We start from the raw sequence: 56,788 nt of genomic DNA, 5'->3' as shown, positions 1-56,788 counted from the left end.
TAAAATACAACTGTGTGGAAAAACAGGAAAAATACTGTTGATTGATCAAATAAATGTTGAAAAAACTGTTGAAATGATCATATAAGAAACCACACAAAAAACACTTTGCAGGTGAGACAACATTAAGATAATCTGGTTAATATACTCCAAATGAGCTTCATCTAATCAAATAGTTTAGTGATTTCTATATCCAGTGAATACATTAGATATCTTATAATAAGAGTAAAATAAGTGATTTATAATTACTACAGCACAATCTTGTGTGAAGGCATCCTTATGTTATTTGAACGATCAGACTGCTCGATTAAAGAAATTCTTAACGGCTCAGTTACACTGAATGCCTTCTTTTTCTTCAATTTAAACAGTGTCATATAAATAAAGAAACCATGACACATGGTCAAATTACAAGTTTAGGTGTGGACACACACACACACACACACACACACACACACACACACACCTGTAAACACCATCCTTTAGTGTCAAATGGCACAAACACAACACACAAACAGCTTATTTAGCGACTAAATGTGTGCGGTTAGAATAGTTATTGTGGATAGACAAAAATGCAAAGTCATAAAATATGCATGAATGGCAGGACGTTTAGGAAAGGACTTGGCAATCTAGTGAGCACAAAAGAAAATTAATATTTTAAAATTGATCAACACTCTGATTTTTATGTGTTCTCTGGAATGTCGGATATACAGAATACAAAGCTTTAAAAAAATGCCAAAATCATCTTAACATCAGTTTTGGTGAATGCATAGCATGTCTTAAAGTTGTTTTCCAGCGTATTGTTTGCATCATATGTTTATATTTACAGTGTCATTGCATGAGCAAGAGAAGGGAACAACATTGAAGTGTTTCAAAAGTTTTCAAATCATCAAATAGTTACAATTTGCTATTATTTATTTATTACAATTGAGTAAAATCCAATAGAATTTGTTTGTTATTATCATGCTCATGCTTATGCTGTACATACAGCTAGTAAGACTTTGTAAAGGCCACATGCAGGTTTCAGAACATTAGTCTTATGGACAAGAATAATTGTTGTGTTTATGGTCAATATCAGATATGCATATTAATTATATTAGCATCATTATGAAAATACCTGCAAATACAGACCTGTTTAAATTTGTCTACTTTAAAAGGAAGACTGAAAAAATACAATTTGACATCACTGTGAATTACAAAAAAGGATTACAAGAACCAGCACAATCGAAGGCAGAATACACAAGGTGATACGGTCGTACAGTGTATAGTGACCTACTGAATAACATGAGGGCTGCCCCCTCTACAAAACATCAGTCAACTAATTGTAGGATTTGTAGACTGCCAGAAACTGAACACAGTCTTGCAAAACCACATTTTAAAAAGATCTTTACATATTAACAAATGATGGCATTAGAATCTATGCCAACAGATTTTTACAGTCAAAGAACATGACTGGTACGGGGCAGCCCTCAGTCATTCATTAACACATACATGTTGTAAAATAACTGATAAATGATAAGTTTAAAGAAATCAGTAACTGAATGTACGTAAGTGTTTCAATGTCTGTTCTCTGGTGACCTAGAGCCCTCAATGTGCATAAAGTCGGTAAACTGCCCAGATATTATCCTCTGACAGGTGTAAATTAGTGAACTACCTTAAACCTGTTGCTGATGACGCAAACTTTCAACCTTTAGTTTTTTTGTTGTTGTGTAAAATTACATCGTATTCTGATAAAGTATCTTAAACATATCTTTTTATGACATGGTGTGATCTGTTATCACACTTACTTCTTTCATCTCTATATAATTACTGTACAGACCACAGTATAATCAGTCTAATTCTGGCTCACCATAATCTCTCATGTCTTTAAATATATTGGTATATCGATTATTCTGCAGCACTTTTGCAGGACTACTGCACAAATAATAAACATTTAAAACTTAACATAAGGTGATTAAAAAGAACAATAAAGACTCAAGAACCATTTGTGCAAACTGAAAACAGTCCAGAATTTGGTCAAAACTAAATCTTGCAGCAATACTGTGGGACAATGGAAGACGGTACAGTATACGTGACAGTTGATAATCCGTCAAACGACATGCAACAGCATTTAGAAAAAGGTTTTACTTATGTGACAAGCTTGCATAAATAAATTCCACTTAATTCAGAGTAGTCACACTTCAGGACATATTTCCATTCTGTAAACTCTTTGGCATCCAGTTAGTACTCTACTGACCACTGTCCATCCATGTAAACAAACCTTACCAAGTAACACTCATAAAAAACCACGTTCATCCAGTCCTTTGGCTGTCACTGGGTTCCATTTTGCAGTGGGTTTATTGCTATTATGGCCTGTAAAGAAAACAAAAAAGAATAATCTTGTTTAAATGATTGTTTTGCCAAACAAAGAAAACAACTGAATACTGTCATTTGTCTGTCTGTCTGTCCTTTGATTTTTTTCTCAACCGTTCATCGTTCTACTTCACACTTGGCGGGTGCATTGCTGAGGACCCGAGGAAGTGCAGTGTTGAGTGCGAGCTCTTGAGATCTACGGGACATATTTATTAGTAGTGCGGTATGTACACACTGTGTAGTGTATTGAGAGGGGACCCCTATTAACTGTTACACCGCCAAACGGCATGCTTGGCTATGCTGGGTACAGCTCGCTCTCCGTCGCTCACTACAGTACATTCAAAAACAGATGAAGAAAGAGAATTTCGAGATGTTACATTGTAGCAAACTCAAACATTCCAAGCATCAGATTTAACTTTCGTAATAGACGCTTTTGTTCCCGGAAATAGCCTGGTCCCAAATAGCTAGCTGTTAGTAAAATGACATGTATACTCTAGCATTGGTATATGTCATTATATTGTGATTTTGATATATATGGTAAAATAGTAAATTGTCTTGAAGATGAATTGAGAAACTGTTGAATTCAAAATAACCAGACAGGAATGAAATCAAGGTACTTCAATAATCTAATGTTCCCATACAATAGTCCTGTTGATTGATATTAGAGAGTCTTACTTGTTTCAGGTCTGGCTTTTGGCACATCTTGTGAGTGTGTGTCAGTGGCGAGTGTGTGGGTGGTATCTCTGCGCTCAGTCACAACCACTGTCCGTGGCACCGTGGCAGAGAGGACAAGAGGCCTCTGGTTGTGGTACTTGAGACGGTATGTTTCCGTCATACAGTTATCCACAGTGAAGTATGTTGTCAGAGAAACCTCTTGAGCTGGCGCGGCCTGTTCCACTCTGCATCCAGTCGGTCTCTCCTCACTTTCACATGATGATGGGGTACTCCTCTCTAGGTCAGAGCCTGACTTGGAGCTTGCATCTGAGAAAGTTCTGAGGCCTGAAATGTCAGGCTTCCTGTGAGGACTAACATAGGATGTGGAGGAAAGACGAGGACTCGATGGCAAGGGTTCTTGAAGCATCCTCGGACAAAACACTGCGTGGCTTGTTTCACCCTGGTGAGGAGAGATCCGCTGGGTCGGTCGAAGGTGAGGCGACCCTGTCGTTCCGAGCTGATGCTGATTGTTCAGTTGGAGAGGTTCCGCAGTCACATTGCTGGGAGGGTGGTATGGCAGGGTCATGCGTGAACACTGGGATTCAGAGGCGACAGCCTCGCTGTTGCTAAAGCGGTATGTATTTTCTCTGTCCTCGGACTCAGAGAGAGCGAGATCGTCGGAGCTGTTCCATTCTGAGCTGCTGGTTTTTGTAATGTGCCTCAGGGCTGTACTTTCTCCAGTGTGCCCCCTACAGTTTATCAGATCCTGCTCTTCACTCTGCCTGTTATCTGAACCGGTGGAGTCCCTCTCTGAGGATACTGCTTTTCTGGAGGAATTAGAAGTGTACTTTGATTTCCGTCTACAAAAGAGAATGATGGAAATTAAAATTTGATATATTGGAAATCCAATTTATGAGTCCATATATGTACATACTACAACACGTTATATATAGTTTATAATAAAGGGCACCTCGAACTTGGACTGCACTTTAGATGTGAATGTGAAACTTGGTCATGGTTCTTTCCCTGAGGTTTGGGTTGATGTTTACCTATAAAATATAAAACAAAAGGGATCAAAACATAGTAACAGAAAAAGAAAAAAGAAACTACAAAGCTGTATAGCCGTCCTCCTTTGGAAAGGTTTATCTATTGTGGCGAGTAACTAGTTACATACTGTAATTGCAAAAGTTCAAAAGGTAATGCATTTTTATCTTCTGACACTACTCTTTAGAGTTAAATTCACCACGAAAAAAATTAGAACATAGAAATCTTCAAAACTATGTCAGAAGATAAAAATCTCAAGGATATAACAAATAAGACATTCGGCATAAAACAACATAGGAAGACGATAAGAGCCTTGGGGGGAAAAAAAACAGGATTTGAGTGTGATTAATGACTTGTTTTCTCAGAATATAGAGATTGAATTCAGCATCCTGTGAATTGAATCAGAATGATGCTAAATCACAGATTTTAGAATTTATTTATTTTCCTCAGAGATTTCTTTCACTTACTCCTGATCTTCTTTGATTAGGAGTAAGTGACATACATGCACACACTTACAATGAAGCAAAATGAATCAAAAGTGGAGACCAAGCAGAGACAAAATCATCTACACATCTGACTATGAAACCGATGTCCTCTCAGGACACAAGGTGGCAGTATGTATCACACTACACTTCCTTACAGCTGGATGAACCAGCCAGCACGAGCAGCGATAGGCAGCGTGGTGCCGAATACCTTCCCTTTAAAAATAGATGTGTCTTTTTCTTTTTTCTTTGCTGTTGCCCTGGAGAGGCCCATGCAAGGATAAAAGCTTTAGCTGTCTGTTGGAAACACTGGCTCTAGATGCACATGGCCTCGATAAAGTATCAAGTGCAGCACACTCAAAGTACTGCATGAAACAGAAAGATATTTATGACAATGCCAGCAGCCCTGTCCAGCTGTGCTATCTGAATGAGTTTTGTGGGATTATCATCAGATTAATGCCTGTGCAGGGCTGACTGAGTGAAGAGATTTAAGAAGCCAGTCCAAGCTCAGAAATCAATCTTCAATTACTCTCACATTATCAACTCACACTTCATCTGTTATACTAACAGAAATATAGAGAAAAAAATAAAGTAATAACCTTTCTTACTCTTTTAAATTAACTTATGTTAACTTATGTGTGCACTAAGGCAAAAACAACACATTTGCACAGACAGAAAACTGGTATATCTTATATTTACAAATCGGATCTGATCTGATTAAAAAGACTAAATTCTGATTCTTCCTTGTAAATCTTTTTCTGGTAGTATTGCAGATTACATGTGAGATATAACCAACCCTCACATCTTCTTTAATGCTTAATCATGTTTTAATTTTCACATCATGCTATTTTGTTTGGTGGTCTCATTCTATACTTTTTTGTATATTATTTTGTCAAGGGTTAATTATTCATTTCCCATTTTGCCATAAATAAACTTATTACAGTACAAAGACTCAAAACGGAAGCCCTTACAATCTTGGAACTTACCGTTGTGTGAAGGTGAGGATGTTATACTTGATTTGGCATCGCCACCTTTTTGGTGCAGCTGACTGAAAATAAAAGACTACAATTATTATTCATGTTTTTATGAATAGTTATATAGTATTTTGAAAAACACAGTCAGCAGAGCAACAATCAAACAAACCATTTTTCATGGTCTTTTGAGGCACCAAATAAAGCAAAGCACTTTGGTAAAAAACAATACTGGCAGAATGACAGAAACAGGGCTGGACTGGCCATCTGGCATACCGGGCATTTTCCCAGTGGGCCGACACACTTTTGGGCCGAATCGCTGATATAATTTATAGGCCTTTTTTTTCTGGGCTGCGCCGGCCCATAAAGAACTGACAGCGGCCCATTGGTTAATTGTCTTTATTGGCAGTGGCCTGACCCAATCAAATCCAGGATTGGATTCCCCACTCCCGGCCCTGAGACACAAGCTGTAATAGTTATGCTTATGCTGGAAGTTTAGCATCCACGTTAAAATGGACAAACGACCACCAAAGCACGAGGGAGGTACAGAGAAATTATGGGAGAAAAAGATTAAGAATCTACAGGCGGATGCCTCAAAATGTGCCAACATTTCTGACATGTTTTGGGGCTATAGTAGCTGCTTCAACATCAGCATTAACCTGAAGTAGAGGAAGGAGGAGAGGTGGCTGGCTATACAGAGAAGCAGAAACAACATCATGACAGGGAAGAAGCTGAGGAGGAGGAGAGTGACCATGACAGGGCCATGGGAGCGAGTGAGGAAAAGATGGAAGAGAGAGTAGTTAACAACGTGGTAAGGAGTAGGCACATTAACAGGGACTCTCAGGAAGGGATGGAGGCTGTGTGTGCGTGTGTGTGTGTGTGTGTGTGTGTGTGTGGGCTTGTTTAACTATATTTGTGGGGTCCAAAAACCAGGAGTCCAGTATACTTGTGGGGTCCTGACAGCTCCGTGGGGCCAAAATGCTGGAACCCACAAGTTTAAAGGGCTGTTTGAGGGTTAAGACTTGGTTGTAGGATTAGGGATAGAGTTAGGTTACGGTTAGGGTGAGGGTAAGGGTTAAGATTAGGCATTTAGTTGTGATGGTTAAGGTTAGGGTAAGGGGCTAGAGAATGCATTAGGTCAATGACGGGTCCCCACAAAGATAGTGCCACAAACCTGTGTGTGTGTGTGTGTGTGTGTGTGTGTGTGTGTGTGTGTGTGTGTGTGTGTGTGTGTGTGTGTGTGTGTGTGTGTGTGTGTGTGTGCGCCTCACTTCATAACGGCAACCAGCAGTTTGGCTGTAACATTAAAGTTCGTGGCTGTCAGGTAACCTAACTGTTCAAGCTTACGTTGACAATGCTAGCGGTTGGCCTGCTGGGTAGCTGAAAAGTCTGTGTGATCTATAAAATCAGTGTCGATACAAGCATCAGTGTTCCTTGAATTGCTTAATTAGCTTCTCTTGTATTGGTGCTCTTTTCCAGGGCATATACTACTCTCAGCTTTATTGTAGCTTTTGGGAAGGATTATGGTTATGGTTATTGTATTTAGCAGACACTTTTGTCCAAAGCGACAAAATATGAATCTTACAATAGTTAAAATGTAACAGTAAACTGTTTTTAAAAGTTGCTAAGCCAATATTAAGCAAAATAGTAATAATAACAATAATAGCAATACAATATCAAATATCAATAATAATAAAAAAAATTAAACAAATATACCATATATTTTAATATAAACCATAAATATACACATCATAACTCTAAGAATTATTTAATTATTTAAGTGTAAGATCAACAGATAAGTCTTGAGACCCCTCTTGAAGGATCAAAAACTATCACATGAACGCAGAACACTAGGCAACTCATATCAGAGAATGCGCGCATATTTTAAGAGGACTGTCTGCAGGGTGGGTGTGGGCCGCCTGGGCCAAAAATGCCAGGGCCGATTTTTTGTCCCAGTCCAACCCTGGACAGAAACTATATATTCACTGTCTGCTGGGGTCCAACTGGATTGGATAAAAATACTTTATTGATACTGATTCAGTTTTTATTTGGTGACAGTAAGCCTTTAAACACTTCCATTAAATTTGAACTTTAATTTAGATATGTAATTATGTAATTCCTCTTACAGTCACCTTAAGTGCATTTTCTCCAGATAAGTGCAGACGAGGGAAACGCATTACCAAGTATAAACAGCTGCAACTAAGTAATCACTTATAAATCCAAACTTAATGAAACCTCTGACATTTATCATCAATTTATTATTACTACATCCTTCATTTAAAGGAAAATTATACCATGGATACTTTTATAGCCTGCATTAGGGCTGAAGCTATCGATTATTTTCATTGTCGATTAATCTTTTTTCTTTCTTTCGATTATTCGATTAGTTGTTGTCAGAAAAAAGTAAAAAATGCAGATCAATGTTTTCCAAAGCCCAACATGATGTCCTCAAATGTCTTGTTTTGTCCACAACTCAAAGATATTCTGTTTAGAGTCATAGAGGAGTCAAGAAACTAGAAAACATTCACATTAAAGAAGCTTGAATCAGATCATTTTTCTTAAAAAAAATTACTCCATATTAATCGATTATCCAAATAGTTGGCAATTAATTTAGTAGTTGACAACTAATCGATCAATCATTGTGGCTCTATAGTAACATTCAGTACATTTCCGGAACACATTTGTAATAAGATATTGCAATTTACATGCCGTGTTTAATAAAATTCTCTTCCTACAGATGTTTATTGTCTACTAAACTAAAACAACAGTTCTAGCTGTGCCAGGTGTGATGTTCCCTGGGGAAGGATTTAACAATCTGTGTAGATCATAGAAACTTCAAGTTTGCTTCAATAGTGCAGTTTTAGCTTTCTTCGTGATGCATTGATATTATATATAGCACAAGTTATTTGAAAAGTAATGTCTTGGGAACAAATGGTGTGTTCCTTCCAGTTTTAGCCTAGTTTCCAAGGAAATCAAAAGTATTTTCCGAGTGATGATGCATGTACACCGTAGCGTCATCAACCATCAAAAATCTCAGAATAACAAACTGGTGGAGGAATGTAGTGAAGGAAGTGTACAGAGAAATGGTTGAGAAGCATGGGGTCTGTCTATGGTCATTGTTTATTAGATAAAAACTGTTTCATTATTTTCATGTGATGGAGCCAATAACTAATTACTGAATAAGAATGAAAAAACGAGAGAATGAGGCAATTTGTGGGACACAATTAAACTCTTAACTATTGCTAATATAAATCTTACAAACTAATACGATTTTCTTCCATGAATTAAAGGGTGTTTATATCATGGATATCGGCTGTTAAAGGATAGGTTTAGTTTTTCTTAAAGTCAGGTGCCCATTTGTACACTGAAATAGGTTGAGCTTCCACCAGCCATTAAAAGATCCCTTTCTAATGTTCTTTCTAGGAGAACAAACTCCACAGTCTTTGTTCTGTACAAAAATGTATTGCATATGGATAATGAAGTTTATCTGAAGCTAATATAAGGCTTCAGTCGTCCAAATTAGTCAAATGAAGTTGTTATCCAAAATTCCCTTTATTTGTTACTACCCCTCCACTGAAGTTATACAGGGAATTTTGTACTAAAACACTTGATTGTTAACAGTTAATAATTAAAACTGTTGATTTGTCCAGCTCAGCCTGCTGAAGCCTTATATTATCTTCAGATAAACTAGAATGCATTCTAACACAAAACATTTTGTTTCTCATCACTTCCATTGAAAGTGCATTAAAAATGCATATTTTAATGGCCAAATTGAATAATTACAGCAAGCAAACCAGGTTCAATGTTATTTGTTTCCCCCCAAAAAAGTGGTTATGTTTTCGGCTCGGTTTGTTTGTTTGTTTGTTTGTCAGCAGGATTATGGAAAAGTTACTGGCCCGATTTTCATGAAACTTAGTGGAAGGGTGTAGCATGGGCCAAAGAAGAACCCATTAAATTTGGAGCTGATCAGAATCAGGGGGCGGAATAATTTTTCACTTTTGTCAACTTTGCGAGATAGGGTGTTTGTGCTGCATTTTTTTTCCCAGTTAGAGCTACAACGATCAGTCAACTAATCGATTAGTTGATCGGCAAAACATAATTGGCAACCATTTGTATAATCGATTAATTGTTTAAGTAATTGTTCAAGCAAAAATGGCAGAAAATGCTGTTTTTAGCCTTTCAAATATGGAGATTTCTTGCTTTTCTCAGTTTAAAATCATATGAAATTTTGGGTTTTGGACTGACAAAACATGACATTTGAAGACATCACCTTGGACTTTTTGAGATAATAAGATGCACATTTTACACTTTTTGTTTAAACGCTCAGAGCAATAAAAAACAAAACATCTTTGTAGCGTCCATGTTGCTTCCACATTATGACTTAAAGCTCATGAACACACCAAAGTCGGAAGAACGACTTCCCAACTTGGGAAATGCGACCATCCGAGGATCACGTGAATTGGCCTTTGCGGAGTTCTGCGCTCTTGTGCCATTCTAGTTGTCTATTGTTTAAAAGGCAAACTTCAAAAATCGTGAATCAATTATACTTACTACCCTTGTAGTTCATTAAGGTACTCCAGTACTCACTTATTTACAGCCGTAATAACTTGGTGATTTAGTTAGCTTGTAATGTTCCCACTTCTTGAATCTAAAACCTCAATTGACCCTTCGCTAAGCCCCGCCCTCCTCAGTTACTGTTGCTACGCCTGTCAAGCTTTCGTGCCTGGCACGTCTGTTACAGTATGTATGCACCGGTGTCAGACATTCCCAAGGAGATAATTAGTAATTTTTGGCAAACAGGTGAAATATCTGAGAGAGCAAGACAAAAGGGACTGCAGTATGCATTCGAGGGATATATCCACAACATAATATGCAACCAATGAGAGAATAATTTCATCAAAATTGAAGCTAAAGCCTATAGGTCATGCAATAATGTGAGCCGCCTCATAGCTGACCATTCAAATGGGAAACACACAAATTGAGGAACAGCTATGTTCATGCACATCAGGGTAAGTGACATTTGAAAATAATCTAATAATTATAATAATTATAAATCAAACCGCTTATCCATAAATCTTGTGGAATAAACACAAGACATTCTCCTGCTTATATTTTTAGCGATTAACAAATGCTGAAATATATTTTAAAGTATGTCAGTGAGCCTCCGTCTTGCCTTTAATCATCTTAAGGATGGGTTAATAACAGCTGTGTACACACTCGATCGCTCTCTGGGACATGTTTTCGTGTTTGGAGCTTGAAACAAGCTAGCGCGGACCGCTGATTAGCTTACAACGCTAGTATTCGGGGCAAAAAGACAGTAGCTCCCAAGACTGCGGCCGCCTGTATACGAGAACGCGACTGTCTTTATAATCTATCTTTTTAATAAACTGTCTTACTTACTTACTTACTTACTCTGTGCCCCGAATACTAGCGTTGTAAGCTAATCTGCGGTCCGCGCTAGCTTGAAAACATGTCCCAGAGAGCAACAGAGTGGGTACACATCTGTTATTTAACCCCTAGGTTCGTTTTGCACCGGAATTGTCTTTATTTTACATTCAAATATATGCATTATGAACAAAGAACCGTCATTATTTCGAAGCAATGCTGTGCTGAGTTAGTTAGCTAGCTAGCTAGCTAACATTAGCGTGTTCTTGCCATAGACAGTATATAAGAGTGGACCAACAGATCCCGTTGCTCTGGACGGAGACCAGTGAAGGCCATTAGAAGCACTTTTCCGGTGAGCGCCGAGCATTACCCCGCAGCCTCCAACTGAGAGAGACGACGTAAATGTGACGTGAGCAACCTGTCTGAAAGTTGGAAGTCTTCTGGTAGCTGTGCCAAGAGAAATCTCAATCATTCCCAATCTTGCAGAGATGGAGAGCGTAGGTATATGTAAGGAGATAACATAGGCACAGGCTAATTATTGCTAACTAAAATGCTAGTTAACATTAGTAGTTAAACTTAAACAGCTAATGTAAGTCGAAACTGTCTGCGAGCTTCTCCTGTACTATACGGTAAATCCTCTACTATGCGACAGTGCATCCCGTGGTTATGACACAATCGTTAGCCTATTTTTACAAAATCGTCTGCTACGGAGCCATAACGTGAGGTACAAGGTAATGAAGCCTTTTATACATTGTCGTGTTTCTTTAGAAATAAACAATGGACAAATAAAGTCTTTAAACGCTTAAAGTTATTCGCTGTCAAAGTGTCATCAAAATGAATGGCAGTCAATGGAATGCTAATGGGGGGTGAGTGCTTATTAGCATCAAAATGGCGCCATAGGAGGTTCGGGTTGTGAGGAGACACTTACCCCCTTGGTTGTTGCCTTGGAGCAGACGTATGTGTTTTTGTTAATACTGTCGACATTTAGCTAGTTGTGAATGGGGCCTCCCACACTGCTTGATCCACGCCCAGCCTTTCTCCCCTTGGGTTTTAGGTTTCGGGAAGGGAAAAATTCCACCACCCCGTCCAAGCTTGTAGGATACCGGGTATCGGATTTGCACAACGCTTCGGCGTACGGTATTTCCCTCGCTCGAAAGCTTGACAGACCTCCCGCGCTAAGTTACGGTTGCTAAGCCACGATTGGCCTGTGGCGGTTTTTGGGCGTGGCTTAGCGAAGGGTCAATTTGTCCTTAATAAAAATCGCTCATTGAACAACACACAGTTGTTTCTTACCTTTGCAACTGTGTCTCCGGTGTTAAGCTCTGGTCTTTAACAACAAAGCCATCAACGCCAGGCGAGTCGGGATTGGTGGAGCCACTGCTGAGTCTATCGCTGCTCTCATAGCCAGACTCTGTCCTTTGGATGGTCCAGGTATCACTACGCAGCAGTGTCTTGGGGCCACCCTTAAGTCTGCTGCCCCTCTGTTGGCTGGCCCTGCTCTCTGACTCCACAGAGCTGTGGCTCTCAGTCTCATGCCGCTGCTCATCCTCATAAATTGTCATTAAACACTTCTGCTTCCGATCTTCTCTGGTTCGTACGTATTCCCGCTCTCGGCTTTGTTCAGTGTGCACTCTTTCCTGGGATGTAGGCTTACTGTGCCGCGGGCTGTCGTGTTGCTGTTGACGGCGCTGCTCCAGTTCGTTCAGCACAGTGTCCACATTTAACACCTCCCGAATGGGTCTCCAAGTGGACTTAGATTTATTGCGGCTGCCTTCACTTCCACCTTTTTCCCACTGCTCCTGGCAGCTATCCTGATCATAGCCACTTGGGGAAGTGTTGTTCCTCCGGCTGTGCCCACCACCCTGCATACCGAAGGATTGTCCACGTGGCTCCTGAGATCCTCTGCTTGAATGGTTTGATGACTTCTCAGTGCGTGGAAAGCTTTTTAATTTTTGGTCCACAGGAGGCCTCGGTGCATTCTTTGGAGGAGATGACGATCTTGCATGTGCCATCTCTAGAGAAAGTGGACACAGATTATTGATCAACATGCTCTGACGTACAGCACTTATCTACACTGGCTTGCCCCTGTATTATATTAGATTCAACTTCATTGTCATTGTGCAGAGTACAAGTACAAAGACAACGAAATGCAGTTTGCGTCTAACCAGAAGTGCAAAAAAAGCAGAAAAGTGCAATGTGATATACAAAGTATAGACAGGTGGTGCACAGGCAGGACAAGAAATATATTGCAGTGTTATAAGAGCAGAATAAATATGGCTATGTAATATGAACAATGTATGAACAACATGTACAGATATGTGCAATGTAGTAGTAGTGACATTATAATAGTAGTAAGAATAATATAGATATATGCAGCGTAATAGCAGAATATATATGTATGTATTTGTCTTTGCCTCTCTATTATCAGTGTTTCCTATAATGCAGACACAATGCTCTACCTTTGTGTTGTGATGGGTCCGTTTTCCGATGACATCGATCCTTTTTTGATGTTTCACTTGGCCTCTGCAAATTCTCCATGACAGGTTCCTGGAATGTTTTAGGACTGCCAAGGTGATGTTTCACTAAAAAAAATAATATTGAAATGATGGATGAGTGGTTGCTCATGGATGTTTTTTAACTTGTGATTTATTTTTATGTCTCTTACTGTATTTCTGAATGCTGATGTCAGTGAAGCAAATAGTAAACAACTGTTATTTGGCCCTAAATTCCTTTTGCCTTCATAAATCACCATGGGGTATGAACGACCAATTAGGGTATGACACGACAGCTTGCTATACTTTCACACATTTACCAGAGGTGAGAGCATATCTAATATCAGACAAATTCACACTGTGTTGTGCCCTGAAGGTATTAGCTTAAGCTAACAGGGTCAACTACCCAGCCAGGAAATTTTTGATCATGTTTTGGTCATTCATTACAAATTTTAATGCTGCTATAATTTTTTGCAATGTGGCTTTCTCACCTTGCATATTTGCTGCAAACAGGGCAAGAGCCAAAACAAAAAATATCTTACCAAAGAACAGATGCTAGTGCATCATTAGCAATGTTAAAATACACTACTGCTGCCACATTTGCCAACATGTGGTGTTCTTTCTTTGCCTCTGTAGCATGCAGGTCACTGTGAGAAACAAGAGATGCTGTGAATTGCGAACATCTGCCTCCAAATCAGCACATTCACCCAACAACTGCACTGTTTCACATTTACCTCTAAACCCCTCCTTTCTGCATGATAGCAACTGTTTCCTCCTTTATCTTTGTGTTTCTATTTAATCAGTCCTGCACTTGAAGAAGATGCTTCATATTTTTGTGAAGACCTAGAGTAAAACACAATATAACATACAGTAACAGTCTAATAAATAACCTCTCTGAAACATGGATATCACAACAGCAGTGAGTTGCAGCAGTGAGTAAGCTGCTTTAGTATTATGGACATCCAGATTTGTTAATGTAGCCTAATGCTGACATTTAAGTAGTTCTTCTGAAAATGGATACTAGATTTAAATTGACTACACCTTCCACAACTGCCAAGTAATTTACCAGTACACACTTCATCATGTAGATTGAAGTTATACAGAGACTCTCAGGCTTAGTAATGCAAGTACACACTGCAGGGCAGTTGTCTTTGTTAATTGTTGTAAGAGTGGATAAGACAAACTACCACCATATTGTACTGCAAGGCAAGAAACAATACTTACTAACCTCAATATAAATTAATTTAACAAAAGAGATAACAGTAAATAATGCATACAATATGTATAATAATAAAAAACTGAGCCATATCTCACTCTATAACAAAAAAAATCAATCACTTACTCTTGTTTTCATAAAAACAATAATCAGGTCCCATGCCAGTGTCAAAGTGTCTGGGCACCACACTAAAGCACAACAATCCATCTAAACGGGCAAGGCGCCATTGCCAAAAAAACAAGCAGATAAATTAATGGAGGCAAACATCGGAAATGTCTAGGGGAGGAGTGAGGACCGTAGAGCAGGAGTGTGCTTGGCCACAAAAGCAGGGATTAGGGAGGGAGGCGTGGGTGGTAATCTGCGTGCAACAGAGGCATCATCCTTATGTCAAGTTCAAGCCAGCACACAGGGCAGGACAATCTTTCTGCCTGCGGTTTAACAGCACTCTCTCAACCCCAATGCCAATCATAACTGTAATTTGCGGAGGGATATTAATATTCTCATGGGTGCTGACATTTGATGTTTAATTTTACTTAGTGATACCTTCATACAAATTGTTCAGATGCTCTAATAGATTGGGATTTATGGAAATGAAATTATTAGACAAATTGTAATTAATCACCATTTTGATCCCTATCATGATATCTTATTAATCATCAATACTAAATACATTATAAAAATGCTGTCTGGCAGCAACTAACCTCTGTTATTACATCTGTAAAGTTCAGTTAGATAACCTATTTAACCTATATGTATACAGCAATAAAATAACTAAAAGAACATTTTTATATGAATGTAAGGCATATGTGCACATTCATGAGCGTGTGAGTCGTGTACGGTTGCATACATACATCATTTTATAGGGTACATACCTTGACAAAGTTGACTTGTGTGTTTATAATACTATGATAATGAAGTGAAAGTAAAATTATACATTAAATGTGCATAAATGTTCATATCAGCATTTTAATTATTTATGTGATCATCTTGAGGTAATGTGACCAAGCTATCATTACAATAATGTTATGGTAGTTATTGTATGATACCATGGTCTGGGTCACACTTGTTTCTGATTGTAGAGTACATGTGAAAAATGTTGTATTACCTGTAGCAATGGTATGCAACATTTTGATTGCTGTATATATAATTACTGATGTAAAGGCCTCACAGTTCTAAATGAATATGCACAGCTGAATAGCTACTGCTTTCAATTGTTTCTAAACTGCAGGTTTACTACTTGTTTAAGTAGTGAAGTAATACCAAGGACGTCAAAGACTTCTCACCTGACACAAAAATAAACACACTTTACAGAGATTAAAGGACAATTCCGGCGCAAAATGAACCTAGGGGTTAATAACATATGTGTACCGTGTCGACCGTTCTCTGGAATATGTTTTCATGCTAATCGAATGTGTATGTAGCTAGAAACAAGCTAGCACAAACCGGTGATTAGCTTGTAACGCTAGCTTTCAGGGCAGAGGGTAAATCGCTATTTTATACAAATAACAAGGCTCAAAATAGCACCACACTTCAAGCATAATGAGGGTCCCTACATGTAAACCAAAGCATTGAGAACTTTGTAAGTGTACAGACAGACAGTTTATTAAAAAGATAGATTGTAAAGACAGCAGCATTCATGTTTACATGCGGGCGCCATCTTGGAAAACAGTCATGACCAGTCGAACAACGAACGCCGTGCAACCAGTAACATAGCTCAAACACAGCGTTCGTGATTCGACTGACCGTTTGCGGTAGCTTGTTTAAAGCTAGAGACGCATTCGATTAACATGAAAACATGTCCCAGAGAACGTTTGACTCGGGAAACACTTATGTTATTAACCCTAGGTTAATTTTGCGCCGGAATTGTCCTTTAACATGTAGTCCAAAGCTTTCAACAAACAGTAGTGAGAGATTAATTTAATTTTTTTGGCAACTGACTTTGGCCTAAGCAGGGGCGTAGCACAAAATTCTGGGCCCTGTAGAAAAGCATTTTCTATGGGCCCCTCCCCGCATCCACAGCTATTCATTCTAGTATCTTTTTGGGCCCTCCTTGCATGAGGGCCCTGGGTACTCAGTCCCCTTTCCCCCCCCAGTCCGACGCCCCTGGGCCTAAGTAGGATAATCAGTGTTGGGCAAGTTACTTCCAAAATGTAATACATTATAGATTACTAGTTACTGTCATTTGAGAGTAATTAGTTATATTACAATATTACTGTCTCTGAATTGTAATGCGTTACACTACTTTTGCATTACTTTTGAGTTACTTTCACCAAAATAACAGCGGAAGTTTGATTTGGCAGCTAGCTTGTGAATTTCACCACCGGATCAATAAAGTCTCCTCTTTATCCACTTTAATACATCAGAGATTATTCAAAATGTTTTTCATAATTAATATGAATATGCAAAGTAACTCAAGCTGTAAAAATAGATAAGTAAAACGTACAATGAAAATACTCAATTAAAAGTACCTTACAATGTATTGAAGTATGGCATTGTTGTAAAATGTTTGTTTAAAGCACTTGAATAAGAAATTCATGTTGTTTAGTTTGAAACACTCTAAAGGAAATGGTCAATTCTAGTGTGATTAAAACTCACTATTTAAATGATTTACAGTACTTGATTTACAGCTGATATGTGAAAAGGTACACCACCTTATTTGTTTAACAGTAATTTAGTTTTACTGCGAACCGTCACAGGAAGTGCTTTTATTTTGAAGTAGCCTACACGGAAGTTGTCTGTTGTGTACTCTTGCTAGCTTACTGAGATGAAGGTGAGACGCTTGATGCAAAACATGTCCGTCAAGCTTAAGTTGCTCACTTTCTTGTTTGTAAAACTGCAAAATATTGAACAGTAAATGGTCACAGTAAAAGACAAGCGTTTTTGGTCATCATTCGAAGCCATTCCACTACAGGCATAATTACTCTCCACGGCTGATAAAATGCAATGATATTACGTGTAGCAAGCCTCAACATTAATTCCCAACATGTTTATATCTGTCAGCAGCTCGGACACACTGCTGTCCACCCTGACAAACCATCACCTGTTGGGACACAGATGTTGCCCGTACCATCTCTGGTTGGCTCTGACGACGGGAACAGTGACGGGACAGCTCACTTCAACGCAGCGTAATAACTCCTGAAAATAATATCCATGTCGCAAATGTATCTATCTCTGCAGTCATCTCAACCATCGAATACAGCAACAGGAAATAACACTCACAGCTTTTTATTTCTGTGAAGAAATGTTTCACGGTGTTGGTGAATTCTTAAAAAAACAAAACACCACTAAATGTTGCGTTAAAATGCGTTGTAACTTGCGTTACTGAAATTATAACGAGTATAATATTACCGAAATTTAATTAGTAATGCGTTATATTACTGCGTTACAGCAAAAAGGAATACATTACTGTAATTTGCGTTACTTTTGTAACGCGTTACTCCCAACACTGAGGATAATCCATGACGAGGTTTGTTTAGTAAGCAGTAATGCATGACAAGTTGTCCTGATATAAGAAAATAATGAACTGTTACTAAAAGAGAACAGCTGCGTTTACCTGTCACATTGCTTGATGGGGTTTGAAGGGTTGTGAAGCCTCTATATCTGAATAATGATACACCGGTAATACTGTATTTATTTTTCAAAAATGTCTATATACACACATTTTGAATGTCTGTCAGAAGTGCAAGGATTAGGTGTGCTAATAACTGGAGGATTATCCTACCTGCTGCGTCACCATTTATTTGAGGTTTGTACCGCGGACACATAGTGGTTTGTCTCGGTGCATCTTCATTAGACACTGGAGATCCCTCAGGATTGGTGTAAAATAAAAGAAGTGGCTGGAAATGTCCCCTGATACATTTAGAGGCAACATCTTTCCATTTTGATCCAATCTGAAGAAAAAGGAAAAGTGTTATATAAAAGAGCATGTAACACACTGTAACACTTTTGAACAGGGATAAAGCAGATTGATAGCATAGAGTTTCTAACCTCCTTTACAGTAGCATCATCGAAAAACATCCATTTTGAAGATTTGGTGTGATAGGCAAAGGCTGAGTAATGTTTACTCGAAAAACAGATCATCCCCACCAGATGAAGCTCACTCCGTTTGGCATTTTCATCCGTGACACGGTTGAAAAGCTGAAATAGAGCAAATTGAGATCAAAGTTTGATCTCCACATATTGCTCTTTGGCAGATGCTAAATCCTGTGAGAATATAATCTATGTGTGTGTTTTTGATACTCTGTTGTGTGTTGTGTGTGTGTGTGTGTTTCTTTTTGTTTTATAAAAGATTGCAGCACACTGACCTTCATCATTACTAGTTTATGGACACAAATCATAAAATAGCTGACAGCTGTGATCATTGTAATTTTGTACATGAGTAAATGTCATTTTTAGCACAAAACCGACAAAAATATTTCTATAATATATGTAATGTCTATAGAATAGTGACGCAGATAAATACATTTCTATTTGTCATCTGGTAAAGTTTGCTTCAGCTCTTACCCCACACAGGTTCAAACTTGGGCCAAGTGAGCGAATGACATCGTCCGTGAGATCAGACTGCTCAGCATCCCATACAAATCCAATAGTGACAATCTCTGGACAGTTCATGAGCACACGGCGGATCTTGATACTTTGACCACAGTTGCTCTGCAAAATAATAGTAATATCAACATACATACACACAAAACATTAAGTCCTAATTATACTTTGAAATGTAATAGTATACAAGAACTTTCTCCGAGCAGTTTCTCTAAAGGGTCTGTATATACATTTTGGGAAACAAAATGAGCATTTCAATGTGTGTTCGAGACAGAGGTAGGGTGCTGTTTTTAGCCTATGTGTAGCTTAGCAAAAAGACTGGAAGCAGGGGGAAACAGCTAGCCAATGTTACAACAATTCAATATCTGTAATATCAGTTTTTTTGACAAACTGTATGTCTGAATTTAAGATGTGTAGTAATAGAAAATGAGACATCTCAAGGAGCAGCTAGTTCAAGCATTTCTATTTCTGTTTCATTACAAACAGCTTGGCCCAGTTATGTCAAAATTGGCAGCTTTTGTAACTCTGAACAAAACCCTGCATATTCTTGGATGTTTTGGGGATAAGTTTGATAGCTAACTATAAGATACAGTAATATTAATATTAATAAAGTTTACACACACAAAAACAAAGATACAGGAATAAAATCAAAAGGCAGAAACCAGTAAGAACCAAAGTTACAAAGTGCTACACAAAATGAACAATAAATCAAAGATACAGGAATAAAATGAACAAGACAGAAACCAGGAAACCGGACACAAGATAAAAATCTAAAATGTTCAGCAAGTAAAAGTGAAATTGATCTTTGTTTTTAAATGTCAGCACTAAATAAATGAGCAAATTTCCCCAAATGTCAAAGTAGTAGGTTGTAGATTTCTCTCTGCCTCTCTCTTTCTCTCTGATGCACACTGAAGAGGAAGACACCTTCTCTCATCTGTATTTGCTGGTAGCAAATACAGATGAGAGAAAAACAGTGGTTATACCCCCTTACTGCTATTTATATCCTAACACTAGTCTGGCACCGTCTCCTTCAGGCCGCTTCAAGTGCAGAGTCACAGCATAAAGCACAGAGTGTACTCTGCAGGGCTGCAATAACCATCTTTGTGTCCATGTTACAGTAGCATGCTAACTGTTCAGCTGAATGGCTAAATTGTTCATTAATAGCTGCCTGTAACAAATTAGCATTTACTTTAATTATGGTCGAATTCAGACGGACAGGGAAATATATTGAGCCACTACTTCAAGATGCCTGATTTGTTAAGAAAAAAATCACATTAAAATGAGCAACGATGGTAAGTCACATACCGGGCAGCTTCGGAGGTCACCTGTGTTGTTTGCTGCCTGCAGCAGTTCTCCAAACATGTCTGACCTGAGTCGCTCATTCTTCCCCAACATGCGATCAACCTGTTGGCTGTGCATAAAAACAGAGGTGTATTGGGTGTGGGCATGAGCCGGTATACGATTCTGACAGTATGATTACCTTCAGCAAAAATATCACGGTTTCACGGTATTGCAATTATAGCTTTAAAATGTAATATTTTTTTTAAATGTCTAGGTAAAAAATAAAAAAAAAATTCCATTGAACACAATGTATTTTATTTTTAAACACACTGTACACTGGCAGGGAGAGGGATTACTAAACTGCAGTTTCTCTCCTTGACCACTCATAAAAAACAGCTCACACCTTAGGAACGGTATGACGGAAAATGTTAGTGGTTTTGAAACCCTGAGTTTTTCAAACTGCGGTATGCCTTGAAAACCGTAACCGGTCCATGCCTAATTGGGTGTACGACATGCAGTTACAGACTGAAACTGTGTGGTAATCAATAAGAAATGTTTTAAATTGGGACATACTGTACACTCCCTGACCACTTTATTAGGTACACCTATACAATCAAATGCAATCCAATACAACATATCTGCCACAAATTCTACCTCTAGGAAGATTATAATTAGGGGTCCAAGCCCGAGTCTGCAAGAACCGGCGGTAGCAAGAGCTACGCCGTTCGCACAGCAGGGCTGTGGAACCCTATTGTTTTTGTAAGGATTAATCATCATCATCATTATTCTTCTCCGCCTAAAACTCCGACTACAGCCTAAACCGTACATGGTGGGGGGTTGCCATTTTCAGGACTGGTCCGAAACTCCGCAAGGACCTCAGGCGCAACAATTCACCCACTTCCACCACTAGGTGACGCTATAGCAGAAAAAAAACGTGTTTGGCCCTATAACTCCCACACCGTACACCCGACATTCAAAAACCATACATCCACGCGTTCCCTGGATCCAACTGAATCTCATGATATAGGCCACGCCCATTTCCACCTAAACTTTTATGCGTGAAAAATCCCGATTTATCAAAAACCTACTTTTTCTAACTCCTCCTAGACCGTGCAACCGATCGGCACGAAATTTGGCAGGTAGCATCTCGAGATGGGCCGGACAAAAAGTTCATAAAAATAGTTTTGATAGGATAAAAATTGCACATATTAAACACAAACAAATTTGTGTAGCTAACTATGAAAACACCAACTTTGCCATATCTCGGCCCAAATAAATGACATCAACGCCAAACTTTAGATTCTTGTTTGCCATGACGCTCTGATGGTCCCCCACGTTTTACGAAAATTGGTCACTAGGGGGCGCTACAAGTACAAAAAGTTTATATCTCAAGAACGGCTCATCCCATTTTTACAAAATTTGTTGGGTACCATCTAGGGCCACTCCTGATGCCAACCCTAGAGTGGGGTACTCAGGAGTCAAAGTGGGCGTGGCCTATTTTGGCCTAAATTACACATGTGGACCACTAGGTGGCGCTATGTTTTTTTTTGCCTTTAACTCCCACATTCCACATCGCACATTAGAAAACCTTACATCCACGTCTTCCTTGAATCAAGCTGAATCACATGATATAGGCCACGCCCATTTCCGCTCAAAAGTTTTTTCGCAATATTGCGCAATACCAACTTTTTCGAACTCGTCCTAGGCCGAGCGACGGATCAGCACGAAACCTGGTAGGTAGTATCTCCAGATGGACGTGACCAAAAGTTACTCAAGGAATTTTGCTATGTTAAAGTATGCGCATTTGACGACCAAACAAATTTTCATAGCTAGCTACCACACACGTATCATATCATATCTCGGCCACGTTAAATGTTATCAGCAAAGAACTTGAAATCATTGTTCAATGTTATTGGTACTACGATGCTCTGTACCAGATTTGGCAAAGATCGGCCTTTAGGGGGCGCTATAAGCAACGTTTATTTGTTTTGGCCAATAACTCAATGCATTTAAATGGGAAATTTGCAATTGCAATATCTCTGCAGTAAATGCAATCAACACAACACTTTAGGGGGCGCTATAATCAACGTAGACGAGTTTAGGCCCTTTTACTCAATCTATGGCATATTTGCAATGGAAATGTACCACAGACCTTGCAGCTCACACTTCTCAATATTTACTGATGTTTGCCTCCTACCGTTAGGTTTTGGTTTTTGCTTTTGCGTGCTCCTCTGGTTTTTTACAATAAACAAACTTCTTAACCCACCTGACAAAGATTCTACAACCTTCACAGTGGACAAATGCAACTCTTTTCTCTCACTTTTTCAATCCAAAATCAACACCATTCATAGGCGCCAATACCGTGCAATTAAACATTGCAGTTGGTGCTAAGTGGAGTCATAGTGTGATTGGTTATGTTGGTGTCATTGATTCTTAATTTCCCACGAAGCACCCATGGAGGAAAACATAAATCAGCGCCTATGACACCATTTACAACAACTTGACCACCTCCCCTGCTCCTTCAACCACCACACCTGCCTCCCCCCTCCACCCTCTCGGTCACTCTCTCATTTCTCTCTGCTGTCTCCTGTGGTCAGGGGGATTAAGAAGTTTGTTTATTGTGTAGAGAATTGTTAAAGGTAGTCTGTATATGCATGGAGGTGAACTGTTGACCACTACATTTGCAACGGCGACGTACCACAGACGTCGCTCTCGATATTTAGCGACGTTTGCCTCCCCGCCGCCCGGCTTCGGGTTCCGCTTTCACGCGCTCCCCGGGGCGTCGGGGGCGAATGGCGTGGGTGGCTTGGGCCCCGTCATAACTGCTTGCAGTTCTAGTTATAATTATAATTATAAGTTTTTGTTGACGCTGTCACAGAGGTGTAAATTACCGATGTCATAATTAGTGGCAGTGTTGAACTGGACAGCATTATATTGAAATGTGTTTCTAGTATTCCTCCCCCTTTTTTGTAAACAAGGCAAAACATTAGAAACATTAGAAAATCTAACCCCAATATAATGCAGTCAATTAGACACCACTGCAAACTATAACCTCAATAATAACATAAATGTATACTATACTCTTCGCTTGCAGAAAGTAGTTTGAAGAAGAATTGTGCACTTGTTGCACAAAAGAGAAAAGAAGCTTCGTATTTAAACTTAAAATTATGAGGAAAAAAAAACAATAATTTGCCAAGGTCAGCCCTTGGGGAAATTAAAGGGTAGATCTGGTGATATTAATCAACACTGGGTGTTTAGGTGTGACTGCTCAAGGAGAGGAAGAAAATTGATTTAAGATGCTTAAACTTGCAATCAAATAATTTTCTAGTAACATTATTTAATACTTTGACACTTAAATCGGGATTAGCACTCTGGCCTGATTTTTGTATCCCATTTTTTGAGCCATGGCAGTAAATCAAGCACTCACCATAAAGCAGTTGTTGAGACATAATGTACAAATTCTGTGAATGGGTGTGGGTCTGAAGATGCACCACAGCAGCGACACACAAACTGCAAAAGAAAAACTGTACGTTATTTTACCGATTACATTTCATGTTTATTTTTTGGGGGGGTTGGGGGGGGGGTTACAGTTACAACAGCTGTGGAAGTCTTTCTTTATTTCATATTTTTATTATTAATATTCTACTTTAATTGTCCACATGTACTTCAAATCAATAAACATATTATTATTGTTGTTTTCTTAGCAGATAAAATGACAAACAGTATAAAAAAACTTAGCTACCTGCTCATAAAGCATCATTGCAAACTTCTGATGGGTGATGCAGGATTTAGATGAACAAGCATCAGTCGCAGTGTCTGAAACGATGTGTAAATGAATTCGCTCCAGGATGTTCTCCTAATATATAAGAAATAAGAGCAGACAGTCCAAATATTGAGTCAATGCAAACACACACATGCTACACAGCAGTACTATTGCACAGTGTCAGTGAAGTCAGACTGAACTACTTTTTTACCCATGAGTTGAATATACACAACATGAACAACTATACGAATAAGTGGATTTCAGATGATCTAGGCACTACACAAAGATCAAACAAACAAAACTTAGTCAAAGGGCGGATATAATCAACTAAATCTAATATACAATCCTAACAGGGATTAAATATGCTTAAAAGCAAGAGGCCAAAATGCATCATTTACATACGGTAGATATAACCGGTGATTACACAGGGCCTAGGCATTTTGTCAGTGGCCTCTGCTTCTTTTTACCTTCAGTGTCACAGAGAAGGAAGTACCATAACATTATTTAGTATGCAATTACTGTGGAAATGTCTTCCACTGGATGTTACTTTGATTAAAAGCCAAAGGCACAGTGTCAACGTACAAAGCACTCAGCAGCATCATCCATCAAGCCAAGTTGGAAGCGTTGCTCATCCTTAAAAGTTTCAGCGAGGGCGTTACGCAGGCTATCGGAGGGGAGCACACGTTCTCTGCTCTGCTGAAACTGGCTGAAGATGCTCTGAAAAAGAAAAACAATGATTAGTTACTGTCTGAAAATGAACAGCATTTGGAGAACTAAATGTATGACTTCATAATCTCAGAGAATATCCAAGTTTTTTTTCTTGTAAATTTACAACTTTTTTTCACAGAATATTACCCCCCTCCCCCGGCGCCGTCATTTTTTTATTTATTTTTTTAAACCTACAATGGCCCTAAAACGCCATCATAGAAATGATGACTAATGAAATAGAAATATTTAACAATACTACAAAAAATGCCGGATTTAGCTCAAAGTGCAGAAACACAGAAACCTTTAAAGCACAGAAGATGCAGGCCTCGCCGAGACAGAAGTGACCTGAGAGCTGTCTCAAACTTCTCCTGAAGATGTCCAGCTGCCAAAGCACCTTTAAAGTTTAACAACAGAAAAAAACATCAAAATACTGACATGCACAGAAACCCATTTCAAAGATTTCAGAAGCTCAAATTGAAGAGAAAGAATATTTTTTTGATATTACCATTGAATTAAATGCCTTGGTGTAATACAAAAGAGTTGCTCATACTGCCAAACCCACTGAAAGTTAACACTCAACTCATTAGCTTTTAGTCATTTTCAGCTCATTATTTTGGTTTGCTGGTCCACCAACCACGCATAAAGAAAACATGTCCAGCTCACACACGTCAATGAGACAGTGCCAGTAAAATAGTGAAAAAAAGAAAATTCAGCTAAGAACATATAGGCAGATATTTTATTCATTAGTTGACAGACCAAACTATTAAAAAAAAAATACATATGTGAATGTTGGCCGGTGGTAAAAAAGGATTCTACCCATATTGCTGTTTGTTCTGAAGTAAAGTGAGGATAATGTTTCCTAAAATGTTTGTCAAAAGAATGAGATTGCAGAAGCTTGCGGAGTTTGTTTTAGGGTCTACTTCTGCTCTCTAGTGGTCACACATCGCTGTATTCGGCTATACATTGTAGTGTTTTAAAACTAAGTTTGCAAGAGGAGAGTGCAGAAATGTTTGAAGGAGAATTTGTTGTTTTCTTTGTTTGAGCACTGTGACCGTTTTGTCATTATTTCAGTGGAGTGAAGTAATTTAATTGAAGTATTTCTTTTTCAGCAATTTGGAGCTGATAGAAAATGGCTCGTCACCTGAACAGCACTGTTTAGGAAGCAGCTATTTTGCCCGGGCTCATTCAGCAGGCCTTTGGTGAGCGCGAGAGACATCATGCTCCCAGGCTGGTAGGATTTCTTCAGGCCTCCTCCAGGTTTTTTAAACATCTTCACCCATGCCATGGAGTTAGAGCCTGCAACTGATTAAAAACAATCTAACATGTACTGTATCTTATGTGTGGTGTTTCACTAAGAGGGTGCTTGTCTGTGTCTTTGCAAACTCATTATATCATATATCACAATATGTTATGGGTTGTGGAGTTTACCCACTCAAAACATTCTAAACACATTAAATCCTTCAGTGCATTTCCCCATTAATGTCTATAACAGTAATGATTTAAAATGTGATTATCATTGCATGGCACTATGGAGGCATAATAAGCAACCCTGGATACAGATTTGGTTTATCTTTGACACAGTTTTTATTGCATCACTAATCCAAATGACTGATTTGGTTGGTTGCCAGATGAATCATGTCATCTACCTTCTCCAGAGTTGGGGGGACACTTGCTGGACATGCTGGGAGGTGGGAGCTGGTGCGCTGGTCTGGCCAGGGGCTCCATCCATTTCATCCCCACGCACCTCCGGAGCGGTTAGTTGAAAGCATCGTCAGGATCAGCCACAGGGCAGCCTCATACTGGACATTGAAGAGCAACTGGACAATATCTGAGGACAGGTGGGAAGGAAGAGGTAAACCAGAAACATGCTTACACGGTTGAGTCCACAGTGCAGCAAGCGAAGCAGAAGAGCACAATTGCCACTGTTGAAAGTGGTGCAGTAATTGTTTCCTGCAGCCTAACATAAACAAGTCCAGTGCACGGCCTGCTGAATATAGCAAATAAACATTAAGTTTATTCCAACAACACCATGGAATGTAAATACTATTGTATCTCTTTACTTATTTAAAAATATATTAGGAACTGAACTTTGAGTTGTGTACCACCTCTATGACCGGCAGCCTTCACAATCTGCATTGTGACCACCACACCGGCTGATGCAACAACATGGCAACATTTTAACTGTTATTCATACTTTTACACGTGCTTATAAGACAACCCGATTAACCTTTGGTCCATGACTGCATTCTAATTAAACTAATAAGAATTATAGATGTTCACATGCATTTAGGTCTGTTTTTACTGTACAGTATTTGTACTTGACCGTCCCATTGCTTCATCATTGATACACAGCATTTAAAAATAGAGAAGTATAATAATAATGCAAGGGACAAAATTACTTTATTTTATGCAATCATGTGCATTTTATCTTCTATCTATCATATAGCCTATATATATATTCAAATATAATCTAAAATGATGCTGTATTGCTTAAATTCTAATTTCCTAGGATAGTGTACAGTTTGGCTTTGCTCTGTAACACTTATGGATAAGATAATGTGCCATCACAATAAATAGCTGCATTAGGGAGCTAATAATCAACATAAAACCCATTGTCTTATTTGAAAACTTAATTATATGAAACTTTAAGCTAAAATATTGTGAAACCTGTTATAACTGTGAGCAACAAGGTCCCACACCTCTGGCTTGTTTACATTTGTAATGTTTACGGGGGAGTAAATCTGTATTTCCAATGACGATTAGACGAGTAAGACACACAATTGTGATTTTTCAACGGGATGTCAAACTTTTTTATTTTGTTATAGGCTTATTTGTAACCTATAATTATATAATAAAATATAATAATTTTTTTTTAAAAGACTGATTACAGTACAGGCCTAAGTCATTTTGGGGTCACAAAATGACCTTATAATTATTACAACGTTTTAACATCATGTAAATTCATCTTTAAAGCCGACATTTGGTGCCAGTGCCCACGTGTGTTCGTGCACCAGCCTCTCTGACAACATGTGATGACCGTATAGGCCTGTATGGTCTGACACACGCGCCCATCTTTGCAGTACGGTTCATAAAGATGACATAAATCCTTTACCTAACCGGGTTTCAATGACCATTCTGAGCTTTCCTGCTATAAAAACAAAAACAAACCCTAAAGCTTCGATGAGCGCGCTCTTACAGCAGCAGACATGCTGCCAGCGTTGCACCAGCCTTACGATGAACTGTATATATATGAGAACAGCGCCCGGTCAGCGACAGTAGCACAAATATGCCGCAACTTGCATTCAGGCATTGCCAAAACAAGTGCTCTGCCGACTCACCTTAAAGGGAAGCGGATACTTGATTGCCTCCAGTGAAGGCGCAGGGCGGTCCAGCTGTCAACGCGCAAATCCCAGCACTTCTCCCCGAATCCTCCAAACAACACCGGCTAGAAAACACTGCAGATATGTCCAGACGCATGTAGCGCACTATCTGTCATAGTGCAGCATTGCCAATCCCTCCGACACACACGCGGCAGCCAGAGCCACACAGACCCGGGAAATCGTCCCTGTTTTTCTGTACAAACGGGGCCAGTGATTGCCTGTGCCAGAATGTCCGACGCGGATTAGTGATGTTTTGAGACTTGAGAGGTCAAACTCCGCCCCTAGTGTGGCCTCCAGTGCACTGCTGCTGTATTGCATTCTCCAATCCCTGCATGGCAAACTGTGTGCTGGCGGAAGGTCAGACTTCCAACTTGTCGTGATGATGATGATGAGAGAAGACATCACATGACTGCACTGGTTTCATAACCATGCAGCACTATGGGGACTAAACCCTGACTGTGTGTGCTTTTTTTTAATGCTCTTATACTTAAATTTCAAACAACAGAACGGAATATGGCTTTACATTTTGATTTTAAGTGAAATACTGAAATGTGTAAATATGCCAAAATTGCCATAACAAGCAGAAGTTATCCTGCTTTCATCCTCTTTGTTATCATTGTTACACTGGTGCAAATAACGCATAATGACAAGCCTTATCTTTTATTATAACAATATAAATATTTTAATTCTACCCTTTCTGTCTCTGTGACTCTGCAGTAAACATGGAAATTAAAAATCTTGGAATGTATACAGTATACAACTGATGTGCATTCAAGCCACAGTCAGCAAAAATGACACGCAGTGACTGGAGTATCTGTTTTTTACACTTAAATTGAAGTGGGTCCGTCCAAAATGATGTTTGGGCACATAGATTTATTATACAGCACACCAAAAAACAAGTAAGTCCAAAAAATTAGTGATCTGATGACGCAGTGACACTAACACAGTGTTTACCATCCTCATGCCACATGCCAAGTGTTCATCACCTGCTGCTTTTCTTACTTCCTTTAAATACAGTTTGCATAGTGTGTGTGTGTGTGTGTGTGTGTGTGTGTGTGTGTGTGTGTGAGCGCGAGAGAGAGTCTATAGCATATGGGCCAGTCTGTGAAAAATAGCGTAAATCATTATTTTATGAGTTGTTACACTGAGAAGTTCTCACAGATGTTGAGTCCAAGAATGAAATCTGTTTGTGATTATTAAACAGGCACATCTTCTATTTCAGCGATACACTGTGACTGTAGGAAGTTCTAATAAGGCTTTAGATTAGATTTTAATACAGGTCCTGATATATTCAGCGCTATATACTGAAGCGATACAGGGAAAGTGTGGACCATGTGCAGTCTATGGGATGGTACAGTCTAACTGTATATAGATTTTCTCTGATCATATCTTGGCTCCAGCAATAGCACTGGAGCCTCCCTTGAGACAGATGCAGTGTTTCTGGTATTATTTATTTTAAGCTTCATATTTCACCCTCTGAATGTTTCACAGCTGAGCTCTGTTCAGATGAGCTGTCAAACTCTACTGTTCTTTAGTTTATTTTTGGAGTCAGTTTTTTTGTATCTGTTTTGTTCTTTTTTTCAGTTTCCAGAATATAGTAGTTCAGCCAAAAGTGACTTTAATAGACTCCCAGCAACTATAAATCAGTGGCTACATGGACAGATAGACTTTATTTACTACTTTTTTTTGTAATTTCAGTTCAGTTAGTTCTATTATTATCATATATTTAGACTTTTATCACAGAAAAACTGCCTCCAATTGACAGTACACCTTCTGTATAAAACAGGATTTACACGTTGAGGTCTGTGTTAGATATACTGGTCGCTATACACATACTCTACCATGAAAATTAACCTGCTATATGTATTGCTGTGATACAAGTTATGGTAAAACCTTGTCAACCTCCTGGACTTTCTCACAGGTCTCAAACTATTTAGTAGGTCATTCTTTTTGGGAGTGGGTGAGAAACATTTAAAAAATGCACAGCTACTGTATTAATTCATTTAAAATTATACAAATGGACATTTCTTATCATGACAGAAATGAAACAGCTGAAAAAGTCAAATCCCTTTTGCACATCTGACTCACAAACCATTCAGTATGAATGGAAATTTAAATTTTTATTTATTAAATTTTGGACTTTGGAGTGAGGTTTTGGAGAAATGATAGTCATGCAGTTAGTAAGTTTGCTCATGAGTTCCCACTGATCTTGAATTCAATTCTGCCAGAGTTTTCTCTCCTACATCTCCTCCATTAAGTTAGTTATTAAACATACAATATGCAGTATGTACGAGAACACAAATACACTTAAACTGTAAAAGTAAAATCATGCAGCAGAATGTTCAATTCTTCAGAATCACAGTGAGCTTAACACCAAAATGTCACTCACAGACATTCAGTGTATTTTGAACTCATACACAGTATGACATGACATGTCATTTAGCTGACGCTTTTATCCAAAGCGACTTACAATTGCTATATATAGCAGAGGTTGCACACCTCTGGAGCAACTACGGGTTAAGTGTCTTGCTCAGGGACACATTGGTTGATGTATCTCAGTGGGAATTGAACCCAGATCTCCCACTCCAAAGGTATGTGTCATATCCACTGCGCCATCACCAATGTGCTCGTACATTCACTGTATTTTGCACTCATACATTCAGTGTATTTTGCAGGTTGTGTTGCTGTAAAGTTACATGTTTTAGTGCATCTGTGACAAGAAACAATACAGAACAATCATTTACATTTTCTCTTTAGTGTTATTCCACTCACTGTCTATATCGATTTTGTATTGATCTGTGGGGGGTGTGATTATTGCTTGTACAGTTATGAAATGCAAAATTTTCGAGTCCATGATTATGCTGTGTTTTTCATTGATCAGCTCCATGTGATCTCAGGTCAAAGTCCAGGTTTCTCAGTCTTCCTCCCAGATTGATGTGACCTCTGATAGTCCCTCAAGATAAAATGTTTCCTAGTTGCAATGCAAAATAATTTCTTCTTCAGCAGTCAACAATAAATCAGTTCTAAAAGAGAGCTCTCTCTGTTTTATTTCTTCAAATCCATAAACGATTTTTAGATTAATTTAAATAATAGCTTGATCGATTTACATTTGTACTGCATATTCAACATTTGCTTGCTCTGTGATGTTTAGAGTTATTTAGATTGGATCTTTATATATGATGATAAATCAATAGCAATGCACATCATACCTTTATTTGTTCCAGTTGTGTTCCATTAATAAATAAGTTTTAAGCATTCTTTATTTACATTACATATTCATCAATTCATCTGAACATTTATAAAATTTACAGTTTTGCTTTCAGTATTAGTGGAAACTCTTACTTCTTGAGTTATGTATAGCACATTCATTTCGCTATTTACATGGTTTTCTTTGAATACAGTTTAGGTTTAAACCAAACAAACTAGTCGACATTTTCTGTCCATTAAATGGGGGGGAGAATCCAAAAATTGGTAAGGAATTGTGACTGCGCTACTAAACAACTGTTTTGCTGTCATCACAGACGGGCCAAAATACTACAGCCAACATTATGTTGCCAGATAATATACAGTAAGACCACCTACAGGTCATCAGACTCTGGAATTTTGTTGGGCTCCAGGGTAACAGTGGGTAGGATAAGATGGGTGCCCTCAGATATCCACCCCTGGGCCGTCCTGTTGAAAGTGGGTCGCTTTATCCCCGGCTCCTGCAGCTCTGGGTACATGGGCGGGTTCAGGTCCACCTCGGGGAGCTTGAATGTGATTCCTCTGGGAGCTTTGTCAAAGCCACCAAAAGGAGTGGCAACCCTGAAATTGACATCAAGTGTGAATGGTTCCTCGTTATAGTGTTCAGTACTAATTCACTAAAATGTGCTCGTAGTTTTCTCACCGGTTAAAGCTTTTGTACTCAGGAAGGTCTGGTTGTGGGTCTGGTGCTGACATTGTCAGTTTGAGAGTTTCTGCAAGGTCGGGGTCACTGAGGATTGCCTGATCCCACGGGGAGTGGTAGGACTTGGGCATAGCTGTGGCGTTCTCTGCAGTTGTGTCTGTCGAGGAGCAAACAAAAACAGAGAACACCAATGAGATCATATTGTGAAGGATTGTCCCAACATTGTAACAGAATGATCTGACAGTTTGGTTTGCAGTTTACGGGTTTTTGTGGGGGTGGGGAGAGGAGGAGGCTAACGTTTTAGAGTGGATAGGATTATGAATAGAGACTTTGCTTTTGCACTCACACAGGCAGACTGAGTTGTCTGTCATTGAGATCTGAGGCCCTAAAATAGCACATAGCAGAAGTGTGCACTCATCATATAATGTGTCGACATGGGATGACACCCTACTGGAGCATTTAAGAATAAGTACAGGACTCTGTTGGCTTATTAAAATATAATATAATCAAATTATATTTAAAAAAAAAAAAAAAAAGCTGTTCAGGTTGTATAATGAATCATAGTAACATACTGTACATGGTGTCAAACTACTCAACTTAGTTGCCATTAAACAAGACCAGCTGTTATGACTGCATGATACCAGTTGTCATTATTATGACAGCATTACATAATCAGTCAGTTATTTGACTGTGCAGCACAACAGCTTAACAGTTTGTCAGTGGAAAATATACAGTAGGAATAATTTTCAATAACCAAATCTTCACAGTGCTAATGTTAGCACATTTATTTGTACTCATGATTATGACTGATGACAGCCTCACTAGCTGAACAGCATAATTACCTGAAACAGTGATTTCTGGATTAGAAGTATTTCCATCAGCTGGTGCATCCACTTTAATTTCCACAGTGTGTGTATTCTTAGATAAAATATCATTCTGCAATACAGAATAGAGTACAGTACATGTATTGAGTTTTGGTTATCAAATGAGTAACAAAGCGTAAAGCTGGCACATGTATAGCTGCTCTTGTCTTCCATGCACTCAGATACAGACGCACACACACTCACAACTACATTGCGTGCACACACACACAGATAAAGGAAAAACAGGCACTGATAAAGAGGGGAACAGCTCCTCCTCCTCCAACAAAGTACCTGAACAGCCTCTCACAAGATTTGGCTGAACAATGTACAGTAAAAGGCACAAGGCACAAGTCTCTGTAATCATCCATGTGTTGTGTAACACTTTTTCGAGAGAGCATATTTCGTGATAAATTTACTTAATGAGTAATACGCAGACAATTTTACAAGTTTTCATGTAGACAGCACTAATGTTAGAACTAGTGACAAGAAGACAGAATGGAAGCGTTCATTAAATCCAGTCATTCAAACCTATGAAGTGACCAGTCTTGTATAAAGTACTTGAAAGCAATACTACTAGTATTTAACCAGAAAATGACTTTGGTAGAAGTTAAAGTCTCCTTTTAGAATATTACTTGAGTAAAAGTCTATCTGTTATTTACTGTACTTAAGTATCAAAAGTAATTTTCTGATATTAAATGTACTTAAGTATTAGAAGTAAAAGTAAAATGAACTTTGATTATGAACTTTATGGCCAAAGGTGTGTAACGTGATCTTCATCACCCCTGTCGTCGAGGTGGTCATTGTCTGTTACCATGGCGGCAGAGCCTGCACCAGGTGCTTCCATGACACTATCAGTCATTATGCTTCCTCCTCTTCTTCTTTAGTTTAGCAATGATTCGCCAAACCTGCTTTTTTCCGGTGTAACAAATTTCTTCTGATTTTATTTTGTAGTAACGAGTAACTAAGATGCTTAGGGGAAATGTGGTGGAGTAAAAGTATACATTTTATTTAGGAAATGTAGTGGAGTAAAAGTAAGTGACTGAATAACACGTACAATTTGACTTACATTCAGCTGTGCGTTTGCCTCATTTTGGATACTTTCAAATGTATATTTTTCAGATCTCCTCTGGCGCATTTTGAAAAGCCGGGAACCTCTGTTGGAAAGCAATGATAACTCCTCCAACATAATGTCTTTAGGAGTGCTGAGCTTCTTTCCGAGATCCATTACGTCCCCTGTTGAGAAAAAAACATATAAAGATGAAGATAAAGAAGAAGAAAACAATATGTATGACATGCAGCTTTAGTAGACAATCAATCAATCAGTGTATTAATTGTTGCATATTACATAATGGTAAGCTAACAATATTTTCAAAAACTGAAACATGTACTGTACTTATGCCCACATGTATCAATCAGTCAAGGTATTTTTTCTAAAAAAGGATAACCATGTTATTGGGTTGCCAACAACGGGCAAAAGTAGGAAACTGTCTCGGTGGTCCCAAAGTTTATAGTGTGTGGCAATCATGATCATTTGATTAATTGCACATTTGTTTGGCAACACACACTACAAAAGCCCAATATAGACCGTAAAGGTCAGCGCCTTAACATGGCCTTTTAACCTCATTTATAGGCCGTCTTATAAAAAAGTCGTCATTAATCCAGCCCTGGTTTTAGGGCTGGAAAGTGCTGGATTCACAATATAAATACACACTATAAAAATATACTCTGATGAATAAGTTTAAAGGGGGTCCATAAATGACATCAAAGGTGTCACAAAATTCTAATGTTCCATTTTGTAAGCCCTGTCATGGAAAATGAGTTATCATTGTACTTGAGAATTAGTTTTGGATAGACATGATGCTTCCTCATCCACCACTACAGACGGAATGTACCCCAGCTGTCATAAACCTTCACGTTATCCAACAGCTACACGCAGTTGGCCCTCACAACTTCCCTCCCCTCTCCAGAAATAGACTTTTGAAAAGGACGACAAAGGATTAGTCTCCATAGGTAGTAAATCAGCCCATTAGCTTATTTATGGCAAGTGCCGGAGTGTAACCCTGACATTTTGAACCCAGGTCGCAATGGATATATTCTCTTGCAGCAGTGCTTTTCTGCTCTAACATCATACCATTGGTCCCATGGACCTCTCGGCAAATAGCTGCTGCACGCTTCTTCCTCTCTCCAGTAGGCATTGTACAGAATTGTGACATTGTGGCTTTGGCAAGGTTGGAAACACACGCTTCTGGAAACACATACAGGAGACATGATGTAGCCTAGTTGTTCTGTCAAAGTCATAAATAAGTAGTTTTAACCTGAATACTATGACCCAATAGAACATCAATACAGTGCTAGCCCATACATTGACAGGTTACAGCTAAACACAGAGTTGGCTGTCTGGTGTGAAAGTATAACGTCATCAAGTTGTCAGGGGACAAAAACTTCAATCAGTGATGTATTATCATCAATATTAAACAGACAATATTGAGAAGGTGAGAAGGACGGAATAAAACTTGGTATACACAGAGAAATTGCCCTATTCTTTTCTGTAACATAATATACTAGCACAATGTACATAGTTGTTTGAGTCTATAAAGTATGTCTTGCTGTCAGCATCTATTGGAATTTGAAGATGATTTGGAAGGCACCCTGTTGAATAAATCTCTCTGTAGAGGTTACATTTAATAGATTATAATGTGTTGCATAACCCTAAAGCCCCATTGTACTTGCATCGGTACCACACGTAATTCTCAAATCTGGCCTTGTCACCGGACCAACATTTGAGTATGTGAGCAAATATTAGTGGTATCTCCCTTTAATGCTGTCACAAGATAAATCACCTGTGTAAAGGTCAAGGGTGACTATTGTGTCCTAAGCGTGTGCGTGTTACGTAGCTGGACATAACACATCAAACATAATATCCAAAATAACTTTCCTATTTTTGCAGTGGCCGGTGCAATCGCATATTTTTTACTTTGCTCTGTTGTCAAATGCAGGAGACGATGCAACATGGTACAACAGTTCAATAACTCAATTGTGCGCATTTGCTGACTTTGCAGCTATTATATTTGTGACACATTTTTAAATATTTCCATGCAAACTAAAGAGAAAGCAAAGCAATATAATTCTAAAGATAGAAAATGTATCTGATTAACTCATTATCTGTCAAATGTTGCGTTTCCATAAAGTCATAAGAAAGTGACTCCTATAATTCATAGGAAATCCAAGCCAAATTTATGTTATCACAATACAGTGACTTTCTCGAATGTTCTAACGTAACTTCAATATAATTTAAATAAACCACAAATTCACAAAGTACACCCTGATGACGCTTTGTCCGTACCTGTGATGGTATCCCTATTGTGCGACCTGTATCCTTGAAGGGGAGACGCGGAGGCTCAGGGGTCAACCTACAGTAGGTAGTTTGATCTTCCCTGATCTTCACACTCCTGGACACTAAAGCCAAACTGTGAGTGTGTCTCTGTGTCTGTTGTGAATGGAATGCAGCTTACATCAATAGGCTAAATTTAACCTGCCAAACACTCAAAACCAATCTCAAACACCATGGGGCAAGGATAGCCACAAGAGAGAGTGAGAGAGAGAGAGGAGAGGATGGACACACACACACACATGCCCACTGATGTTCTTTGAGGCGAGGACTCCCCTCCAGAGACATATTTATTTCCTTGTGTTGAATCTTCAAAGTCAGCATGTCTCCGTGGGCGGATGTAATCTCCGAGGCACTGTTACCTTCAAGTTAGGGAGTTCATTATTGTTTAAAATTGTCATTTTGTCATCCCTAGATAGTGGTCAGCCAAAAGGATTTTTATAAAGCAGCATCAAAGTCATTACCCAGTAAGCTAAAGCTGTTGTCATACTTCAAACATACTGAAGATTTACTGTAAAATATACTGTTGGTACATGATTGAAGAGAGTCCTGACACAATCTTTGTTATGGAAGTTGCTGTCAATTCTTTTGAACCAGTATTGACTGCATGTGTTCATTTATAACATTAATATACATCATTTGAATAAAAGGAGAAATGTAAAACATTCAGAGAATGATTAAACCATGCATACTTTTTGAATTACAGCATGATGTCGTTGAATTAAAAAAAACACTTTAAAGACTGAAAGCATTTTTATGTCTTTTAATTTTTCAGTGTGTGTTTAAAAGGTGCAAAAACATAACGTTTTATTCAAGAAAATCATCAAACACAGGGTAAAAGCCCACCACAAATTATTCAAGAAACCTTACTCCATCAGTCATATTGAAACTCTGATGCTCAATGGTAGAATCTGTGGTTCTGTTTACACGTTAACACCACACAGTGTATGATCAAAGGTGGGGTACGTCATGAATGTATGCATGCAACATTTATTCCTCTTAAATCAATTTTGAAATATCACGTGAAGGTTATCAGTTCAAATAAGGTCAACATTAAGATGCAACACTTTCCTAAAAATGCACTGTAGCTTCCTTAGAACAGACAGAAGATAGTCTGTATGCAACTAAGCAGTAACTAGAAAGTGCTGCAGATTACTAGAAATGTTTACTCTTTTAATATACGTATCACCGCCACTGCAATAGTTGTGAGAGAAAAGACAGATTAAAACAATATGAGTAACATCTGTAATGGTAACTTATCGCTGTATGAAATATGCAGATGTGCAGAAGTGATCACAAAGTCACAGTGAGTTTAAAGCTAAAGTAAAGATACATGACTGAATATTCATACATACAATTCTTAAATTGCCACTAAATATTTATAACCAACAATGTCAAAATGAGCAAAACCACTCTACATTTATAAAAAAGCAATGTACCAAACATTTCTTTCATCTACTGCATGTTCACTTTAGCTCTCATAACACGTTGCTAAAACCTTTCTTAACTGTAGTGGTCCACTTCTGTTCTAAATCAGCCTGTAAAAAAACTAATAAAACATAATGATTTTGAATCTTAGACACAATTGCAAAATCTCCCATCAATGCTTAGCAAGGTAATATCTTATCATCAACACAATAGTGAGTCGTTGTGCTTTTCAAACCAAGTGACCACTCGTACCATGAAGTTAGTGACTTCTCTCACTCCCATCCACAATTTAAAACAAACATACTAAATTGTCAAAAGTATGCCTCTCATGAGTCTCAGACCTATTGGAAAAGTTTGAACCAACTCATGTCAACAACAACTTCATTGTTCATTACAGTAGAGCGAACATTTTCCATCTCTTTGGGCCAAATTAACATTTTTGTCTTCCATGTTCAATATGCTTTACACCATATGTCATGTATGTTAATATAAAAGTAGATTTATCTTTATCTGATGTATGTCTGACCTCATCTTAGTGGTATTAACTTCTCTGGACTGCACTATGCAAGGGAGAGTACTTTGTTGGACTGGAGCCATGTCCCATGTATCCAATACTGGCCCTGCTGTCAGGCCCCAGAGGCTGGGCAGGTCTGAAGGGAGGCCCATAGAAGGCTGGTTTCTCAGGTGAAAATGTCCTGCTCATGAACGGTGCCTGAAAAGCTGGGGCCGCATGATAACGACCCATACTGACAGCTGCAGGATCAAGAGACACCCTGCGCTTCCATTCATCTGGAGGCTCTGGCAGAGATCTGCGGTGAGCTATGGCTTTGACATTAGAGGCAACAGATGAAGGGAGGCTCTGAAACACAAAGGCATCATCCACTGAACCAATGGGGCTTCTGGATGCTGCATCCCATGGTGACAGTGGCTTGTAGACCTTTTCTTGAAAGGATGTTTGCCTCTGTGCGGGTAAAAATGACAACTGGATTCCAAGTGTGCTCGCAGGTGACACAACTCTGGGAGAAGGCATCGAATTCAGTCGCTTGGGCAGACTCAGGGAGCGGCTTCTACCAAATCCCTGAAAGAAAAGCACATATTACTTCACTGGTGTGACAGCAGTGTTACAGACTTTGCTGCCACCCTCTGGCTACATGAAAGCCTGGACACTATTAATGCTTATTTAAATTTTATTCACGTTTTATTTTAAATTAAATGACTAAAAGTTAGTGTTCTAACGTAACGTCTAACGTTAGGGATGCAAACAAATGAATGATAATGTTGCTAAAAATGGTTGTGAATAGTATAGTTGTGACCAGGATTGGTAATTTTTGCATCTTAAGAACCTTTTCTATTTCTTTCAATTCTGAATAATTGGAATGTTGAAACTGTTGATTTTGGCTACATCAACCTGACACTAACTTGTGAAAAGCCTGGATCCAACAGTGCAAACACTTTCACAAGTCATTGTCTAGTTACTAGACTAACTAGGATTGAGTTCTCCTTTAAATTCCATAAAATAGTTTGAGTGATATAAATGTATGAGTAACATCCGTGTAAAGGTCTTAAAACAACATTTGAGAGACTAACAAATGTTGAAAATAAATGAAGATGAGAATTTGAGAACTTACCTGGTGTTGGTTTAATACACTTAAGATAAGTACAGTGGCAAAGTTACTACATCAAAGATTTTAAAGATGATCAAACTTAGCTTGGAACTATATCTGTGCCCACTTGTTTTTGTTTCATCTGCTTTAAGGGGAAATCCACTCTAAAATACAATTCACATGTCAGTTTCATTATGCTTCTGACCACAACCTATTCTTCCTCAAATCTTGAACACTACTGTTTGAATGATCAATATTCAGGGTAACTTGACAACTAAACAAAAGCTTTCTTTTGTGCAGTTCGGATGCGTTAGTTTGACCTCCTTGTTGCTCATCTACCTACAGTAGCAGCCTTTAACAGCTAAGGTATGTTCATATTTATTAACTATATCGCCACAGAAAATAGCTGCAGTCCTGTTGGTGTTGATTGTTTGTTTTGGTTTAAATCAGCTAAACAACTAACTGCCCATGTGACGTGTCTCAAAGCATAAGCCCATCTCAACAGAACTCAAGGACAGTTAACCACTGAATTGCTGTAATCTAACGTAATATTTCTTTTGGGCCTTCTAGTATGAACATGAGTAGCATAACATTAGCAAATTTAGTTAGTGTTAGTTGTCAGAGATAAAATGGGTGTGTTTGACAGATCCTTCTCCACTAAGAAATCAGTTTTAATTGTTGTAAATGACAACAACATGGCTGTTGTGCTGTATGACATCTTGGTGTGTGGGGGGAGTGTTTTCTATGTGTATATACTCAAACTTAAGCAGAATCAGGCCTTTAAATCTACTTTTAAAAAAACCAATACTTCTATGAATATTTAACAACATACTTTTCTGTGATTGTAGATACTTGCTGGCAAAAAGATCATTAGAATAGCAAAATGTAAATCCTGCTTTAGGGTGGAGTTCTCTTCAATAGACTGTCAGCAACGTCCTACAAAAGTGTGCCGAAAATGTTTTTGGGGGCCGAGATCATAGTTCCAAACTTTTCACATTCAGAGTTAAAAGTAAAATTATGGAAATGCTGTTAAAAAAAAGAGTACATGTCAATGACGTGTTAAGCGTCAGCAATTTCCAATTTTATATTAATATAAGCAATAAATTGAAAAATTAGCCAATAAAGTAGTGGATCTTAGAAAACTGATATTGCTGAAGGTGCAGTCAATATGAATACATTCTGTGCAAAAGTGTGAGGCAGTGATAGAGATAAAGGAGAAAATATGGGGGACTTAGAAAAAGTAGTGACACAGTAGTTCAGGAAAAGAGAATAGAAGCTCATGACACACACACAGGAAGTACACAAGTAGAGGGAAAGAGAAATTTAATAGCATGATTGTGCTGAGAACAAGAAGTGCAATAAACAGTGATATGTTTGAAAGACAGAGACATAAACCCAAACAAGACATTTGTTTCTTTTTTCATTTTGAGTTGCTGGCATTGTAAATAAATAGTCAAATCTCTGTGATAACTCATGTTTTACATCAAGGATAAGGATACAGAATGCCTGATGACTTTACTGACCATAACGGACAACTGCAGAAAATATATCCACATAAAAAAACATATAAAGTCATCAGGGTTAATAATCACAACTAAAATTAGTGTGTTAAGCAGTCGTGCTGCCATTAAAGTTTGGAATGAGACTGAAGGAATTGCAAATGTATGCATCCAAATAAAGTGTATAGACAGTTTCTCCCCAGACTGGCTAAATGATTGAAGATATTCAATAATTATAATTGTAAAATTGAGTTACTGTTATCTCAGATGGCAGAAATATGAAAATAACCTAAATTTAATAAATAAAGGTATTATTTTTGTTGTATGTAGTTTTTGGTGTCAGTGATGACTACTACTAGATAAAAATGCATTGTCAGGCATGTAATATTATTTCTTACATATGAAAAACAACTAAAGAAAGAAAAACAAAAAAAAATTCAAACTAGAGACCTCAGTTGAACAAGGCTCTCTGCACACATTATTGCACATGTAATAGCACTTCCTGACAACCACTCAACATTATTTAGTCTCACATTTCCTTTTTCAAACACACATGCACCTCCTATGTTTGAGGAAGATGATAGTTTGAGGAAGAGTATATAATGTGCTAAATTATTTATTTTTGTTTTTATTTTTGTTTATGTTCTATTGATTTACAATTTTAGGCTAACTTTGCTGTACATTCAATATGTTTTCCTTTCATTGCCAGCTAAATATAGTCTAATAGCTGCATACTGTAAAATATTTTGGATGTGACCTACATGTTCTTTACCACCTGTCTCATAAGACATTTTAGATGCTACCAAGTTGCAGATGTAATTGTGTTCTATCGTCTCAGTGGTGAGTACACCAAAGCATGACCATATACAGTACAAGAGCTAATGAAGCGTAGCAACAGGCTTCCACTGTTTGCCTGTCACCATTGGCTTCTTAGCAGAAAACTTTGGGCGAGGTGCCATTTGACGTGCGCCTCTAGCAATAAGAGATGCAGGAGAAAAAGCTGAAGCTATGCTGTCACCAATAGATGAATGCTGCGAGGATGTGCTTGCAGGTCGGGCGCTTGGTGCTTGCTTGTTGGTTATTTGATGGGCTGCAGGTGTGACAGCGTGCTTTGCATCCAAGTGCTTATCAGTTGCAAGAGGCTTAGCTGATCTTGTGTTTTGGCGCACAGAAAATTTTTGGGAACTTACCGATACAGGAGACTTAGCGGGGACTTCTGCCTTGCTTTGAACAACAAGCTCAGAGGCATTATTAGGAGAATAAGAAGGGTCAGATCTATGTTTAAGGTTTTTGATAACCTCAAACTTCGATGCTGGAGGTGGTTTGGGGCTGGGGCTTTCGGCCTCAGGGACTGCATTATACTTGAATAGTGACGCGTCCAACTGATAAGGCTGATGTTTCATAATATCTAAGGGGTTGAGGTGCTTTGGGGCTGCTTTAGGTTTCGCTTTGGTCTTAGGCTTGATTTTGGGGCTTGTGGAAGGGGTTTGCTTGGCTGCTGATGGAGGGTAGAAAGGAGCAAGAAGGGGATTATATGATAAAGGAGGTGGGGCACGAACAATGGAAGAATACCTATAGGAGTTAGGGAGTGACAGGGTTGGGGAGGGGGATCTTGTTTTGTTAGCTTGCACCGTTTCAGCATCAACAACAAACTTCTCCATACGGGACTGTCTTTTGGCAAATAATTCTGCACCTTTTCCCGCCATGGTTGGACCATCACCAGCCCGATTAATACCTCTGCCTGAGACTCGACCCTCTAGAGAAGCCTGTGATGCTTTTGTCGCGTAGGTGTATGACTTCTCTGCTTGTGGTGGGTAAGAGGCAACGGAGTTTGGAGCACTGTCTAACTTATTCCTTGAGGGTGAAGGTGGGTGATGTGGGCTGTAAGTAGGACTGCGGGCCTGCATACTCACAGGGGATTGTGACGGCTGTTGACTCCAGCTATTTGTGGTTGGCTGAAGATGAAGCTGAGAAGATGAGTTGACAGGAACCCAGGCTTTGGCAGGTGTTTGAAGTGTTGCCTGAGTTTGATTTGGTGCCCAATGGTTGCCCATCTGTTGAGACTGCGCCCAATCTTGCTGCTGTAAGTAATGCTGACTATGAGTCCCGACAGAACTGTGAGAAGGTTGTGAAACCGGACTTCTTGGTGGAATATAGGGCTCGCCAGAGGGGCTCCTTCCCATCCAAGGTGGGCAGGATGGGTTAATTGTAGGTTTAGGTGCAACTGGAGGAGGATTCTTGAGTTTTGTTGTTCTGGGTTGCATAAAGTTACAAGCTTCAGCACCTAGACTAAAACAGTCTTCCTCTGTCTCAATATAAGACCTCCTTTCCCCTTTGTTTTGAAGGTGAAGATCTGATCCTTGTGCCAGCTTTGATTGCTGTTTATTAGCGGCTTTCCTTTTAGACTCTGGTAGGATGCCCGTCTTTATCGCTGGCACAGATATTCGCTCATCTCTTGAGGCTATAATGTCTCCAGTTGGGGACCAAACTTGCGGGTAAGTGTTAATAGGCACAGGTACTCTAAATCTTGGTTCATGCTTCTTTGTCACTGGAACAACGCCACCAGGCAAGGCAGGAGTAGTTGTGCTGACGTGCAATCCAAGGAAAGGCTTCGCAGTTCTGTTTGGCACCAAGGGTCTTGGCACATTGGACAGGTGGTTCATCTGTTGAAGACTTTCTTGGTGTTCTACATGCTGCTTGAGATTTGCATCTATGTATTTGGCCTGATCAGAATGCACGTACATTTCCTCAGTGTCATAAATATTCTGTGCTTCTGTACGTTCGGGTTCTGTTAATGTCTCCACAGGTAATCCTTTATTCCTCAGTTCTTCATGCTCTGACACAATGTCATCCATCCGTTTGCGGCGTTGGACAAACATCATGACACCCTTTCCTTTTGTTTCTGGTAGTGCATCCATTTCTCCAACACTTTCCCAATTCAGACTTAAATTTCGCTGCTGGTGATAAACAGAATACTCCTCTTCTAACTCAGATTCACTTGTTGCAATAAAGTTATAACCAGCTGATCGGACTTCAGTTTCCTCGTCTATTTGGCCTTTGCTGTCAAGCTTGTTCTCACCAGTCCCGTAACTCACAAGTGTATACTTCTTGACCCTCTGGCGGCGTTTTTCAAACAGCAAGGCTCCCTTATTTTGAGGGTTGGGTGCATCTGTTAGAAGCCGCGCAATTCGCTTACATTTGGACTTGGTCTCCTTGACGTTTCTTTCTGACTGACTCTCGTTGTGACTGAGCCCTGAGAAAAAGGAAGAGAGAGGGACAGTGAGAAGAAAAGGGAGGGGAGGAAGATGAAAATGTACGCAGTATTTAATTTGGATATTTTGTTAAACAATGGGCATTTAAGATGCTACAATATTAAACTGATCAATGATCAGTAAAGTCAAATAATGGACAGCTTGGTCTTAATATTTGAGTTTTTTGTTTGATACAGTACTTATTTGATCTAGTTTGAACGTGAAACCAACCATTATTATTATTATTATTATTATTATTATAATTATTATTATTATTATTATTATTATTTGAAGCAAGTGCAATAATAACTAAGAGAAATATTAAAGTTGCCCCTGCTGAAGCAAGCACACTAATAAAAGCATGATATTTACTTACAGCTAACTTAGGGGGGTCCATGAGGCAAGAAAAGTGAGGAGCTCACTTTCCATTGCCGTCAAGTCTTACGATTGGAATAGGGATCGGGTGACAGGCCGGGGTGACACATGCTGGTGTCTGTCAATTTTTTTTCTGCCAGTCTCATCATATGGTCATAATTTATTCTTATCCTGCTCTGACTATTAACGCCATGGGAATTCTCCCTGTAAGTCCACCTCAAATAGACCCCACGTTACAGCATGAAAATAACTAGCACCCATAGTGCTCTGCACGTTATTTATCGATTAAATTAAGTCTTTTTACAAAACCAATAATAATTACAGGCAGAAAATGCAATTTAAGATTATTATCAAAAGTAAATTCATGCCTCGAGCAAGCAAACACAAAATTATATCGTTTGTATTATTAAGTCATAAATCATTCAAATTAACAAAAACATATAGTATATGCTGTACAGTTTGCAGTACTGGCTGCATGTGCCCACTGGAATTAAACAAGTGAGGGTAGAAAATAGATACTTACGTGTGGACCTTGCCCTGTGTCTGTCCGGTCTGCACAGATCTGTGTCAGACTCCGAGTTCCACTTCTCTGCCTGCTCAGCAGCTTCGTCTGAAATTCCAAAGAAGACAGAAGCAGGAGGTGCTTCACTACTCCCTCCTTCTTCTGATGATTCAACCCTCCTGTTCCTAGTCCCTGGGCCCTGCCTATTACTGGCTCCCAGAGGCTGCTCTGTGGTCAGGGTCAAGGCCAGGGTCATATCAGCTGCACAGCCAAGAGAGGAGGAAGATGACTGGGAATGCAGCCGTGATATCTGGCCAGCGTGAGGCTCGGACTCAGGGCGCTGTCGGTGTGGGGACTGTGATGTTGGTGAAGGTTGGATGTGAGGAGACTCTGTAATGGACTCTCTTGATTCACTAAGGTAGTCATCCTCTTCTTGGTATGAAATATCCTCTTCACTTCCGCTAAGTTCAGGCAGGGAATGTTGCTCACCTGCAGACTCCCAGTCTTGTGACTGAAGGCATTCTGTGGACTCGGACATCTGGATGTGAGCAGGTAGAGGGTCCAAAGGGTACTCTGCATCACTGGCATCATCTTCATTGTAAGACTCACAAAGTTCCTGGGAACCATCTGAACCTGACCAAGGGACCAAGTTATCATTGTTGTCTGGGTCTTCAGCTTCTGGTTCCATCTCTGATGCTGTTTCACAATGTCCTGAGTATTACCAATAATACCTTCATTAAGACAAAAAAAAAAACCTGTTTCAGGCCAAGGAGACATTTAAAATAGTTAAGACATTTTAGAACACTTTCAATATGTCATGTTATCTATGTAAAACACCACTGAAAATAATCTCCACCTGGACTAACACTATGAGTGTAAACACTAGATTTCTGTCAAAGTAAACACTTTGATTGTCTTGCAGAAATATTCAAATTATAACAGTTATGATTATAAACTCCTTTTCATTAAGTGTTTACTATTCAGATCAAGATATGTCAGCATTATTACACTTTGTCATATTACATACTACCATGTAATTGTCTAAATTATTCCTATCCCCAATAGGAAGTGCAGCTTTTCTTTGGCACTCACATCGGGGCTGCCTTCGCTCTAAATGGAATGGTATGTAATGTCAAGGGGGGAAACAGCATTCACATCCAAGAGGATAAACAAAACAAGTGGGTGGCTGTTTTCCGAACTCCTGTTTATACAGTAAGGTTTCTTTCCCTCTGCTGTTCTCATCTATCACTACAACAAATATCAGCACTACAGTCAGCATCTCCATTTAAGAACTAAATCTGAGAGACTATTTGTTTTATACATAGCAGAAATACTAAAGCTCTCCTACTCCCTCACTTAAGTTAGTGTTTGTTTTGTTACTGAAGTTGAATTCTAGCAACATAATCTATCAAATATACAACCAATGTATTTCCTCAGATTATTCTGGTAATCAGTTACTGTATCAAAATCAATGATACAAAATAATTTTATAAATGAAATTATCGGGTGCAAAAACACCTTTCAACATTTTTCCATCCAAACAGTTATTTTAGCCAAAAGTGACATGAAATTCAGCAGCTTTGCTGCTTACTTTTCAGATTAGTATATGGATATGAACAGAAAATGGTGCATTCATAACCTGTGTAACCGTAAAAGTCAATATTGACATCCTGTTAAAATTGTTCATGTTAGTGCGTACACAATCTTAATCTAGACCAGGGTTCAGAACAAAGGACAGTCTGCTTCTGTTTGGAAAACTGCAGGGATTTCAACAGTGGTCCAACAGGGCACACAACAGCCTTCTATTCTCAAACACATTTCCTGACATCCACCAGAAGGTGGCGCCATAACACTGTACAACATGACTTACACCAATTCACCTCCTGATCACCAGACAGGTTATAAGATGTACCATTTTTTTTTATTTAAAAAAAATAATAGTTTTACACTCTATAATCTATCTTTTCATAGTATTAACATACCTAATTAAGCTGTGCAAGTAACAGATTATAATGTGTAAATCAAAAAGGTCAGAGGCTATTCTGCAGCTTGATCATATCTTAAAGGCCACTGAGGATCAGAATTACTTTGTGTAGATTTAACCTGTTTGCTGTTAGTCATTGTGAAGACACCAATGTCCTTCCTTCAACAGATTCCTACCGCAGTTCCAAACATTAATCTAATTGTCCGTTTCATACATCAGTGTTTGATTCTGCAGGGGCGCACTGCCGTGAGTCCATAACTGCGTGGTAATCACTGCTCATGCACACACATTCATTCTCCCTTGTGGCGGGAGGGGCTTAGCAGACCGTTTTGGGCTTTACCTGAAAGGGGGGAGGGACTGAAAAACATTGACAACATTCAAAGTGAAAACATTTTTACTAAAAGTAATGACTAAAAAGTTGACAAAAATGTAATGACTTTTTAATCGACTAAAACTAATTGAGTTGTCGATGTTGGTATTGGCAGTGGTAGAAGAAGGACACTATAACTATTAATAGAAGGCTAAAACTAGTAATACTGCACAGTAAGATATGCATTTAAATTTTTACTTCAAGTGAAGAGTGAAAGATAGGCATTATCAGCACAATGTACTTAAATTGACTTAACTTCTGTTCAAGGTAGAGCTTTCAACTCTAATGTAATGCTGGCTAGTTTAATGAATGATAATGCATCTAATTTTAATTGTTTAATCTCCAACTTTCCCTCTGAAGTAGAAGTATTCATTAGGCCGGAAGTGTACAGTTGGATATTGAGTGCTTTGGGGGAAAGAAAGCTGCAAGCAATCAGCCTGTTCCAAACAGGCACTGCACTAATTTAACTAAAGGCACTCAGATAAAACATGTTTTCCTAAATTCATACCAGAAAATAACAGAATGTAATCCACAGCTCTCAAAGTCTTAAGACTGCAGCCTGTACTTGTTGCAAAGTCACAAAACACAAGTATTGGACAGAGCAAACAAAAATGATGTTGCTATTATTAGATTCTTTGAAATAGTTGGGTCAAAGGGTAGAGGTTTGTCCTGAGTGTGGTGCTAGAGGAAAGGCAGTTTAGTCAAAATCAAGTTTATGAGTTGACATTTTGCCCCGAGAGTGGTTCTTCACAAAAGCAGTGTCCGAAATGAATGCTTGAAATTGAATGTCAATCTGCCATTTTAGATTCCAATAATTCTTTAGTACAAGAGGACTTCGTGGTAGCACTAGATTTTAGGTAAAGGTCAACATGAGGATTCATCCATTGTGGATAAATGAATAACTGACAATCTGAACAGTTCTGGAACAAAGCATTAGGAAAGTGAAGAGACAGGCTGACATTACCATTCAAAGTCCACAATTACTAGCGGAATCATTTATTTACATTATTTCAAACCTGGTCTAAGCGTCTGTATTTTATAAATTTAGACCAGTTCAAATTAATCCTGTCTAACCAATTTTTTTAGAGGAACATTCTGAAAGAAAATCTAAAAAATTATTTGTATTTGCTTGCATGTCTTTTGTAATTTGTAAAACAGTTTGATTGATATTTTTAATCAAATGATTATATTCATTTATTGACTGGTCTTGTGTAGGAATAAACACTTTAACTTTGCAAAATAAGTGGACACAGGAAGGTTATTGTTTTCATGAGGCCGGTCATTGCCAATTGCAAATTAACAAATTTGTGTTTAACAGATTAGGCATACTTTTTGCATATCTCCCAGATTAAATATTGGATGACCATGTTTTTGTAATGGTAATCTACTGGCCCTCCTTTCATGAATTTATGAGTGTTTGCACTACAAACTGATTTATTCATTTGAACAGGACAGTAGGCTATTGTGGCTGTTGCTCAACTCCAGAACATCAATGACAACAAAAAGCAATATTAAACAATAAAAAACATTGAACAGTGAACAATGACAGTGCCATGCATCATTGCACACATACAGTTCATGTACACATTTGTTATTTGCAGCATGTGGCATGGCTCTGTGTGGTACATTTCTGGATTGAAGGTTGTTGAAGCCTCAGATAAATTGCATTAGACTACAGTAATTTTCTTGCATACTTAATATACTAAAGGCCTAAAGAGGCCTATGGCATATGCAGCTCCAGGATTACTTAAAAGGTACAGACTCTTAGACTCTCTGTCCCATGCCCACGCTTCTCTTCACACTTGGTTCCACTTCATTTTAACATTCAACCATCATCAAGCCTTACTTTGGTGCGACAGGAGTTTCTGTTTCCTAGTATGGCATTAACTTCAGTATGTTGACTCATTGCCATGGAAACAGGGAGTCAGCATCCTTTACAAATGAGTTAACTCTTGATCTGGGGGATGACCCCTGCCAAGGATTGAGCTCTAGCGGATTAGATGTTTCCATACACAATTAGACAGCCTTATTTCAACCACTAATTAGAAACATGCCACAGTCTTAAACAGCCACCACAAATACAATATTACTCACATCAAGAGCCTTAGCAAACAAAATTTGACTGAATATACAGCTTAGACCAATACTGACCCACAAAGATGTTGCAATCAGTAAGTACAAAAAAGTTTAATTTATTTATTATTTATAAATAAATTGGTGCAGCAGCAATTAGAGATATGCATCTGACTGTTTAATAGTTTCTGACACAGGAGAGAACCATAGAATCTCAATGAAAGGAATAAAACACTCAAAGACTTTCTGGTATCAAATTTAGCCTGTTCCTTGATTACATATGGGTGCCAATCAAAGCCCAAATCAGGCAGACTTTGAGAAGATCAAAAAGCAGAAGGGTGAGTGTAGCAAAGAGATGTGGCTTGGGTTACAAGAAAGCTGCTATTAAAAGATTGAAGGAGGATCAATGAAGTAAGGAATCACTTGCCAAACATCGTCCATTACTTACTGCAATCATCCCTGAAGCAACTGTAAAAGACGAAAAAGTTTGTCCACGAAAAAGCCTCGTCAGTCGATATCCAGCGTTGTAGACTTCACATCCTGCTGGTTTCCCTGCATGACTGCAGAAAAGAGAATCTGAGCACTTGTTGTGGACTGTAGATGTTCAGGTCCTACCACTTTGCTCATCATCCATGTATGTATGCTACCGTATTTAAACAGACAGAAGAAAGGGTATTCCTGCCCCCAACCCCCTTCAGACAGAGCTCAGATAGCATCATGCAGCTGCAGCACATGGACATAATGAACATGTCCTTAGAAAACACTAAAGATGTTTTAGAGTGATTTGAAATGTGCCTTCAGCTTGGTTTCAGTGTAGCTGTTATACTTTTAACAATAACTTACTGAAAGAAATGAACAAACTGCCTTATACAAAATCAACCCAGATATACTACATGTTGATTTTCAACCACTACAGTTACAAGTTGCATTGATAAGCATTTGATCATTACTGTCAAATTGGGTTATTAAATAGGGTTAATAGAATTCAGGATAAAATGACACATTATAAAGCTGCTATACAGTAAATAGATGAGGTAAGACTGCTGTTCTTTGACAGAATGCCCGTACATGGAACTTAATTTGAGTTTGAAACTGTGGTTTGCAGAAGTAATGTGGGAATGGAGAAACTACTCTACAGCTGCAGTACAGACACTGATAATCACATTCAATCATCATTTCGTTAGATTAAAATTCATAGTCCCCTTATGTATTAATTTAGAAGTTGTTTTGGAGGGGAAATTTATGATACAAAGTCAGATGAAAACAGGCTAAGTTCAGAGTTTTAACAGAATAGAATGTAACAGATTCACGACGGAGTAACTGTATCACTCTTTTGTGGAAAACAATGTTTAACGTGGTGCTAGTAAATGTGTCTTGTTACATGTTTTGATAAGTGTCTGCCACCTAAATTCAGTTCACTGTCGGAACATTTAGCTTATTGTGGACTCTGAAAGCACAGGAGCAAAATGAAATTTGACAGCATACTTTCAGAAATTAATGGATTTGGAAAATTCCAAATCAAGCTTGTCTTGATTCAGATGTTATCTCGCATTACTCTGCCATGTCACTTCCTGCTGAATAACTTCATGGCAGCTGTTCCCCCTCACTACTGTAACATCATTGCTCTGGATGATGGAGACGTCTTCGGGAATTTGACTCGGGAACAGAAACTGGCTGTTGGTGTTCCGGCAGAGCAGGATGGGACTCCGAGCTCCTGTCAAATGTTTTCAAAGCCCCAATATCAACATCTGTCAGGCTCGAACAATAGTGAGGATGCATTTACTGTTCAGTGTCAGAATGGATGGGTGTATGACAACAGCACATTCAAATCTACTTTGGCAACTGAGGTAAGTGTCTTCAATAAATTGGACAGTAATATTTAATGTAATGTAGGCCTATGTTTTGATCAAATGTTGACTACTTCTAAGAGTTCAACTTCCATGATGGACAACTGCAAAATTACATATTTTAATGCTTTCAATGTTTCTTTTTTTCAGTGGGATCTCGTGTGCAGCAGAAAAGGGATGAACAAGGCAACAGCCACCATTTTCTTCATTGGTGTTATGTTTGGAGCCCCTTTATTTGGGTTTCTCAGTGACAGGTAATGAAAAGACACAGTATGTCCTCCATATGCTTCTCTGTAACAGATGTCAAATAAGATTAAAGGGGCACTCCAAGAGAAATCTAGGAAAATGTAGGTTCCAGTAAAGCATGACCTAGACTAGAGATTAAATCAGGATGACTTGGCCTCTGCTGCAGGCGCCAATCACAGCCTGACCTAAAACGTTAGGCTTTGATTCAAGAGACACGTTCCTTGTTTTGAACACAATCATTGCTTTTAACATTTTCTTTTCGTGACCAGGTTTGGCCGACGGCCTCTGCTGTTGGTGTCTTATTTGTCGTCCCTGACGTTTGCAGTCCTGAGTGCATTCTCTACATCGTATGTTATGTTTGTCATCTTGAGGTTTTTTACGGGGATGTCACTCGCAGGAATTAGTATCATCTCTGTTGTTCTAAGTAAGTAGGCTATTGCTAAAACAATGAGATGAGGAAGTATAATATATTTAGTCTTTTTTGAGAGCTGGTTTCAGTTTCAATAAATTAAATATGATTTTTTTTTTAATCCGACTATTCATCTGTGCTGACATTTCTCCAGATGTTGAATGGTTTGGCATTGAACACAGGACCTTCTCAGGTGTAATCATAAGCCTGGATTGGACACTTGGTAACTGGATTCTGGTTGGAATTGCATACAATGTTAATCAGTGGAGGCTGCTCATTGTGGCAGTGACTTTACCCTTGATACTGTCCATCATGACTTGGAGGTATAATAGTTTCTTATTTTACACTTTGCAGCATGAAAAGCTGAATCATATCAGAAGTCAATGAGACACTGAACTCACATTTGTCACTTCAGGTGGCTTCCAGAGTCTGCAAGGTGGCTCCTGGCAAATGGGAAGGCAGACGCTGCTCATCATTACATAATGCAATGTGCCAAAATGAACAACAGAACCAAGTGTATGGCCACCGTCACACCAACGGTACATTTTAACATTGGTTAACTGACAATCTCACACTGATGTAAAGAAAAAAACTATGGGAAAGCGCAGAAGTGTTGTGAATGAACAGTTTGATTGTGTTTGTTTACTCTTTCCTAGGAACTACTGGCATCTGCACAGATTGAAACTAAAGACAAGAAGTACACTTTTGTGGATCTTTTCAAGACCCCAAATATTAGGAAACGTTCTATATGCTTGGGAATAGTATGGTAAGTGTCAATTTCATAAGGTGGGTTAAAGGAAGAGTTTAGTATTTTGGGAAATATGCTTGTTTGCTTTCTTTCTGAGAGTTAGATGAGAGATTGATACCACTCTCCTGTGTAAGCATTAAATACAGAGCTGGAGCCAGGAGGCAATTAGCTTAGCATAGTATAAAGACTGGAAGGGGATAACTTCAAATATACGCCTACCAGAACCCTCTCACCTCCTTCTAAAACCACAAATTGTTGCTTTTTAAATTTGTTTGTGTATGAATTACACAAGCCAGATAAAACATGTTAATTAGTGAGCCTTAGAGGTGCTGGTAGGTGGTTTGTAAACTAGAGGGAGAGCCAGGCTAGCTGTTTCCTCTTTTTTTCCAGTGTTTGTGCTAAGTTAAGCTAATAGCAGCCTGCAGCCCTGTAGTTGAGCGGTATCAGTCTTCTCATCTAACCCTCAGAAAGAAAGCGAATATGCATATTTTCCAAAATGTTGAACTATTCGTTTAACATAGGCCTACATAGTGTGAGTGGCATAAATCAAATGCCAGTAAATGTAAAATATTGATAGATAATTATCTTTCTAATATAGCCTACAATAATATCAATAAGTATGTTAATATAGCATATATCTAATATAATATACAATATAATGGATGATTGATGATACCAAATATAATGCATTGTAATTGCGAGGCTAAGCTCACTGCTGTCTGTTATACTGAAAATATCAGCCATGTTTTTTCAGTCAAAGCCTTGCACTTATCACCCTAAGGTTAAAATTACTCCAGCAATACAGAAAGACTCATTGCTTCATTCCATTTTCTAGGTATGGAGTTGCATTTACATATTATGGGTTAAGTCTAAATATCACTGGGTTTGGACTAAACCTATACCTCACACAATTCATATTTGCATCCATCGAAATGCCAATGAAAATTGGTGTGTATTTCTTCCTGGAGAAAGTTGGCAGAAGGTCTGGCCAGACAGGAGCCCTGCTGTTAACTGGTCTCTGTCTCTTCACCAACATGTTTGTTGCAACAGGTTATTTTATTTTTATTAAATCTAATCTTTTTTTTTAACATATGTGAGAATTATCTTGATCAAATATCTAAACATTTCCCCTCAGATAAGTGGGTCATTCGCACTGTTGTGGCTGTCCTTGGAAAATCCATGTCAGAAGCCACATTCACAATCATATTCCTCTTCACAACTGAACTATATCCTACAGTCGTACGGTTAGTCAACAACAAACTCACGTAGCCAGTTGGACCACAGACAATGATGTTCGATTCTGTTATGACCACATGTACTACAGGTTTGCATTGACCTTAGCGCTCTTGTTATTTCAGACAGAATGGTTTAGGCTACACCTCTTTTTTGGCGCGGCTGGGCGTGTCCATATCTCCACTCATCGTGCTATTGGAGGACGTGTGGCATCTCCTCCCTGCAGTCACTTATTGTGCGGTGGCAGTCGGATCCGGTCTAGTAGCTTTGCTCCTTCCTGAAACATTAAAAGCCCGCCTGCCACAGTACATTGAGGATATTGAGAAACCAAGGTATAGAGGAAAGGAAGATCAATGTAATTCAATATTAAAGCTACAGTAAATGATTAACCACCTCTCTGAATGTCACTGCTAAAAAATAATCCGGTCAAGCCTGCAAGGGCAAGTGGGTTATGCATAATTTTAGCAATAACATCTTCTTAAATAATTGACATGTTTTAATCATTTGCAGGTGTCGAAAATAAAAAAAAGTGTTGTTCATGTCCTTTCCTGAACTCAGCAAAATCCTTCATGATAAAATGACTAACTTAAAATTGTATCTACATTGCAGGACACAATCCACAAGGAACAAGGAGATTCAATAAATATCACATGTATTGATAATGACAGTATATGTTATGCAATTGATTAAGTTTTAATAATTGAAGATGAGTTGATTATAACATTGTTTTGAAACAATAGCATTGTTAAAATCCCTATTAATACTTGAACCAACAGTCAGGATTGTGTACTGTCTAAAATCCAGAAGAAAAAAAAAAGAAGTGTGACTGTAAATTTACTTGCAGTTGGCAATAAAGTTGTACTAAATGAGAACACAACTATTGGTTTTATTGGAACTGTGTGTTGAACATGCACAATATTTACCTTCTTGCTTGAGGACAAGTACTGAAATCTTTACTGTATGTTTAGACCAAAATTGTAATCAAAAACATGATCAAGCCTAAGAGTACGTAGCCAGACTAGTGGCTCTGTGAGGCAGTAGTGAGGCACAGTGGTGCTTTGAGCTAAATGCTAACAGTAGAATACTAACATGCTCTCACTGATGATGCTTATATGCAGATGTTTGGCAGGTATAACATTTACCATTATTCACTATCTTGGTTTAGCATGTTAGCATGCTAACATTTGCTAATTAGCACAAAACAAAGTACAGCTGAGGCTGATGGTACTGTAATGGCATTAGTTTAGCAGGCAATTGGTCATAAACCAAATTATTGGACAAAGTAAAAACTTTGACCTGCTGGTGGCGCTACAGGTCAAGTCAGAGTATTACCAAAGTTATTATCATCCTCTGGTCACCGCTGATATCTGAAATTAGCAGTATTTCGTGTATTTTAGGCAACTTTGGAGAAACCAGCAAGAGAAAGCTAGATTTGAAAGCATCAAACCAAAAAAATCTCAGCCCCTCCTTTCAGGGCTCCCTCCAAAGCCACTCCCCTAAAACACATGAACGCACACTGCCTGACTACTGCAGTAGGACAAGTCCATAAGAGCGCATTTTGGACCACATAATTGTCATTGCTAAGGCCCAGGCCATACCACCTACCTGATGAGTACCTTTGAGTACCAAGCCAAGAACATCTGGTCAAAGAGGACAGTGCCTGGGTCAAGGGCGACCAGAAGAGGTTGTGCAAGAGGGAGGTTTCAGAGAGTCTCCCCACAGCCAGCCTATCTCCATCCTGCAACCCTGCAACCCAGCAACTCCAGCACTGAGAAGCATTTAAGAGTGACAAGCCAGAAGCTTAGAGAGATGACACATCACAAAGCCAAATCATCGACTATAGATCTATGGAAAAACGCAGCAGCAGAAGCATCAGTCCTAATGACCTCAGCATCACAAGAATTAGAGGAAAGCAACTAGGCAAGGTGTGATTCCTGATTCCTGTTTTTGTTTTTTGTTTATTTGTTTGTTTTCTTTCCTCGAGACCGCAGAGGGTGGGGGGTGGGAGAGGGTTGTTGTTCTTGTTCAATTGTGCTCGTCTGTTCTGCATGTTTAAAAATATATAAAAAATAAATAAATAAAAAAAAACAGGAAGATAAGCCAAAGAAAGCAACATGGTAACAGTGAGATCTTTTACTGTATTAGTGAGATGTTTTTGGTCAGTATGTACACCCAGCCTTACACCTCCTGACCCAAAACACAATTAGTACCAGTGTCCAACATCAAGTGATCTGCAGCTAGACAAGAACATTAACCTTCAAAATGCCATGTCTTTTCAGAATTACAACTACCCAAAGCCCACTGAACTGGCAATTAGGCTACATGTGCATTCAACCAAACGTAGCACCCAGAAGGTCCCTCCAAACAAAAAGGCCTATAGCCAATCACGTCTTTCCAAGACACAACGGAGAACAAAGCTACAACAAAACTCACAATTCTGCCCAAATATGCACAACCCAAAACTGATGGGTTGTGCATATTTGGGCAGAATGTTAATTCTCTTTTTTTCGTAAGTCATGGCAGAAAAACAGAAAACAGAATGTTAGCCGCCAGAGTTGTAAATCACTGCAGCCCTGTCCCTCTAACTAACAAACCAGAAACTAACTTAAGTACCCCCAAGTCTTAATGTGGCTTGCGGCGGGCATTTACACACTAAAGCCCAGGTGACTTTGTAATGGCAAAATTATATTTAAGCATGATTCTTAATATTTCTGTCTTATTTCTGTTTTACTTTCTCTCACAATGCTGAAAGTGAGTTTTTCTGATTCCCACATGTTGAAAGTATGTCTGCCACAAAGTCTGGGAACGTAATGTGGAC

At 38.8% G+C, this 56,788-nt stretch overlaps 4 protein-coding genes across 10 annotated transcripts; 1 reads left to right on the top strand and 3 right to left on the bottom strand.

The window, feature by feature from the left end:
- Positions 1–649: 649 nt before the first annotated feature.
- Positions 650–28,613, bottom strand: usp53b (ubiquitin specific peptidase 53b). Of its 3 annotated transcripts, none has more exons than XM_036000040.1 (17): positions 28,223–28,613; positions 26,531–26,719; positions 26,026–26,186; positions 25,186–25,278; positions 24,759–24,893; positions 24,156–24,269; positions 23,841–23,923; positions 20,438–20,543; positions 19,094–19,240; positions 18,578–18,727; positions 18,312–18,480; positions 13,342–13,464; positions 12,176–12,896; positions 5,513–5,574; positions 3,971–4,049; positions 3,022–3,860; positions 650–2,346 (listed from the first exon to the last, which is right to left on the bottom strand). In XM_036000040.1, exons 2-17 carry the CDS (start codon positions 26,616–26,618, stop codon positions 2,270–2,272), a joined length of 3,147 nt encoding a protein of 1,048 aa, XP_035855933.1. In that variant the 5' UTR covers positions 26,619–26,719; positions 28,223–28,613; the 3' UTR covers positions 650–2,269. The 3 variants fall into 3 exon arrangements, with proteins under 3 accessions (XP_035855933.1, XP_031132631.1, XP_031132632.1); XM_031276771.2 differs by having other exon boundaries at positions 26,531–26,712; XM_031276772.2 differs by having other exon boundaries at positions 26,026–26,180; positions 26,531–26,712.
- synpo2b (synaptopodin 2b) lies at positions 25,798–50,128 on the bottom strand. 3 transcript variants are annotated; one of them, XR_004101033.2, is made up of 5 exons: positions 49,936–50,128; positions 45,082–45,791; positions 42,123–44,185; positions 37,923–38,907; positions 25,798–25,809 (listed from the first exon to the last, which is right to left on the bottom strand). XR_004101033.2 is itself a non-coding variant. In XM_031276774.2 (4 exons), exons 2-4 carry the CDS (start codon positions 45,746–45,748, stop codon positions 38,371–38,373), a joined length of 3,267 nt encoding a protein of 1,088 aa, XP_031132634.2. In that variant the 5' UTR covers positions 45,749–45,791; positions 49,936–50,128; the 3' UTR covers positions 37,150–38,370. The 3 variants fall into 3 exon arrangements, 2 of the variants coding, with proteins under 2 accessions (XP_031132634.2, XP_035855932.1); XM_031276774.2 differs by lacking the exon at positions 25,798–25,809 and having other exon boundaries at positions 37,150–38,907; XM_036000039.1 differs by lacking the exon at positions 25,798–25,809 and having other exon boundaries at positions 37,150–38,907; positions 42,846–44,185.
- Positions 31,409–36,603, bottom strand: myoz2b (myozenin 2b). Of its 3 annotated transcripts, none has more exons than XM_031276775.2 (6): positions 36,357–36,603; positions 35,145–35,258; positions 34,080–34,246; positions 32,993–33,086; positions 32,151–32,307; positions 31,409–32,068 (listed from the first exon to the last, which is right to left on the bottom strand). In XM_031276775.2, the coding sequence occupies exons 2-6, from the start codon at positions 35,224–35,226 to the stop codon at positions 31,843–31,845; spliced, it is 726 nt and encodes a 241-aa protein (XP_031132635.1). In that variant the 5' UTR covers positions 35,227–35,258; positions 36,357–36,603; the 3' UTR covers positions 31,409–31,842. The 3 variants fall into 3 exon arrangements, with proteins under 3 accessions (XP_031132635.1, XP_031132636.1, XP_031132638.1); XM_031276776.2 differs by having other exon boundaries at positions 35,145–35,298; positions 36,357–36,486; XM_031276778.1 differs by lacking the exon at positions 35,145–35,258 and having other exon boundaries at positions 36,357–36,508.
- A 193-nt stretch (positions 50,129–50,321) lies between the features above and the next one.
- LOC116034239 (solute carrier family 22 member 7-like) lies at positions 50,322–54,842 on the top strand. The gene is made up of 10 exons (XM_031276813.2): positions 50,322–51,334; positions 51,485–51,588; positions 51,850–52,004; positions 52,144–52,312; positions 52,405–52,528; positions 52,646–52,755; positions 53,573–53,787; positions 53,873–53,981; positions 54,096–54,302; positions 54,580–54,842. Exons 1-10 carry the CDS (start codon positions 50,954–50,956, stop codon positions 54,611–54,613), a joined length of 1,608 nt encoding a protein of 535 aa, XP_031132673.1. The 5' UTR covers positions 50,322–50,953; the 3' UTR covers positions 54,614–54,842.
- The last annotated feature ends 1,946 nt before the right edge of the window (positions 54,843–56,788 follow it).

The sequence above is a fragment of the Sander lucioperca genome, chromosome 4 (assembly GCF_008315115.2).
Source record: "Sander lucioperca isolate FBNREF2018 chromosome 4, SLUC_FBN_1.2, whole genome shotgun sequence".
NCBI lineage: Eukaryota > Metazoa > Chordata > Actinopteri > Perciformes > Percidae > Sander > Sander lucioperca.
Note: the sequence above shows the minus strand (reverse complement) of the source record. Positions and strands in the feature narration are given on the sequence as shown.

Coding starts and splice junctions, on each gene's coding strand:
- usp53b (XM_036000040.1), bottom strand. CDS start 26,618: ATGAAATGGATGGAGCCCCTGGCCAGACCAGCGCACCAGCTCCCACCT. Junction 24,270..24,758: donor ATGATGCTGCTGAGTGCTTT/GTACGTTGACAC, acceptor CTTATATATTAG/GAGAACATCCTGGAGCGAAT. Junction 20,544..23,840: donor GTCTCAACAACTGCTTTATG/GTGAGTGCTTGA, acceptor TTTTATGCACAG/CCAACAGGTTGATCGCATGT.
- myoz2b (XM_031276775.2), bottom strand. CDS start 35,226: ATGTCACAATTCTGTACAATGCCTACTGGAGAGAGGAAGAAGCGTGCA. Junction 33,087..34,079: donor AGGCAAACGCACAGCTGAAT/GTAAGTCAAATT, acceptor TCTGTATTGCAG/AATGATATTTTATCTAAGAA. Junction 32,308..32,992: donor TCCAGAAATCACTGTTTCAG/GTAATTATGCTG, acceptor GCTCCTCGACAG/ACACAACTGCAGAGAACGCC.
- synpo2b (XM_031276774.2), bottom strand. CDS start 45,748: ATGGAACCAGAAGCTGAAGACCCAGACAACAATGATAACTTGGTCCCT. Junction 44,186..45,081: donor ACACAGGGCAAGGTCCACAC/GTAAGTATCTAT, acceptor CCTTTTTCTCAG/GGCTCAGTCACAACGAGAGT. Junction 38,908..42,122: donor CCGCTAAGTCTCCTGTATCG/GTAAGTTCCCAA, acceptor CTTTTCTTTCAG/GGATTTGGTAGAAGCCGCTC.
- LOC116034239 (XM_031276813.2), top strand. CDS start 50,954: ATGAAATTTGACAGCATACTTTCAGAAATTAATGGATTTGGAAAATTC. Junction 53,788..53,872: donor CAACATGTTTGTTGCAACAG/GTTATTTTATTT, acceptor ATTTCCCCTCAG/ATAAGTGGGTCATTCGCACT. Junction 53,982..54,095: donor CTATATCCTACAGTCGTACG/GTTAGTCAACAA, acceptor TTGTTATTTCAG/ACAGAATGGTTTAGGCTACA.